Source organism: Thunnus maccoyii, chromosome 10, assembly GCF_910596095.1.
Source record: "Thunnus maccoyii chromosome 10, fThuMac1.1, whole genome shotgun sequence".
Classification (NCBI taxonomy): Eukaryota; Metazoa; Chordata; class Actinopteri; order Scombriformes; family Scombridae; genus Thunnus; species Thunnus maccoyii.
Window position 1 is genome coordinate 20,231,430 of NC_056542.1, and position 60,948 is coordinate 20,292,377.

The 60,948-nt window shown below is 38.4% G+C and overlaps 3 protein-coding genes across 3 annotated transcripts; 1 reads left to right on the forward strand and 2 right to left on the reverse strand.

Moving 5' to 3' along the window:
• Nucleotides 1-37,916: 37,916 nt before the first annotated feature.
• Nucleotides 37,917-44,391, reverse strand: paqr7b (progestin and adipoQ receptor family member VII, b). The gene is made up of 2 exons (XM_042425220.1): nt 44,210-44,391; nt 37,917-41,346 (listed from the first exon to the last, which is right to left on the reverse strand). Exon 2 carries the CDS (start codon nt 41,338-41,340, stop codon nt 40,282-40,284), a length of 1,059 nt encoding a protein of 352 aa, XP_042281154.1. The 5' UTR covers nt 41,341-41,346; nt 44,210-44,391; the 3' UTR covers nt 37,917-40,281.
• Nucleotides 44,392-47,694: 3,303 nt separating this feature from the next.
• Nucleotides 47,695-50,848, reverse strand: stmn1b (stathmin 1b). Its single transcript, XM_042424696.1, has 5 exons — nt 50,746-50,848; nt 49,494-49,537; nt 48,509-48,681; nt 48,232-48,423; nt 47,695-48,124 (listed from the first exon to the last, which is right to left on the reverse strand). The coding sequence occupies exons 2-5, from the start codon at nt 49,507-49,509 to the stop codon at nt 48,065-48,067; spliced, it is 441 nt and encodes a 146-aa protein (XP_042280630.1). The 5' UTR covers nt 49,510-49,537; nt 50,746-50,848; the 3' UTR covers nt 47,695-48,064.
• A 3,221-nt stretch (nt 50,849-54,069) lies between these two features.
• On the forward strand, nt 54,070-60,414 carry serinc2l (serine incorporator 2, like). The gene is made up of 10 exons (XM_042424695.1): nt 54,070-54,192; nt 55,296-55,457; nt 55,951-56,138; nt 56,589-56,668; nt 56,785-56,922; nt 57,057-57,226; nt 58,101-58,191; nt 59,022-59,172; nt 59,287-59,496; nt 59,978-60,414. Exons 1-10 carry the CDS (start codon nt 54,154-54,156, stop codon nt 60,114-60,116), a joined length of 1,368 nt encoding a protein of 455 aa, XP_042280629.1. The 5' UTR covers nt 54,070-54,153; the 3' UTR covers nt 60,117-60,414.
• Nucleotides 60,415-60,948: the final 534 nt, after the last annotated feature.

Consider the following 60,948-nt stretch of genomic DNA (forward strand, 5'->3'; position numbering starts at 1 on the left):
ATCCCATCAGTGTAACATGTATTTCTCCTACCCTACAGGACTGAGGGGGAAATTGGTTGGGAGCTCAGCTTTGTTCTTTGTGTTCTTTTTTGTTAGTTTTTTTTACTTTTTTCCATTTTCTCTGTCTTCCTCATTTTGGCTGGTGGCACAGTGCATGTCAATTCCAATCTTGAACAATTTAATAAAAACGATTTAAATATTTTTCAAACATGAAGCAGAGTTTTGTCGGAAAAGAATGAAAAATATGTATTCAGTCACCCTTTTACAGATGATTAAGGTCAAGTCTGTGACTGAAAGTGTGTCCCAGTTACACAACTTATTCACATCATGGCTGGTTATCCATGCACAATAAAGATGATATAACAAGAGAAATGAGTATGAGCATAAGAATTTTGTAGCATTTGCGTATTACAACAAGGGATTTAACATTGTGCTGAGAAATGTCATTACCAGTTATCTTTTCAAGATTCTTCCATCCAGGTGGTAATATAATATTTTCATGTTTCCAATGAACCAGATTACAATCTTTCCACCAACTCAAGCATTTACATAAGTTCATTGTCCGAAATGTGTTAAGTCATTATCCATCATTATATTAAATTTTATCTTTACGTGTGTCATTTAGTGTGTAACTTTGCATATCAAAATGCATGCTCTACTCTGATTATATGTGGTTGCAGGTGAAGCTGAATAAAAACGAGCCTTTCTTTTTTGCGAGGCAGTGTTTGTCAGTTTCCTGGAGCTCTTTGCAAGGCAGATGGACACTAGTGAGCCGACAGTCTTTATAGCCTTGTTAGGGCTTCACTGCTCTAACTTTCAGGAAAATGTCAAGATTATTCACAGAGGGAATCCCAGCTGAATAAATGTTTAAGTAAGATATATTTCCATGACCTTGAACCTGTAGAGTAAATATATACAACCATGGTGGGAGGGCCACTGACAGCGCTATCCTGTCAAAACCTCAGTCAAACATTTGTATTCCATGAGACTGGGAGCCGACTGAAACGTTTTCTCTAAAGTTAGTTGTGATTCCATAAAGCAGTCTACATGCTGGCTCTGTGAGGCTGTAGGTGAGGCACAGCCTCACAGAGCCAGCTGTGAGGCACAGTGGTGGTTTGAAACTAAATGCTAATGCCAGCATGCTAACATGCTCACAAGGACAATGCCAACATGTTGATGTCTGGCAGTTACAATGTTTACTATGTTCACCATCTTAATTTTGCATGTTAGCATGCTAACATTTGCCAGTACAGCTGAGACGGATGGGACTTTCATCAGTGTTGCAGGCATTTGGTCATAAAGCAAGGGATTTCTGAAGTTATTACATTTAATTCTATGTAGAAAATGAATAATTGTGCCTATTTTCATCAACCACAAATATGAAGCTCATGGCTCATGTAGGAAAAGTCATTTGGATCCAAACTCATTTGGATTCATCCTCTGGGGACCAGAAATGTCTGTACAAACTATCGTGGAAATCTGTCCAATCGTTAGAGAAATATTTCAGTCTGGACCAACTGACATTGCTATGCCGCTAGCATGGCTAAAAGCTGACTCTTACACTTCCTTATCTCCCCCATCATACAGTGGGTTCCAGAGAATTGAAATAACAGCCTTGCAAAATAAAATATAGTAAAAAATATATACATTGCTGTACATCATTGCAGACACATTCACTTTGTTGATGGAAATCTGAACAGAAACGGTCTCTGAAACTCTGGGTTTAAAATAACAACTTTTGAGTATCATTTCAATTCCCTCTTGCTACTGTTCTCACAGCCGTTGTAGTCATCATCATGCTGTTTCAACTCTACTTGTGGTTGTATGCAATCCTATCGGGTATGTTCTAGAAATAACCCAACTTGATAAAAGAATCAAAATTGAATATTTTCATCTGTTGCTTTGCCCCGGAAGGGTCTGAATTCATTGAAGTCATTCACATGTTTGTAGTGTCTGACTATCAAGTGGTATAGATGTGTCTAAGTGTTTTGATTTCAGTTTTTTTCTGAGATACAAAGCCCGATTCTAAAGGGATACATGACCATATTTTATGTGCTAGGTGTCAGCTGGTTCCGCAGATAACACAGGAACAGTTGAGCATTTTCACATCACTGTCATGAATCCAGCAGGGATTTCGCTTTCATCATGAGTAACTGTGCTGTCTCAACCACTGGCCAAGTAAAGGGTACTGACAGCATGAAAAAAAAAAACTAACGCTGTAACTCGTGAAAACCCTACAACCTTTTCCTCTGGTAAACAGATTTAGCTGAATATAAATTCATACATGATGTAAAATGAGAACACCTACCCTGCTGTAATGTCTCAATGCCCTTAATCAGGTCAAAAGCATTAATTTCCATTTCTACATGTATTGCAGTACATTTCAACCCACACTTTGGTCAAATTGAGACGGAATATGCTGTTCAGAGAGCATTAAATAATGACCTTGCCACCCACCGAACATTACCGCCGATCCACCAACACCCTGTACAGAACTGACAGTGGGCTTACATCCGTAAGAAAGAAAGTGCAAGAGCGCCAAGTATTCAGAATGCACCGTCTGTGGAAACTGTCAAGCGTCAATTTTCCTATCCCTTCTGTCCTTTTACTCACTTGGTTGAGCTTGATTGATACTGCAGCACACCATTCCCTCTTAATCCTATGCATTTTTAAAGAACTAGTGGGACACTTGCTGGGAACTCATTTCGAATGACTCTAACCATATTGTAATAAGGCAGAGATAGTGCTGGCATGGCACTTTTTATTGATTCAAGGCAGAGGCCTGTGAATTGTGATTCATTACAAAACCCAGCAAAGCAAAATAAAGACCTATAACGCACTCTTGTGTTGGAAAGTTTGTGGGGATATATGTATGTCCTCTAAATACGTACACTGCCGCTGTTCCACACCTCTAAATGTTCTGTAAAATAGTACATCAATGCACACTGGTAGTTATTGGACAATATTAGCATTTCATGCAAAGACATTACATCCAAGCACTTAGGGTTAGCATAATGCAGGCACTCCTTTGCCAATATCAGCTGCATATTTCAGTTCACAATAACCCAGGGAGAGGCAAAGACTGTTTGCGAGGCTATGCTGAATATTTTAACACCTCTGCATATTGTTCTTGCACTGAAAATGTTGTTGATCTTAAAATGCCTGTAGCAGCTTCATCTTTCAAATTGTTCCTCCTGTTGAGAAGAGCGGGTTCCATGGAATAATTTACATATGGCAATCACTGAATTATTAAAAAGCGTGTCAGATGAGATAAATACACACATTTTCCTTTGAATGCACAAACACAAGAAGACAGTACACTTGGACAGAGTAACTCCGCACTTGCAGAGTCATCGGCTTAAAAACTCGGATCATTATCCAGAAAAGCCGCACAGCTGACGCCTCTGAGGAATGTTTGTTTTTTAGTTCGTGGTGCTCAGCAGTGCAGCTCGATCTGATTGGAGGCTACAATATAAGGCCATCAAAACATAAGAAAAGAGGAGAATTGTAGCAACAAAGCTGCAGTGTCCACACTTTTAATGTGGCTTGTCATTTTGTCACAGTTTTTATCAGGCCATTAATGTAGTAGCACAGAGTAGAGAGACAGATCATATTTCGAGTTAATTACCATATACAGCAGCCATTTTCCTATTACATTGAAAATGGTTGGATTATTTCATATGTTACATCAGGAGGCAGGAGGATATAACTGCTTAAAAGGTCAAATCACCAATTATTTAGATCAACATGGCTTCTCAGTGCGCCTAATTATCTAAGAGAAGTGCAGAATTCACTCACACTTGTATACACAGATTTGTGAGGACTGGAATGAGTCCTATGATGAAGAAATTCACAACACTGTGCATATAAGCAAGAAAACAACCCAAATACTGAAGCAAAACAACAAAAGCTTTCCAAGGGTCCCTCTGTCTTCATTTGGCTGACAGGCGAGTCTGGGTGTGTGACAGGCGCAGATGAAAAGTGTATCTGGGCGAGCTTTCTAATGAGAGCAGGGAGTGGTCGTTAGAGCTTTAATCTTAGGCACATCTCAAAGGGAACATAAAGAATTTGCAGCCCTGATGTTAAATAATGGCAGATTGTGATGAAGTGACACAAATTGATATTAATGTTCCTGTTTGTACAGTGTGGTCAGGAGGCGTGCAGGCTATGGACATCTTAGTCGGGGATGCTGTTGAGAAATTGCTTTTTGTACCAAAGGGCAGATTATCACACAGCCCGGGCCATTCACACAAGAGCCATCGTACAGAATTGCTTTTTCAGTTGAACAAGTGTTTTTTTGTTGTTTTCCAAGAAAGGAATTGTTAGCATATTCATTGTTGCAGAATTGCTAAAGCAAAAGCACTATGCTGTCAGTGTATATACTATGCTCTATATTGGGTAGTTAACCAACCCCATGTGTTTCCTCAGGACATGCTTGATAACAATTGGTAGAATAATGTAAAAAAAAATTGAAGGAAAGGCTGTTTGACGGCACTGCAAACAGAAAAACAGATCCCCACAGGCTGTGTCCTTCTATATATCTCTCTCTCTTCTGCATTCTCTTTCCTTCCCTCCTCCTGCTCCTCACTTCTGTTTCTCTCTCTCTGTGTCTTACTGCATATTCTGGTCATAGACAGTTTCATATCACTTGTGTACCCACAGCTGTGTGGGTGTCTGCATGTGTTTGTTTGTGTCTGTGCGGTTCATTGTGCTATTTCCTTATGTCAACATCATTGTAGACCACATCAAAGCAACTTAGACTCCACAAATCCTGTGACAACTGAGCTTTCTTTTAACAGTTTCACTACTGTGAATTCACAGTGACCCACACTTTTGACAGTGTTACATGCTACTGTGGGTAGTAAAGCTCATTACTGCACTGTTAGCCTGGTTGAAGACTTCATTAACTTTCTGACCTCTCATGTGCTGAATATTTTTTCTGCACCTATCACAGAGCTGTGTTTGAGCTACAGTATTTCACTTTAAAGGATAAAACTGTGATATGTAGTCCAACAAGCTAGCAAAGCTCTTTAAACAGAACCATGTTCCAGTGCAGCGATGTGGCTCATAAACATATTTTAATAGTTTTTGGACAACAACAGAGGTCTACAGCACAGACGAATAAAATATATCAGACTTTGGATACACACACAACACACAAATAGGATCGATTCATGATTGGTTTGGCTCTGCACATGAGACTTGGTGACAATAAGAGCAACATAGAAAGTCCCCAGCCATGTCCTTTAATGCTGCCACCTATTTTACTGTGCTTGTTCACAGCTTTTTAGGGTGTAATTTTTTGGTAATTTTGTTCACTTTGAAATACACGAGTTGAACTTTTTAAGTTGCATTCAATCAGGAAGTTTCTTTGAGATCAAGATCTCTTTTATAAGAGAAACCTGAGAACAAAATACATACAGTATATACAGCATAACCTCATATCGGGACCATTCAGTCACACAAAGCAGTCATCAGTTGGAGTTTAGAACAAGCTTTAAATGAAAGAAAATTGGTCTGGAGGTATTTATGTATAGAGAAAATAGCATGGGCCTAATACTGATCCTTGTGGGACACCTTTATAAAACAGCTGGAGAAGTGATTTGAAACGATCTGCAACAACAGTCTGAACTTGCACCAAGCATGAGTAGAATCATCCCAACCAATGAAAAACAGCTTATTTAACCCAAAATTATGATCAACAGTATTAAAAACCTTTAACAGATCTACAAAGAGTGCAGAACAATGTCATTTTTCATCATAATTTCTACTCAAAAGGGACTTTCTGCTAGCCTCTTTGGAGCCTCAGCTTAATTTGCCAGTAAGAAAGAGGGTGTGGGGATTTCACAGCAGGGAAACCATGTGAAGCAGGAACAAGCCTTGGTGATGATCTCCGCTGCTGATGACAAGTGCATTTGAATGTAATTACTTTCACCACCTGCTTTTGAGACAACTTGTCACAATGACACTAGATAAATATGTCATAGTTCTTCTTCCTTTGTGTTGAAAAGGATTTGTTTTATGGCCTTGTTTTCAGCGAGGTCCTCGACATTAATATTCACTGGACAAGTGGCTGAACATTGGTTCCTCAGCATCTCCCAGTGGGAGGCCACAAGTCAATAGGAGGGGTGTGTGCGACAATAACTCCTCTGTCCTTTACATCAGGCATAAACCAAACACCACTGTGTGATAGAGGGGTTTGTTATGCCTGCTGTCATTTTCAAGGGCATTCAGAAAGATCGTCACTTTAAGCAAAATGTTAACCCTCAGTACAGCCGTAGATCTTTTCATAATGTAAAGAAATCTGTCATTCTAAATTTAGGTAGAGAATTAGTCTGGTAGATACAGTCTCATATGTCCATAAGAGACTTTTACTTGACTGAAATACACATGGTTGGTGCTCAAACCAGTATCATGTGTGAAACCTAGAAACAGTGGAATACCAGTATCTAAGATACCAAGAGATGGATAATCACTTCATGCAGACATACACTGTGAATAGCACAGTGTTCCGACCCAATAAAAAGCAATACTGAGACCAAGGCTATCTGTATAAATGAGACTGACAATAGTATCTGGAAGGATTTAGATGCCTTCATTGAGCGCACTCCTCCATTTCTGTAATCATGGGTTAGAAAAGTATCCTGCCTTTTGTTCTGTTGGTGCTTGAATAACGGCCCATCACTGCTGGAGAACTTCCCAGAATAAATATTGCCATCTTTTCAAAGATTAAGTTATGCATTAAGTTCATTTTGACTGAGAGGCCTTTAAATTGATTCCAAGGCTCATTTCTCTTTTTGTTGCCCTCAGTTAAGAAGTTTGATTTGAGCCTGAGTTGGAGTTAAAGTTCGGTGCATATTAGCATTTTATGAGCCTGTTATCCTCCAGACGTTAAAGTGTCCCTCCTTTCTTCTCTTTTCTTCTAAGGAAAGTAAAAGAGAATAGATCCTTTTGCCTTCATTAATCTGCTGACTGGCTTCTACTTCCTGCCCCAGCTCAAAGCAGACAGAGCACAGGCCGATTTAATGTGAAGTTAAGTGATGCTGAGGCTGCAGTGGCAATCAGTGTAGAGTACTGATGTCTGCAGAGGCAGCCCAGGCTCGGCGTTAAAGAGCAGCCATTAGCCTCCTTTTTAATGAAGCACGTCTCATAATGATATCTATTCTTTTCTCTTTACCTTCATAAGAAGAAAGGAACAAACTTCCCGGCTCATAAAGCTGCCATTCTCGGGTGTCAATAGCTGCTCAGGGATAGTTCAGCTACAGAAACCAAAGCCACTGAGGAGCATGGGGGTGCTTAAGATCCAGATGGCCAAAACCCACATGTGCATTCATAAAATGTGATTTTAAAGATCAAAACCAAAACAAACTGATGATAATACTATATACCCTGCCACACATTAACAAAAAGTGTAAAAAAAAGTATCAGTTCACACTTCTTTTAACCAGACCAGCACATATCTTGCTATGGATTATGAGTTTTTTTTATACTGTGCTTCATCACAAATCTTTGCATATCACTTCCAAGTTCAGAATGAATGACGTTGTTTAGTTGCATTATGGGGAGGCACAGTATCTAAGGTTTTTGGAGCTTGACCCATATGAGGAACTAAAATACGTCCAACTTTATGGAAGCACAATATTAAAATGCTGATATGTACCCTCTAAAGGGTACATATCAGGCATTTTGTGATTTGCTGTACACTGTTACAATGTCAGATGTCTATGTTAAACACAGTCAAAGTTCCAAAACTTCAGGTGAACATATGTAAAAATGCTCAAAGTCAAAAGCCCAGGTTTCAACCTGCTCTGAATGCTTCATTTGCAAAGTTACCTCTATTTCCTCCTTGTGATGAAGTCACATTGTTCATGCATGCCCATAAACAGCCGTCCATTCTACAGCCTTTGTTACTAAGGTTGTTCGGGTCGTCCACTCACATATTTCAGATCAGATTTGGACTCAAACATGTACAGATGTATTTGAGAAGTTTAGTCAAAAATGGATTTCGACTAAAGAATGAGAAAAAGAAGTGAAATCTTACCACGGCCGTTTGTTGACTTAGTTGGCCGCGGCGCAGCCTTTGTAAGCTAACCAAACAGAGCAGAGTGGACTCATCGTGTAGGGGGCCTTAAAGAGACAGGAGCTAAAATGGCCCGTTTCAGACAGAGGCTGAACTGAGGAGCTACATAAAGGACTAATATAATGTAAATAAGGAGTTTTTAACTGTAATTCATGCTAAAATATACCAGTAGAGCCCCAGAATATAAATACACACTTTGAAATGTGCATGATACATCCCCTTTAAGATCCTCTCTAATGTCAGAGGTCACTTTATACTACACGTATAAAGTATCATCTTATTGGTGGTCCACATTGTTCAGATTTACAGCTCAATTTACATTTGAATGCTTTCTGATATTTGAGTTTCAGAATTGTTCCATAGCAACTTTTTAGCCTTCGGTGCAGCCTCCATCAATGATAATGGTTTATAAAATTTACAGTGCATTAGCTGTTTTTTCAACTATTTTACATTGATCCAATGTTTCTTTAAAAGGATACCTTCACAGGGACCAATTAACATAAGAAGAGGTACTCTGTAAACCAAAACCTTTCACTGAACTCACCACATTTGAACAACTTTCAGTACCAGCATTCATAGCTTCCCTCAAGACTCTTTTAGAATATTTTTTAAAAGGCTCAGATTGCCCTAAACATTAAAAAGACATTAGGCTAGACATAATTTATAGTCAGTCAAGTACCCAAGGAAAGGTCTTTGAGAAAGAGAAAAGAATGATAAACTCAGACAATTGAATGTGTGAGGAACTAAAGAGGGTACATCCAGAGACAGACTGTGCATGTGAGATCTAAAGAAAACAGTCAGACTCTGAGAGAGGAAGACGCAAAGAGGGGGGGAGTCAAACCAAATGCTTCTCGTCAAGAGGTGCGTCAGTACTGAAGCACTTTTATGTAATGAGAGCTACTGCACTAACCTTTAGAAAGACAAGCATGACAATAGACTATGCAAAGCCACTCGTTTTTGAGTCAGGTGTTTATCTTGGCTGGCGAAGTGAAGGATGTTTTTCATACTTCCAGACGGGGGCTTATTTTCGAAATCACTCCTAAATTGACTGTTCAGCTATATTGTTCAGCCGCTGAATTCCCAGTTTCGTGACAGCAAAGGCTGAACAGTGGTCCATTATTTGGGTTACTCCTTATACAATATAAAGCAAACAGCATTTAAAAGTGTGACACAAAATTTGGTGAGTGTACAGAGTGGTGGGCATGCTGGCAAGTTGCTTCAGCACACACTTGATCTGTCAAAGCAAAAGAGAATGTGGTTGAATTGATTTTTTTTTCCTTCTTTTATGGTATTTTGTGTGCACTGTGCGCACTTAGCAATAGAAATAGGGAGCTGTGTTTGTGTTGCTGAAGAGCTTACACACCACATCTGAAGAGAAAAACCCTGAGCTGCTGCTCCGGGTTTAGAAGAAACCAACTTCCCAACTCTGTTTCTAGCCCACTAGCTCCCCCTGCTGCCTGACAGAAGAGATGAGTCAAAACAGAGTGGTTTTACATTTACTTTGCAGCCCCACACCTCTTCACATCAATCTATTTCTCACCAAAAAAAATCCCCCTGGTGTGCAAGCTTTCTCAGCAGGTGATATTACTCTGCCATGATTTGGATAACAGCAAGATACACATTTTTTCCTTGTGTGCTGCTACGGTAAAATCATTACTGGGAGAAATTATGTATCCACTGACATGGAATATTCATCAAAATGTTCAGAAGAGGATCCCCGAGCTCACGAGTCATTAAAATTTGAATAAAATATAAATGACCCTGGTTCATTTGTCGGGTTTTAGTGTCTTACTCCCTAGTATCAAAATGTTTGATAACTATCTACATTGGCAGTCAAGGATACTACAGGAATACTGATTATCTACGTGGCACATTGTGTCCTGTGAACTTCTTCAAATTTAAGAAATGCTATTAAAATCACAGTGATGAAAAATGGAAGATGGGCGTCTGAAATATGCTCTATTTTAAATGCAAGTGACCTTGAAAGATAAGAGGCTTGATAGATGTATTGATTAGCAATTCTCTGCAGACTAAGGCATATCAAATGAGAACCACTACCATCATTGGTGGGATCTGTCTCAGACTCTTTCAGCTGCTGTCCTATAAGCTGAGTTGCACACTAGAGAAGAAACTACAGTCAATAGAGGATGATGACTAAATTTTTTCACATGCAAGAAGTCTTCCACTGTGATTTCACACCTAGTATGAGTCCTATAACTGGCTACTGAGTTCTTCTCACCCTGCGTTTTTCTGCTGGCTCCGGCGCCCACTAAAATGCAAAGAGCCACAGGGAGAGAGATAGAGAGAGAGAGAGGAGCCTTAATCTGAACGTCTCTCTTCAAACTAGAATTATCAGCTCCTTCTTAATCTTCGAGGTATAAAACATTTCAATTCCATAAGAGCCGCCTACTAAACTAGATTGTACTTTATCCGCCTACTGGAATGCCAGCCCCGTGCATAGCATATTTGGCCATACAGCAGTGTGCAGCACACACAGTCTAAGACATTGTTTAGTGTGTGGGAGCTCATTTTGGCACTGTTTGACAGTTAAGCTTTTGTTTCTGTGAGCTTTATGTTTGTTAGTGTTAGCTAAGGCAAAGCTCCTCTGAAACAAGCAGAGCGAGCAAGAGGAGGACATTAAGCATGACGGGGAATGTCATGATAGAGGGTTTGTAATGGTTCACACTGGTGATAATTGCTTCTAAATGTAAGTGCAGTTAGTTATAAATCTAGTTTATTTGCTGTTATTCCACGTTTAAGGAAAGAAATATGGGTAACAGTGTTGTTGACTCTCATAAAGCAGCAGCACAGACAGCAGAACTAAAACTAAAGTGCTAATATTCAGCACTGAAGGGAAATCAGCAAGTATAATTTCATAGGCATGAAAATATATGTCCCCTGCTCACAAAGACTGGATAAACATGATTGTGCAATAAAGAAGTGTATGATCTCAGAGCATCCAAAGCCTGTTTTTGTTGCAGCCCCGCCTTCTAATAAACTATGACAGCTGGTTTAGGCCTTCGGTTGTTCCAGGGCAAAACAGCTTTAATCTGGTTTGGGGGCCATAATGAAATGTGCTGTTCATAAGGTCTGTAACCATATTAGGAGGAGGGAAACGTGATATTGAGGTGGCCTCCATGGCAACAGCGCCTGGGTCTCTGAGTCCAATGTTTGGGAGGATTTTGAAACAGATTCGTTGGGCTTGAGGGGAGATGACAATGTGGAGGGCGGAATGCTGAAGTAGTTGCATTTGCACAGTGAAAAATCCCATTGGAAACAAAATTTGAATTCCTCCTCTGATCATCTTGCTTTACCACACATGAATCTGCGGTGGAGAGTCAGTGGTGTCATATTACAAATAAGATATGTTGAACGTATACACAATAAGACTATTGGCAGTAATGCATATTTAGGATTCAACAAGGATGATGAGTTGTTGTCCTGTACTGCAGTAGTTGTCCACAATAACACAGTCTAAATGCGGCAACATTTTTTGCAGAGTCTTTCTTTTCTCTTGCTCTTTGCCCTTGATTGAGCACACTGTCATAGTCATAGGTCAGTAATATCATGCCCTGTCCTTGCTTGCGACACTGAGGAAATGAATGTTTGTCTCAATGTCCTGGACAAGTGTGGAAGGTCTAAAATGAATCCTCCCTGTGGCATCAGCAGCTTAAATGAGACTTTACTGAAAGAATCAGAATCAGACCTTCAGAAAGACAGCATCACTGACACACAGAGATAGAACAACTCTAAATTGAAATATAATCTACCTCCAAACCACCCGTGTTTATGTAACACAGGAGAAGAGAGTCATCAAAGGGACCAAAAAATCCTTATCCTGATTGTGGACAAGGGGGGGGGAGAGAGGTGTTGCACACAGAAGACTATCATCATCATCTTGATGACAACAACAGACACAAAAAATACTAAAGAGATCCTTCTTGTGCCAACAAAAAGAAACAGAAAATAATCAATAATCTGTATCATGAGCTTTACCCCAGAGGAAATTAAGTTTTCTTTCCAAAAATCTACAAGGCTCTGCTCCAACCAGCCATCATTCAATCAACTACAACTTTGCCAGATATCTGTCCACTGTCCTAAAACCTCCAGCTGGCAACACACAGAAAATTCAGTGGATTCTGCCCACGATATCTAGGGAATTAAACTGGGAGTAGATGAGACAATAGTGTCACAAAATGACACATTGCTCCTCACATGCATTCCAACAAAACAAACAGGTGGAGACAGTGACGGTTGCAATAGGATCAAACTCTGAATAACAGATTTCAGCTTGACCTATGCCAACTAGATATGTATGTATAAGATATGTATATATAGATATGTATAAGCTAGACTTACATTCTTCCTATACAGAAATCCTGGATACTTTATATTGGCTGTGCTAAGGGCTAACCAGTGTAAGCATACCACCTGATGCATACATGAAGGAAGTGCAGAGAAAGTCACTAGATACATACTGGTGTGCAAGGCTCCAAGCCACTGGTTCAGTTATCAGGTGTTGACTTTGGTAAAAAACCAACACCTGTGAGCTGGCTTTCACAAAACACATCAGCTCAGTTGATGATAACATCAGTTTCACAGAGAAGGATTTGCATAATAACAAATTGACATTCATGGACTGTGCCGTCTCCCTGAAAGAAGGGGGGCTTGAAGGTGATGCTTTCAGAAAAACTACAGACCAGCACCTCTTGTTTGATTCTCACCATCCACTTGAGCATAAATTGGCCAGAATCAGAACCTTGCACCACTGAGGAGAGAAAATAACACCAGGATACAGAGGCACATCCAACAGGCTTTGAGAACCTGCGGTTACCCTGAGCAGGCCTTTGTTTAAATCCAAACATCCCTTATGTCTTTGAAAAATGCCAGAGGATTTGTGCAAACAACAACATTCTGCTGTGTATTTTTCAAACCTGGCAACACACTAAGGCAACGCTTAGTTCACCCAAAGGACAGTATACGTAAACATCCGCAGAGCAACAGATGCAGTGAAGTGCAGTGAGGAGTGATCAGACTCAACCACAAACGATATGACACAACATAAAAGAGGTAAATATCAGGTCAGAACTCAGCAGTGTTCATTCATTTGCAGGATGAGAAACAGCTTTGAGGACTTAAATGTCCAAGAAAGAGAACAAGTTGTTTGAAAAAAATAGGGGGAAAAATAGGGGTTGTATCTCAACAATACCTCAACAACTATTCAATGGATTGCCATGAAATTTTATAAAGACATTCATGGTCCTCAGAAGATGAGGCCTAGTGACTTTGGTGATCTCCCTGACTTAAACTTTAGCACTTTCCCCTTCCTTTAGAATGACACCAGCTCAAAAAAAAAGTGTCCCTGGAGCTAGTAGTATTTCAGTGATTCTGTCAATGATGCTTCAGCAGGATGGATATCTGCTGTCATGGAGGTTTGAACCAAGCCTTCAGTCTCAAACACACTCGCCCAGTTTAAAGATGATGTCCCTTACCACTGTGCCACTCTGCTTCCCTCTCCATAAAATCGGCTTTTTCTGTCAGCAGAGCATATCAAACCGTCTCTCAACATTTCTTTGAATCTATCTCACAACTGTCGCCCCTTCATTTTTTCCCAATTTCGTCAACACATGACTCTATCCCTCATCTCAAGTCCCTATATCCTTCTTTTCTCACCAGCCGAGCTACAGTTACTCTCATTACTGTCTGTTATAAATAGTGCTTCAGTGATTTGTCTCTGACCCACCACCTGAATCTACTCCTGGTTTATTTTAGATAAACAGACAGATAGACAGATAGACAAATAGATGGATGGATGGATGGATGGATGGATGGATGGATGGGTGGATAGATGGATAGATAGATAGATAGATAGATAGATAGATAGATAGATAGATAGATAGATAGATAGATAGATAGATAGATAGATAGAAAGATAGATAGATAGATAGATAGATTCAACATGAGCAAGCTTACTGAAGGAGCAAAACAGAGTAGAGTTTGGTTGAGACAGAACCTATAAAGCTGACAGTTCTGAGAGTTCTCTGTTAGAGAGAGGTGAAGTGTTGTAGAGAATTATTGCTTTGGGCAGGAAAGATTTCCTGTATCAGTCCTTGTGACAGTGAAGTTGAACCAGCATATTAGTGAAAGTAGGGGTGTAGCCGAATCTGAATATGGTATTTAGAAAAGTACAAATAGTTTTTTTTTGGGGGGGGGGGGGGTTTACAAATATTTATTTCATACAAATATTTTTAAAATTATTTGTTTTCAGAAAGAAAAAAAACATGTCAAATAACGGCACGCAGGTCAGGACTCATAGTGTAGTGAGGTTACATCGCTGTCTCTGTCTCCCTCCTCTGCTCCGCTCTGACCCAGAGTTGTACTGAAAATCTGAGGTGTACAAGGTGAGAAGGAAGGGAGACAGCACAGTCCTCTGTAGAGCTCCTGTACTACTCTTCACCATTTCAGACAGAGCACTGCACAGTTGGACAAACTGCGGTCTTCCTGTCAGGTAGTCGGTAATCCAGGAGATGGTGGATGTGTCGACCCGCATCGCCTGCAGCTTCTCCCTCAGTAGCAGTGGCTGGATGTTGTTGAATGCACTGGAGAAATCAAGGAATGTGATTCTCACAGTGCAACCAGTGCCATCCAGATGCGAGTGAACTCACTGCAGCAGGTAGATGATGGCATTGTCCACTCCCAGATGAGGTTGGTAGGCAAACTGCAGAAGGTCCAGCGATGATTTCACCTGTGGTCTAAAGTCTTTTTCATAGTCGTGCAAGACACCATAGCATGGGCCGCAGAAGGTGAGAGAGCTACAAGTATGCACAAAGGCCCTCCTCCCTTCCTCTTACTGCTCCATATAATGTCCCTGTCAGCCTAGGTACAGCCGCACTGTGGTCTGGGAAGTGCGAGTGCAGCCATGTCAAAACACTGCACTCATGGTATTCCCTCTGGGTCTTGATCAGTGCGCCAAGCTTGTCCATCCTATTGCCTACCTTACATTCCCCATGATGATTACTGGAAGGGAAGGTTTATATTTCCTCTTCTTTGCTCTCCACTTAGCTCCAGCTCTGCAACCCCGGCATCACCTCTGCAGCTCCTCTGAGATTTCAGGTCTCTCTCTGGGCAGTAGCACGGGTTTACTCAACGTGATCAGCTGGCCGCATGAGTAAACAATGCCCTCAAGCCTCCTCCTTCTTCTTCTTCTTCTTCTTCTTTGGATTAGGCAGACTAGACGCCATAATGGTGTATTGCTGCCCTCTATTGTTTGTTATTGGTGCTCCTTTTGACAGTTCTTTATATTTTGTTATATAATCCAGTACCAGATAGTCCAGCAGTTTCTTCATTTTAGTCCACTTATTCAGGTTGAGTTAAGTGCGCAGAGTAAAAACTGTTTCTCCAGCTGCTTCCAGGTCTCTGAACAGCTTCTTCCTTCGAAGTTAGTAATTCTTGCACTGGATGTGCCTTTCTGCCTCTGAGTCTCCACACTCACATTTGCCATCCAGGTTATTCCCAATCAGAGCCAGCCCACTCCTAAGCAAACAATGCCCAAGCCTCAACTAGGTTATGACAATCCCCTTCTTTTCTTTTTCCCATGTTTTCTGCCACATTTCTTTGACTGACTTGTTTATGATTGAAGTGTATTCAGACAGTCCATATTGGAGATTGAATTTCTACTCTATGAGCAGCGTTCTTTGCCAAGTAATCTGCTTCCTCATTCTGGTACCTAAATAAAACCCACCTCACATCCAGCCATGTGAATTCTATATAATGTTTGATAAATATATATATATATCAATATATCAGGTCTGGACTTGGATTTGATTTCTCATATTGTAGTTAAAGCTGCTGCTGGATCACTGCATATGACTGACTTGTCAGGTTTATTGTCTTCTACCCACCAAAGTGCTAATAATATTGCCAGCATCTCCGCTGTGAATACTGACATCTGATCTGAATCTCTGTGTCATTTTTAAATTCTTAATTCAGGAGCAGTTACTCCAAATGCCATTCTCCCACACTCTGAATCTTTTGATCCATCTGTATAAATCTGTAAATATGACCTCTATTCTTGTTGCAGATGAGACTTCCTTGACTATAACTCCTGATTTCTTTCTTTTGTTATTATTCTGTATGCATAGATCAACTTCAGGTTCTGGGATTAGCTGTGATGGTACAACTGACCAGCAGACTGGAGGGCACACATTAATATTAATAATACCAATATCATCTGCCTTAGATTTTAGCTTATTTCCAAAGTTTGCTTTGGCCTTTCTCCCTCTTCCCTGGAATTCCCCATTTTGATCTAGCAGGCATTTTGTTGGAAATGTTTCACCATGTCCTTTTTTTCATCAAGTATTTCAATCCAAGTTTATATCATCTATTTTTCAAGGGCATCTCTCCCATTTCTATCAACATGGCAGGTACTGGCATAGTGTGAAATGCTCTACTACATAATCTCTGAGCTTTAGCTTGTACTATATATTTTTAATCACTGTAGGAGGTGCTGATCCATGAGCCATGCATCCATAATCAACAACTGATCTAATCATTGCTCTATATATCATCATCATTGACTCTCTGTCAATCAGATCTTGCCACACACCTAAAGACATTTATTATTTTTTCACACTTTAATGAAACCTTCTCTATGTGTACTTTCCATGTCATTCAACATTCTGAGACACTTAAAGTTTTTGATTTTTTCAAGAGTTTTATCATATATTTGCAGATTCTGATTTGGCAATTTCTTTGTACATCCACATATCATGTATTTTGTCTATGGATATTTTTTTAATTGAAAGCTCCTTGAATCTGGGTGAAAACATGCTGCTAAATATTCCATTGACTAAAATTTTAAAAGAATGGGGCTAATAACACTCTCCTGGGGGGCCCATTCTCCACCTCAGGTTCTCCAGATAACTCACTTCCAACCCTCACCTGTACTGACCTGTTGCATAAAAAAATCCTTAATCCAGTGAAACATTCTTCCTTTAATCCAGCATCAAATAGTGCAATTAATAACCCTTCGTTCCATAGCATATATGCCTTTCCAATGTCAAGAACGACTGCCACTAATGCTTCTTTATTTGCTGTAGCTTTCTTGATATCAATGGCTAGATTCAGGACAGAGCCCATTGTTGTATGCCCCTGCCTAAATCACCTCTGATATGACACGAAATAATCCCTTTTTTCTAGCATCTGCACTAGTCTGTCTGTTATCATTTGTTCCGTAATTCTACATAATATAGAGGTCAGGGAAATGGGCCTATAAGAATGAGTGTTGTTCAGCTCCTTCCCGGGTTTAACAATTGGGATTATTACAGCATTTTTCAACTCCTTTGGAAGACAACCAATTTACTACACATTATTGATTAGGGCTTGCATTTAGCACCAGCCCTCCAGTGTGTTTAAATAGTTGACATCCCAATCCGTCTCTACCTGGAGTGGTATCATTGCCCTGATTTATAGCTCTTTTCAATTCCTCTAATGTGAAAAATGCATTGATAGCACAAGAATTATCCCAATTAATTTGTAATTTATTCTGTTGTTTGTCTAATATTTCCCCCTCCCCTTCTCCTGTTTTCCTCACTTTCATTGTTTGAACTATGATGTTTTTGGAATTCCTTTTCCAACATATTTGCTTTGTCTTTATTATTTACAGCCTCAACACCATTGAGAATTGTGGACTGCTGAAATACTCCTGTCATTCTATGAACTAAATTCCAGATCTTTTTTATGGGTGTTTCATGTCCTAATTTACTACAGAAGTCTCTCCGACTGTTTTTCTTTGCTTCTTTTATTACATGTTTACCTTGGCTCTAAGTCTGTTGTATTCAATAGCATAGCTTTCCAGTGGATTTTTTTTTTTTTTTTACAGCTCGGACTGCAAAGTTACGTTCCTCCTTCCAACATGAAAAAAACACTGTCCTTCTTTGCAGAATTTTTTTCTTGGGGATAGTCTTCGATGTAGCTGACCGTATTACCTTAGTGAGCTATTCCACTTGTCTACCCCTCATTTTCTACCATTGATATTTCTGTATTCACATTTTTCTCAAATTCTATCCAATCTGCCCTTTTAAAATGAAGACAAAACTACAAATTGATTGGACATTCAATTAAGCATCTACCAAATCTGCTTGTTATTGGCACATGATGACCTCCCATTGTATTCTGATCCATTATTTCCCACCCACTGATTAATGCCAATTCCGCTCATGTAATTGTGATATCTATAGAGGATGAAATTGCCTGACTTGTTCTAAACCATGTTGTTGACCATCATTTAATACGACTAGATTGTTCTTATCTATAAAATCTTCCAAATCTCTTCAGTTTTGCAACTACTGGTACCCTAATCTTATCCATAATTTACTGAAAATAACTTTCTTCTAGATGCAGGAGTTATACAAATTAATAATAGTGCCTTTCCCTGTAGTCCACACCTCTATTGCTACACACTCCAATTCTGTTTTTTTGCACACCCCTCTCTAATTTGGTCTCTGTCTTTTCTTTCACATTTATACCCGGTATTACAAAATCTAATCTTGGTTTTAACCATGTCTCTTCAATGCATATTATTTCTGGCTTTTCTTTAAGTTCATTTAAATTTTTTGATATTCTTGCCCATTTGCAACTAAACTTATAGCATTCCATTGCATAATGTAAAACATTATGCAGGTGGCGCTAATCATCGTCATAATCTCCATCTCTGCTTACCATGTCTACTTTCTCTATAGGTACTGATTCCCATTTGCTCTTTGTCCTTCACTGTCCTGGGAGTGAGTAAATTCCCCTATCTCCTGTGGTTTTATTCTCTTAAAGCCTAGAAGCAATTTCTCAGGCCACATCTGATCTTTTGTTTTACACAGCTGACTTACATATCATTCCATTTGTCGAAATAGTAGCATATACCACTTCACCCATCTCCATTTTAAGTTCTTTTGATAGTTTCAGGGAACTGACAGAAGAAAATCCAGGGCCTGCCTTAGCTTTAATTAGATTTTATAGTTCTCTTCACTGTTTTGCTCTGACCTCATTGCTTTTACCTGTATCTTGGGACTTCTCTCCCCCTTTGTCCCAATCTTTTCTTTTAGGTCTGCTTACAACGTTCCATTCTCCTCAATTCCCAGCCCCATCCCATCCACATCCCGTGAGCATGGGCTGTCTCTGATTTATCACCAACAATGTTGAATTTCTACCAGTTCTGCAAGATTCAAAATCCCCACTGATTATCTTCCTTTTGCAGAGGACTCACCACTCGACTTCTTCCTTCTGTACACCGAACAAACACTTCCCTGCTGCAGCTCTGCTCCAGATGCAGCATTTACTTGACTGGTAACAATTTGTATCAATGTCCTGGTACAGCAGTCAACAAGAAGTAGCGTGAGAGTACCGCTAACAGACCTATACAGACTGTCAGCAGATACTCTCACATTCCACTCCCCACCCGATCCACCGGTTACCAAGTCCAACAGTCTGTAATCCCTAATCAAATCGATTCTCTTCTGCCTCCTCATGCCTCTCTGTATGGCTCCCTGTTACAAAGAGTGTAGTAAGTAACAGTGCAACCACAAGAAAAATTGCAAAACAAAAAGTATCTCAGTCACTGAAACAAAATAGTTTTTAAAAAAAACACACACACACAAACAGGAAAATTAAAAGAAAAAAAAATCAAACACTCAATGGGAGCTGCTGCAACAGGCTGCCACCCAGCACGGCGCCATCTTGCAAAATATATTAAAAAGAAAAAAAATCTTAGCTCTCTGTAATCTGAAGCATTTGTCAACATTTAATAGCATTTTGAAATGACATGCCAGATGCCTTTTCAAAAATAAAACTCATAACTCAGAGATGTATCATAAAACTGTGAAGATTTTCAAAGTATTTCGGTGTTGTTGAAATAACTACATCAGTTCAATGGTATTGCACTCAAATTCAGTCATAGAAGCATTAACACATTACATAAAGAAACTGGAGCAGCCTTGAGACGAGGCTGGTGGACAGAAATGGCCTCATTCTTATAGTTTCCGTCAATCACATACTGTAGATCTCTTTGTTGCTTAGTTTGCTCGGGATTCTTTTTTCCCTTTTTTTCTCTTTTCTGGGTGAAAACAGACTCAATAAGTCGGTCACAATGTGTCCCATTTGCTTCTGAGCCAGCAAGTTTCCATTGTCCTCCTTTGTTCCTCCTGGAGAGATTTGCATATAATGGGCTACCCCATTTGAACCAAAATTGGTTCACATTTTTTGGACATGTAATTATCTTGTGCTACAAAATAGCGAGATTGGCTAAAGAAACAGCTGTTAGTGAAGCACAGATGCCATTTAGTTTGATATACAGTTTTGGCTCATTTAGTACTGCTAGTACAAGACAGCACTATTTAGTACTATTTACAGGATAATGCTTGTGTTGCATTCTTTTTTATCAACAAATCCCATGCCATTGTAGTTTATTATGAAACTCTGCAACTCTATTTTTACAGTATATTTACTCAAGCCGTGTATATAAGGCGATTTTCTACATTTTTCTTACTGTCAACAAATTTCATGTGCAGAGCCAAACCAACAATCCCACTTAGTATTGTGTGTGTGTGTGTGTATCAAAAACCTGATATATTGTATTCCTCTGTGCCATAGACCTCTGCTTTTGTCCAAAAACTATTAAAAACACATCAGTGAGCCACACCGTTGCACTGGGTGACATCCCTTCCCCACAAAGATGATTACAGTAGTTTGTTTAGAAACGGCTCCAAAGAGTAAAAACAGCGATCATATTTTCAGTCTCCGTAGAGTAGTTCCATGTACGGCAGTCACCACTGTGCATGCACGGCAATGCTTGTTGTGTTTCACATCACAACCTCTTGACTTTGTGTACTTTGTCTTTATAAATTTCTCAAAGAATTTTAGTAGAAAGTCAAGAGGTTGTGATCACAACAAGCTAGCGAAGCACTAAACACTGCTATGAGTCTGGAGCCATTTCTAAACAAACTAATGTGGTCAGACTCTTCATGGTGAAGGAACATCCAGTGCAGCAGTGTGGCTTATTGATGTGTTTTTAACAATGGAGGTCTACAGTACAGAGGAATAAGATATATCAGACTTTGGATACATACACAATACTTATAGGCAGGATCATTTCATTGTTGGTTTGGCTCTGCACATGAGATTTGTTGTCGATAGGAAAATTATAGAAAATTGCAGCCTTGCCTTCTTTAAGTAAGAATATGAATGGTGGTAATTTTGTAACGTAGAATTCCTGCTTTTACTTCAGTAAATGATCTGATTACTTCTTCTAACCGCTGCTACAGACATTGCCTGTGCTGGGCAGACATCACTGCTCAGGGATGCAGTTCTGTGCAGTTGATGAGCTGAAAAAACTGCACTTACTGTACTTTATTCATTTGAATAAATTAACATGTCACCTGAGGAAAAGGTATGTCTCATTTGGGTCTTTAAAATAGTTTTTTGGACAACAATGAAGATTTGTGGAGTTGAGGCATAAGTTAAATTAGGTTTAACCTCATAGACAATACCTGTAGTTGGGATAATTTGCTGTTTTTGGTACTTTCATTAGATTTGATGATAATAATTTTAAAAAATAGCTTTACCCTTTCTTCAATCTTCAAAATGAAGTGATACTTGACACAACACTAAAGTATACTCTAGCTCCGGAGAGACAGACCACTTATGAGGAAAGTATGACCTCTGCATTGCTATGGCAGTGCAGCACAATGCTAACAAGAGGCACTTAAATGCTCTGCAAGGAAATTATGCTAATGTATGTAAGTTGTTGTCAGGAGTAATTACAGAAAAAAAACAAAATAAGGGCCTTGAAAGGGAAAGTATAAGAACACCAGAAAAATACAAGCAAAGTTAATCAGCAGTGGCAATTCCTCATTTAGCTGTGAAGAATGGACAACAATGCTATCATGAACTATTTATCACTGCAACATGAGATACAAATATGTGGACAGAAAAAACAGAACACAAAGGAACAAAGGTCCACATAATATAAAACTGACGACCACCATATCACCAAAGTTCTGTACTGTACACATAATAACACCAGTTTGGTGAAGAAGGCCATGGAATAAGGCCAAAATATCTGGAAAATGATAGTGAATGAGTTTAGAATACTTTTTATCACAGATATGTTCCCAAGGTTAAAACTGATTTATCCCTGCTTGAGTCAAGATATAAAAGATGATAAGTTTTAGATAAAAGTTATCTCTTGACCTTGGAAACTGCAGTTGACAAAGTAGCTCTAGCACTTGTCTCATGATACAGTCATATGGAATCTTTGGATTGAGCAGCAGGTTATTGTGTCATCCAAATATCAGCGCTCCTATATTGATGTGCCACCTTCTTAAATTTCAGGAGCTGTAGGAGGTGTTCAAACGCAAATATTTGCATGTACATCAAAGCCAATGCCTCCTCAAAGATCTCACCTCAGTGCCTCCTCAAAGATCTCACCGCTACACTGCATAATATTTCAGCTCCCACTAAAGCAGATTTTTATACAGTTGGACTTGAATTGAAGTGGACTCCAGCTGCTGTGGAGCAGAGGTTATTGGAGCTGTTTGTGAGGTTACAGCAAGCTGGGGTTGTTTTTTTTTTTTGTTTTTTTTGCCTCATAATGCCTCTGTGCAGGCACCAACATCTAAACACTCCTCTTTAATGCACATTCATTAAGCCATTTTAAGTAATTACAGGAAAGGAGGGCAAACGGTGCTGTTAAAAGGGGGAAGAAAAAAAAGAAATATCACACCTTTATTCAGATAAATGATCTCCGGCATGACCTTTGCTAGTCAGAACATGAAAATGTTGTTCATGATGTGATAGGAATGAGAAAAATAAGACAAATTAAAAAATCTATATACAACAGCTTAATACTGAGTCATATGGTCTTCCTGCTTAACTGCTGAGAGTTTACTGTTAGTCATTCACTATTATACCTATGTTATTTGATTCTGTGCAGTTTACAGTGAATAAATACATATTTCTTTATTTCTTTCTTTTTTCTGGTCTTCTTTTCTTTCTTTCTCTGTCTTAAAACTAGAATAGAACCTCATATTTTGGCTGAGAAAAAGACATATTTAAATTGCTGCCCTCCTTGTTAGTCCCCTTTGATTCACCACAGAGATACTAAAATCAGTGGGGCATCACTCAGTAAATCATATTGATGGCTTACAATAAGTCAGCGGAGGTGTGGAAAAAACAATTTACAGAAGGAGGAAGATGATGCAGATAGGTGCTCCTATCTGAAAGATAAAGCTCGGGGAGACTGCGGAGATCATCAGAGAGAGAGAGAGAGAGAGAGAGAGAAAAAAAATACGACAAGATTGAATACCCAACATGACAGATAGATTGGATACTTTCTATCCACCAACCCGGAGTCTAAAAACACAGACTCCCTCAGGAGGAGTGAGTGGATAAAAGGAAGTCGGAGCAGTGCGGCATGGCTTGAGAATCAGGTGGTGAGGCTTGAGCTTACGGGTTGCGTGTACTTGAGCACAACAGATGGTGCTAAGTGTCGAATGTTGAAAAACAGATGAACCAGTAAACTCATTAAGCCTGGCTCGTGGGTCAAACACACCATGCCAAGAATGAGAGAGAACGCTTGCTCCCCCAAACCAAGAAATCTGTGGGGAGAAAATCATTTTTAATCAGTGTGTGTTACTGAACTTCACGTTAATACACAATGTTCAAACTTTGCAGCTACCAAAGTATCATTTCACAATTATTCAACACTATTCAAGGATTGTTCTATCTATGCAGTCATTGCTGTCAAAGTGGCATGATCTCCCTCTATCTTTCTGACATTTTCACTTGGGCCTGAACACTAATCACTAAACCAGCGATCCCCCTACTTATCATGAAGCTTTCACCAACTCATTTGTACTTACAGGCTTCTCCTAGCAATGCCAGAACACAAAACAGTTAATTAAGAGCAGTGAAAGGCTTCATGTTGCCGGCGCCACCCCTAATATTTCCAGCAAGCCATCTGTAAGCCTATGCGATATCGAGCAGCCATGTTCTTAGCACAACTAAAGTGATTCTTAATTGCATGCAAATAAGAACGACCCAGGTTCAAGATGTGAAGCAACAAATTCTGCTCATCACAGGGCTCAACATGAGAACTAAATGCAGCATAACAATGTACTTCACTAAGAGCATCTTAATGAAATGTCTCATGTTTATGGAAACTCGTTGAAAGCACTAGAAAAACTTCTGTGTGTCAGGACACTCCAAAGTGTCATTAAAGTTATATGATTCATGTTTGGAGTCAATCCTGCAATCCCTCCTCTTATCGTCCATTTTTCATCTTGAGCTCCAAAAAACTCTGTCTCCAATCCTTCAATCCCGAGTCAGGTCTGATCTGTTGCTCTCCACTATTCCCTTACCTCCCTTAGCCATCTGTCACAGTGGGGTCCTCGCTGCCAAGCATCTCCTTTGAAAAGATTTTAAAGCTCATTCTATCACATACTCAACATTTTCCTGGTTAAATGAACTATTTCTTGTCGTCTTTAGTTAGTTCTACCATTTTTGTAGATCCCGATAATATAGAGGTCCACGCTAATTCTTGAATTTGTAATTTTGACTACAAGACATAGACGATTAAATCTTAGATGCAGTATTTTACCACCCTTATTCAGAGATATTTGTATTGTAAGGCATATGAAATGTAGCAGAATCATTGTCCTTCAAAGGTTAAACAAAGTAACTACATATCTGGTCAAAGTTGAATCTACAATCTACAAATAATTCCGATAAAAAACAGAGATTAAAAAAACAAACAAACAAACAAACCTGCAGTATAGAGGTGGAAATTATGAATTACTTTGCTGAATCGAAAAATTCAGTTCAGTTCAAAGAATCATAGTCACTGACTATATATTTCGTTTGTTCACACAGTTTATAAGTTACATCACCATTCAAATGCATTTCAGTACATACATTAATTCGGTGTTCATCACCGATCACTGTTGTGAGGTCAAACTGTAGTCTGGCTCAGTAGTATGTGGGCTTTAGAAGCCACTGTCATACTGTCACAAAGACTGCTGACAGCTAAAGAAAGCAAAATTAAATTTACTGATTGATTTTTGTCTGTAATGTTTAAATGAAAAATATCTATTTTGATGAACTGACACCTTCGTTATTCAATTTTTTCCACATAACGAAATAAGGAAGTAGCTAAATCCAATCATGATGGCGAAAACAAACTGTTAAAGTCTTGCTCATGGTGACTAGCTTAGCAGATTATCAGCAGCAGCCGTCGACACTTTTCACTAGTGGGATTCATGCTAGTTAGCGTGATTAAGCTACGTTTAAATTACTTTAACAGACAGCCAAACAGAGACACATATGCTATATGAAGTGTGAACTGTAAATAATGGAAAATAAATTATATTTTTTTCAACAAACTGGTTAAAATGGACAAGAAAAGCTGAAAGATCAAGTGCAGAGTGCAGTATCTGAATTATTTACGTCTAAAAAGGCATAACCTTTTTATCTTTTACGCAGCTTACCAGACAGCCTGAAAACCTACAACGATTTTTTCTCAACTTCACTGCTTCTGTTGTTGCTGTTCTCTGCCTTTGTAGGACATAATATAGATGTTTATTATTTTCCTGCATCATATATCCAAATAGAAAAAACAAATTTAACAAACAGATACAAAGATTGTCTAACACTAAGTCATTTATTTTAGTAAACATCATATTCCCAGTTTTGAGAGACATGTCATTTTTTAATGCAGAGGCCTAAAATTGTGACCTACCAAGAGTCAGTCATTTGGATCCCCTTCACATTCGCACTGAGATTCAAATTTTGCACTGTTACATTAGAAGTGAAACTATTAACTGTAGGCTTATTCACCCGTGAATATGAGTGCTTGGGGGCTTGTTATCTGAATGATGTATTGATTCCTGTTGCGCCGTCAGCTCTGTGTTTTCTGTCACACCTTAGTGAAGACAGAAAAATGATTATCTTATGTAAAATGAGAATGGTACTGACATGGCTATGAACAACGATTCCCATGTTGAGCATTTCATGGAGGATGGATTAATAATACATAAAAAAAATAGCAGTGTTTAAATTACTGCAAATCACTTCAGTATGGAATGGATGGCGATCAGAGGTTTTAGTCATGAGTATTTTTTTTTTTTTATGAATCCATTTGCACACCCTGGATTTCACTGTGAGGGTTTAAGTCGAAAATAGAAAGTGGTTTTGAAGCAATAAGCAGCTACTGTGTTGAGGAGCAAAACATAATTTACAGCCCTGTCTGTGATACATCCATATCAGAATATGCAGCCGCAAGTTTAGTTTTTATTTTGCATTTTGTGTGCATCCCGAAATCTTTTTATATTCAGTTGGCAGCCCAATGTGCATGGTATTCTGGGACAACAAATATGCCATGTTTTTGTCTATGATTATTACAACCCCATGAAAACAGCCCCTAAATAGCACACTGCTCCAGGGTGAATAAAAGTTTGTAAAAATCCTCCTTGACCTTTGCCAAAATGCTTTAAGGTAGGCCTTTAAAAGCTCTGAATTGTTATTGTCCCAGAGATACAACACTGTGCTTGATTAAATATTCTGTTTAAATTCCCTTGCGTTATCATGAATGGACCCCTACTCCTTATCGTCTCATGCCAGTCCCCTCTATAAATATTTACCCCAGAAAGTTGCGCCTGCAGAAGAATACCAATTCTATGTCAGCAGACCTTCATGCCGAGGGGAAGAAGTGTGTGGCATGCTGCTGAGTATTGGATTAACAGCAAGTAAATTAATACAGCATCTGTTCTTCCTCTCATTCACTTGGCTTTAATATGTTTATATTCACTTTGTACATGTGTTCCAACTGCATTCCCATCTGTGCTAATATACTATGTATTCAATTGAGTCTTTTGGGCCATGGCTATCAGTGTGATGGCCGCAGCCTGAACTACAATACACTTAAATATTTTAGGTGCAAACCAAAAAGAAATAAAAGCTTCTGGCTAAAGCTTCATGTTTACCATAAAAACATGAAAGTGGTATCAGTCCTCTCATCTAACTCTCAGAAAGAAAGCAAAGAAATGTCCCAAAATGTTGAACTACTCCTTTAAGTTGCTCTGAATCTGCATTGATTCAGGTTTGTAGAGAAACTGCTTGAAGGAACTCCGCTGGAGGTGATCATTTACAAAATGATACATGGTGATCAAAAAGTCACAGTGAATATAAACATTCCTGTATTCTAGATTTCAGCAGAGCTGAAATGCTGTAATTACTGAACTGTGCTGACATCTTAGTTGCTGGCTTTCAAGTTTGGAGTACTGATTCACAGGAAAATACAAGTTGTACACAAAGTCTACTTAATTTCTTGCAAATTAATGTAATTTGAATATCATTCCACTACTTTTTTTTTTTTTTTAACAAAATTAAATTCTATAACTGACCTAAATTGGTGTGCTTTGTCTTTTACATTTAACATTTAACATTTATCACATAATATTTGCATTATATGTTAAAGAATACATCTCAATAATAAATGACTATATTCTGTTTCATATATGTGTATGGACATATTAATGTTTATTGGCATAAACTGAAACATTAACCTTTGTGAAAATTAAATGCAAGTATGTTGATGCCAAGTCTGGTTTTACTACAGTGAGTTTACTTATTTTCTGCTCCATATAAGTTGTTGAACCATCTGTAAACATTTGCTTTGTTAAACCACAAAGAGTTGATCTTCACATGACTTGAAATGCATTGTGGTCCCTTTCAAGGGCATATTCTTTTAGAGGACTCTTGAGTTTCCACCAAAGTACAAAGTACTGTTATCTTCATGGCTAGTGTTTATTTGAAGTGACATATGTTCAGTCTCTCATAAAATCAACAACCTGATTTACTTGGACTTGAAAGAGGAAATGCTGGAATAAATTCTAAATAGCACCACGACTAATCTTCATATTGACCGCAAACTGAACAAAGATAGACCTTGTTATTCTTATGTAATAGCAATTATACAACTTTTTTTGTCACAGCCCAAAAAAGGTATATAAATAAATATTTTTAGCATATTTTTTTACATATCTAACTGGTAATTATTCCCTCAGCAGAAGGGGCTCTTGAGATTCAGTGGTCAGGTCTTCACATTATATATATATTTGACAAATTAAATGCACATAGGCTACTCCCACAGAAGTAGTGCTCAGGTTAATTGGGATGAGAAGAAAGTTCTTCACCTCCCTCCAACATCTCTAAAAATTCTCTCCATACAAGTTTAAAAGTACTGCTCTCACACAATGGAGAGGCTGGAAGAAAACCTTAATCAGAAACAGTGTGACAGTCCCAGAGTTTTTATCAGCCCTGCCCCTCCTCTCTGTGATTTAGTTACTGTGCCAGTGCTGTCAGCCAGCCCGAGCACCATCTATCAGCCTGTGTCGATCCACAGAGCCGGCAGCTCCAAACCACAGCGATTGCCTCCACCCATCCCTTGTTTTTGCTCAGACACTTCTATTTAGATTTTGTCAAGATACACTCATCACATTATATGTATTGTTTCAGACTGATAGGCATGGGGGGTTCTCTCTCTCTCTCTCTTTTTTTTAATATATCTTCACATTCCTTGTGTTAATGCTCCCAACTCACCTCCTCAAAGATAAGAAAAAGGATGTGTTACATGTGCACAGGGCTTTAGAGGTTTATATTATTTAGAGGTTTAGATTATTGTGGGCCAGTTAACGAAGGCAGGTCTTGTTTTATTAGCTATTACAAGTCTTGAATGAGGAAACCGATATGGATCTGTGCACCACCTGTGGCTCCAAGATTTACCCACTACTGACTGTTAATGTTTGTTTTGGGAGGATAAAGGCATTTTAATCTACTCTCTAATACTGATTAAGCTCTTGATATAAGGACTTCATCACAGTGACTGAAAATATATAAAAAGGCACATGCTCACTTGGAAATAAAAACTGAAGTAAAGCTTTTTAATTGCTTCAAAGTGACCCAGTTGTAATGCAATGTAAGATATGAAGGTAATCACTACAATATAGTGTTGTGATTTAACCTTTTAGCGTCTCCTGTGCTGCCTGAGGGATGTAAGCATGTGTAACACTTTCACTCATTGCTAGCACTGAAAAGTTAGACTTTGATCTTTTCATTATTTGTGGTCATTTTCAAAAATAATGTTTTGTCATAATAATAATACAGGTACAATGAACAGCAAAGCGTACAACTGAAACCTTAAGGCTGCATCAATGGATTTTTTTGGGCCACAGGGGGGCAGCAGAATGAGATATATAAATACACCAATGACATATTAACACCTCATAATGCTGCTAGGGTGAACAAGTTAGAAAACAGCTGCCTATTTACACATTCAGCAAGCACGTAATAATACTAGCATTCATTTTGAGTTATGTTTCTGGCTTCCTAGTGAATATATGTCCAATATTCACTCTCCTTTTAGCTTTGGTTTGCTCTCCACCAACTCGTAAGGGAAATATCTGACTCTTTAGTTGCTGTCTTAGAGCAGGTAACATACATCAGAGCTGTGATGTGTGTGTTTCCCCAAAACAAACATAAAAATCACTTCATATAATTTTTGGTGAATTTTATTCAGCGTTAATTGACTTATAAAAGTGCTGTTGTGTTTTTAGAGGACACATCAAAGCTTTTGTAGTGAAGACAACTGTCTGCCACAGCGGGAGAAGGATGAGATTGAACCAAAACAGTAAAGCTGCACGGCACAAATCCAAAATTAATTTAGTCCATTGTTAATATAAAATAATTGCTCAGTGAAGCTTCAAAAATGTTGTACAGCCTACAACATTTGTTGTATCTGTATCTGTTTTAATTTAGGTGGACGACCCTACAAGAGAAATGGATGTGATATAGTTGAGGGGCCAGTATACTCTGTCAGAACTGTATATTGGACGGTTGAACAGCTTCAGAAACCCCCTCGCCCTGCACCTTTGCAGCGTTGGATTAGGGTACAATCATTTATTTTTGAATTCTTTTCATGTTGCCTCTGGTTGTAGTTGGCCCGGGGCATTTGTTTCAATGTTCATAGATCAAAAATTCAGTTTGATTATTAGTTTTGTTATCATCATTCTTTTTTTATCATTATAGCAGCCACTTCACACAACTACAGGTACTTTTTTATACAGCTTTGATAGACTTTTTTCTACAATTGGTGCTCAACTTCTCACACAAAATCAGTCTCCCACAGGATGTACAACTGTTGCTTAATAAGCCGGTTTAGACTGTAGAAAAGGGATCAGAGAGGGTTACCAGTTTCAAGCAGTTCTCAGGTCTTCTGCTCTTTGAAGAAGAGCAAGTCTATTCAGCATTGCTAAGCCAATGTACCATATACCACCACTTTCCCCTTACCATCTCTGTACCTCGACAAAATTCAATTTAACAAATTCTGTACTAATCCTCAGTGCGGATGTAATCCCTGAAAAAGTCACAACAATAACTGAGCCCCATCCAATTGCATAATGCAAGAATTACATTCAGACTTACAAGTGAAATGGATAACTCCGAATATCAACTATACAACATTGTTCTGTCTTGCTCAACACTTTCATCATTCACTGAAAAAGGAAAAGGAAGTTATTTTAACTGCTCCATCATGAAACAACTCTTCAACATTGATTTCCAATATAGAATACCATAAAGATATTAAAGCTAGGGTTGTAGGGAAACTCGAAATGGCTTCTCATTTTCTATAGCAACTCACATGAAAAGCTTGTTCAAACACTTACGTCTGAAAATTGAAACCAGCGCTGCAGGTGCATGGGTAATTGAATAGTGTGTATCAAGGAACAGAGATGAGCAGAGGAAGCATACAGATAGGCCTCAACAAAAGAATCCAGGGCCATCTGGAGTCTTTTGAGAAAACTCATACTGTGGCAGAGGAGGAGGAGGAGGGGACTCTTCACCAGGTGATGGATTTTCAGAATTGGAACATAAAGACTCTTCTGTGAGGCACAATGAGAATAAGGGGGGAAAATACACTGAGTAAGAGGATCAGGGGTCTTGACATTTTGTCAATACGATAATTTATTCAACATTCAAATGAGCCTCACATGATGTATTCTGCTGTTAACAACATAGCCAAAATCAGCTGAAACCTAATTAATGGTTAAGCTACAGCCTATCAGATGAGATAGAAATCCAGTGATGGAATATAACTAAGTACATTTACTCAAGTACCGTACTTAAGTACAGTTCTGAGGTACTTCTACTTTACTTGCGTATTTCCATTTTTTGCTACTTTATACTTCCATTCCACTGCATTGCAGAGGAAAATATTGTAGTTTTTACTCTGCTACAGTGGACACACACACACATAAAATATATATTTTCCATAATAGTGGAATAATAGTAGAGTACTTCTACTTTCAATATTTCTACTTCAAGTACATTTTGCCACAAATATTTTTATATGTTTACTTAAGTAATATTTTAATGCAGGACTTTTACTTGTAATAGAGCATTTTTAGGCTGTGGTGATGCTACTTTTACCAAAGAAAAAGATCTCAATACTTCTTCCACCACTGAAGAAATCCAAAGGTTTAGGTTACAGTGGAGAAAATGTGCTACAGAAGCATGGATTATTGGCTGTCATGTCTCAACTCGAAGTGAGCAAAAGGTTATTCAGACGATAACACCCACAAAACAAGTCTATCTATCCCTGAGCACAAGCCTGCTGTGAGAAAAACACTAAGTCCAGCCTTCTTAAAGTTTCCCACTTTCTGGTTATCTGGGTATAATGTGTTGGGAGTCTGTAACCCTGCTGTATACGGAGAGGTTAAGGGGCAGGAGGAGGGAATTCATTATCCTTGAGCAGCTACAGGCTTTGGCAAGAGAGAGAGACCTTCAGATAGGGCATACGTGCTTCCTTCTCACCTCCGCCAGCCTCCAGTATCTCCTCAACCAGCTCATGATGAATAGGCCCGATCAGTGGACGAGCTGATTGGTGAAGCAAGTAGAACCGAGGCAACCACAAAGATGAAGAGGAGGTAAGAAGTGTCTCTTTTGGAACGAACTGAATCTATTAGGGTTGTATTAAATTCTGACAGCAGTGTGGAAAGAGCGCTACAGTATATATCAATGCCAGCAAGGACAATACAATGTTTATGAGATTATGAAGGCAGAGGCTGATTCTATCATACTATTTTAAGCAGCACAAATATTAGACTATAAAATCAGCTGCTGCTTCATTGTCTTTTACAAAGCCAGTGACACACTCACTGTGTATCTTTAGAAGGATCATAGTCGGTCTAAAACAACCATTGATTGGCTGGAGCCTCACAATTTACATGCCTTGATAGTCTGCCTCATCTACCCTATTATCTATATTGTATTCTTTTTTTTTAGCCTTTATCTGTCTATTGCAGTGTCTTCCATTGCTCAACAATGCACAGTATGATGACTGATGACAAACACTGTTAGGATTGGTGGGGACGCCAGAATAAACCAAACACTGTCAAGTACAATACCCATTTCAGTTGCTAAATATGTCTCTGGAAAACAATGGCATCAAATGCAGTACAGAAGGTACTATAAAAGAGGAGAGTTCGGGAGACAAGTATAGTTTTTAACATGCACAGTGCTGTCTGTATATTAGCTGAACAAAAGGCACAATGTAAGTTTGTTACTTGAACACAAACTGTAGACAATCAGGTCTTTGTTTCAGCATTATCAGAATGTTGTGTCTTTTCTTAATCTGTCAAAAGTATCTGCCTTGAAGTCACTTTACAGAGCAAAATTAAATGAATAGTTTGACATTTATTTGTCTTTTTACAGAGAGTTAGATGAATGTGAAGCTGGAGACAGGGATGGTTAATTAGCTTAGCACACTGGGGACAGGGCAAATGTCTCCTAGAAATTACAAAAAACCCTAACATGTCATTTTACACTTTAGTTTTTGCACTAATTAACAAACAAGATACACATTTGTGAGCTTTAAAAGTGCTGCTAGGTGGATTTTGTTACATTTGGACAGAGTCAGGCTAGCAGCTGTTTCCAGTCTTTATGCTAAGCTAAGCTAACTATCCCTTATCTCCAGGTTCTGATTTAAAAAACAGATGTAGGAGAGATATCAATCTTCTCATTCAACCCTTGGCAAGATAGTGAACAAGCATATTTCCCAAAATGTCAAACTATTTCTTTGAATCTAACCCAGAACAATAACAGATTTTTCAAAACCCAGCATGGTTTTAGGTGAACCAGGAGTATATGCTGAGCACTAAATGTTACCTGACCTCTGTTCAGTCTACCAAATATTTTAAACCTAAAAAAACAAATGAAAATATCAAAGTATTTTCAATATACTTTTCATACTTACAATAGACTGTTGTTTATATAGTAATGAGAATGAAATCTACTGTATCAAGAAGATGAGGTTTTGGTGGGAGAAATGTAGGACAGTTCTGCTGAATAGCTAGCATACACTGACTCTGTACCATTATTAGTTATGAGGACATTATAAGGACTGGAGGATTACATTTTCCATTTTGATTCATTTCTAATTTACAGTTTACAGCTTTGTTCAGTTCCTCATATGATTACATCCCTCATAATACAGTGGTTTTCCCAAAGCTTTTCAAAACGTAATAACAAAAGCGAGAGACCATATGAAAATGCCACAATAACAAAGGATGTGGGAACAAAATACCTGGCAGCACTGAAGAGGTTCATCAAAGACGGAGATGGGAAAAGAAGTTGGCTGTCTGTCGCCTGGCAAAAAGAGAAGGCGATTTAATAACTGAACAAAGCCGTTCCCTCTAGCAAGTCAAACCTTTAATTACAATACACGATAAAAGACCAAGGCCAACCAATATTACCTCGGCAACCTTGATTCAAATCATACAAAGTAAATGAAGTGTTAAAAAAAAAGGAATGGAGAGAAGCAAAAGCTTTGCAGTGCAACTCGCAGAGAGAGGAACCAAGTCAGAGAGGAGAGGAGACGAGGGAAGTTGCAAGGAGAGAGACGGTGAGCTGCTCCACAAGCAGGCATATGAAAATTGATGGAGTCTGGGGAAGCAATTGATAGTTAGAGGACAGGAAGCAGGCTGTAAGGCAATTATCACTATCTCTGCCATTTGATTTAGGACCGTCTGAGTGTGTAATACTGTGAATTAATCACATCCAACGTGGATACATCAGGAGCCCATTTCTGCCTTAAATTTCAATGATTCTTCTCCATCACTGGAAAATGTACTTTAGAGATGTTCTAATTAGCGCAGCATGTGAATTTCCACTCAGTCAGGGTATAATAATTAGGGGCTTAAGCCTGAAGGGCTGAAACCCTATTGTTTTTGTGCTGTCTTATTATTACTGTATAATTTTTCTTTGTGTGCAAGTGCTGCCCAAGAAATATGACCCCAATCGGCCAGATGGTGATGCTATAACAACAAACTTTACATTTTGGCCTATAACTTTTGAATGGTAAGTCTCCAAAACAATTTTTTTTTTCCCTGGATTCTGTGGATCTAGACAAATCTATCCATATAAGCCACATCCATTTGCGCCTAGATAGATTTTCCGCCATCTTGAATGTTTGAAAAACACATTTTTGACATCTCCTCCTAAACCGTAAGTCTGATTGCTACCAAATTTTCTGTGGATCTTTATTGGATTAAGCTTATCAAAAGTTGCATAAAGCTTGTTGATATCTTATTTAGTTTTCAAGATGTTGACTGATGAACTTCAAGTGGACGTGATTCAGCACATAGATAGACCAAAGTCGACCATTTGGCCAAGCATTACAAAATTTGCAGGATATGTCCTCATATGTACCTGAACCATAACCTGAAATTTTCACTCAAATCGACCACTAGGGGGCGCTGCATGTGCAAGAAATGGCATGGCATAACACAAACCAGACTATAAATCAGAAATTGTTTGTCCAGTTTGTTTAGATGGGGTTACAGTGGTTTTATTTCATTATATTTGGTTATTTTATTATATTTTGTTATTTTGTGTCATAATTGCAATGATTATTGCTCTGCTTCTCCTTTGGAAATAAAAACAATTGATAACAAAAAAAAGAAATTGTTTGTCCAATCATCACAAAACTCACAAGATATGTTTCATATCAATGTTGAACCATGTGTATAAAACTATTATGAAATCACTCAATAGGGGGGCCACCAGTTCCAAACACGTGTATGGGCCTGGCGCAAATTTGAGCACAAATCAATGTCAGTTTATCCAAACATCACCAAAGTTGGTGGATATTTTTAATTAAGCCATTGAAGCTTTCAATTTCTAACAGTCTGTGTTGGCTTGAACCTCGGAATCACCATTTGCGGCTATGTTGTTATGTTTGTGTTTGTGTTTGTGTATGTATGGAGAGAGACAGAAGGAGAAAGAGAGAGAGAGACAAAAGGCTGAGCTTGATGAGGCAGTTACCTCATATAAATTCACCGTGTACAAGCCATCTTAATCATCTTTAGCAAAGCTCTTGACAAATGTAAACAAAAGGAATCATGCTATGTAAACACACACAAACTTCCACATATTTAGACTAATGTAGGAACACAAACAAAATTATAGACATGTTTAAAACAAAAAAAGTGTTGACACCCGAGCCATTCATCCACACATACAGAACGTGCATATATAATATGCATAAATCATATGTGCCAGCCACCTGGCTGTAGAGGGAGCAGGATGCCACACCGACTATTGTTCCCAGAGGAGCATCTGCAAGAGAAACATTAGATTCAATCATGTGATATTATTCTTAACCTATTAAGCAAATGTTTACAGCAGTAATTCACTTTTGTTCATTTTCAGCAATTCAACAAAGGAAATTGTCGACAGTATGCTGTTTAATAATCTAGGCTGCAGATGGTTTATAATGAATATTCTGATATGTTACAACAGCAGGGCAGCACCATCAATATTTTTTTTAAAAAACATCTTGATTGACCTGCCAGCTCATTTTAAAGTGCTCTGATGTTTATGTTAGCAAAGTAATGGAGATCGTTTGTGCCCCTTGATGGAAACATTCATTCTTGTAAACATTCATTCTTGTAAACATTCATTCATGGAATTTCATTCCACAAAAATTGGTTTTGTAGAATGAAGTAAATCTGGCAGCGTTATTGAGCTTATCTGTCCGGAAAATAATTCCAATAGATGAAACTTTTTCATGACTAGATACAATTTAGAGCTCTTTTCCAGAGAAGATAATAATTGTTGTATACTGTACAGAGGAGAGAAGCCACCTGTTTTGCATTTTTGCCATTGTAACCCAAGAGAGTATCACCAACACAACAGTGCATTTATCAACTTGCAGCAGTAAACAGCTCCATCCAAATTTTGATGAACATTTAAAAATAAAAGAAATTAAATTCAAATAATTAACATTTAACCAGTTATCATTCTCAAAGTTATTAACCATCCTAAGCCATTTTACTTACAAACAAGTAAAGATATACAGGGCACATATTATAAACTGTTCTTTTTTATGCATCAACATCAAGAGGCCATGCTAGTCCCAACAATGTATGTATAACATATTTTATGTGATTCAGTTCTCTTGATAAAACTGCATTTTTGTGATTAATTGCTCTTGCAAAACCATTCCAAAAAGAACATCTTTCCCCCCTTTTTTACCTAAACACACCTCTTCAACGCCAGTTTTACCAAAGATGAGACAATCCTTCCAATACACTATAGTCTTCCCTTCACCATCAAACTGTAGCTGTCCTACCAAACAACAAGGCTGCCCTCTGGTGGTGTTGGGAAAATGACTAATAATGGAACTGAGGCATGTCTGAAGAACAGCGGACCTCTCTTTACTGTCCATTATTTACTTTTACCACCTTGCACTTACCACCTATCGTCCAGGTCCATTACTCTGCCTGTAGTAGGCTCTGAGAATAAAATCAGCTACCTGCTCTATAACATTACTGAAGAGGTTACTCAAGAGAGTAAAGTCAACTTGCATCAGGATGAGACAGTATATCTGCAGTTTCCAGTTAGAAGTAAATCAACCGTTTATCTTGAAATACTCCCTTTATGTGTCAGGAAATAAAACTTAAAATGTAAGATTTACAGTGAATTGCCTTTAAAATTAGCCCTTAAAAATCTTCACTTTCACCAAGAATTTAAATTAATTTTAAATTGTAATTTATTTCCTAATACTACATAAACTTCAATGGGCAGATGTGAGATTCAATCACTATGAAGCTCCATTGATTTGAAATATATAGACATTAAAGTGTTATGATCGATGGAAGCAAAGAAAGGCCATAATAATTTAAATATTTTAATTAAGTGAGTGGTGATGGTGGTATTGCCATTCTAACTTCAGTCTGTTTAACAATGACACTGCACTGCTTGCAGAGTCGGCCAAAATCAGGTGAACATGTGGTGTTGCAGTGTTGGGAAGCGATGAGGATTTGGGGTAGTGGCAGAGGGGGCAGGGTGCTCCAATCTAAAATCTTGCCTAAGGCATCAACATAGTCAGGGCTAGCCTTGAACTTGAACTTTGGTGCCCTAATAACAGCAATCCAATTTGAGCGACCTGATTTTTTTTTTTTTTTTTACCTTGACTTGAATTTCTTGATCCAAAAATGACCAGTTGAATTTGAGAAACTTAAGTAAAGTCTTTTAAAATAATAGATTCTTGAATTTCCTACATTTATGAACCCCAAAGAAATACAAAAAAAGTTTTTGAAATTCAATACATTTATATGAATTCAGTGATCTTTGCATCAATCAGGTTTTGCAATAAAGATTCAAATGATTATGGCCTTTCTTTGCTTCCATATGATCCCTAACCTGTAAAAAAAAAAAAAAACAAATAGGAGAATTTGAAGTTACTGTAACACTTTATTTCCTTAAATACCATAGAATATTAGTACAGTCAGTCACACATATTTTAAGAGGCAGAAGACATTCTGGTCCCTGTCACCCTGCTTTCATAAAGAGATGAAGGGAAACCTTTGGTGGCATCAGAGGCTACGTTTACACACACACACTCATTTAGACAGAGTACAGGCCAAGTTCCAGTTAAAGTCTTAGTCAGGTTTGCTTTGCATGCTACTCAGATAATCTGTCAGACTATCCATGTTGCAGCATAAAATACTGGTCATATGCCTGTTATCCGTAACACCTGGGAAGAAATTATATTCCCAGTGCTTTGGTTCACCTCATGTGACAAGCAGGACTGGTGAGAGACCTACAGGCTTTATTTGCCATTTGGATATCATTAACCTAGAAATAATACTTAGCTCACATGTATAAAATTTGTCCTATGCATGTTTGAGAGCTTCAATCTTGCTGCCAACCAATTTTATAACCCTGCACAATAAGGGAGGCATCTTGCACAAGTTTCTCCTAACTGGAGTTCACGCAAGTTATTCTGTATTATTACATGTGCAAAATGTCAACACAAAACCAGAATAACCACATCAACAGTAGAAATCTTCATGCATGTAAACATAGCCAGTGTTGTCAGCTACAGTATATACAGTGTTGATTCAGGCAGTGCATGATGAGACCAGGTCAGTAATGCCAAAGTCAAGAGAGGATTCATATTGAAGGGCATAAGGGTTAAATCTCATCAGTAACATGTCTGCAGTCAGGTCAAGACATCATTTAAATCAACTTGTCATTTCCGACATTCAGCCTCTGAAATTCATCTTTCAGTAGTACCATCACTGATGCAATCACAGATTCATTGGCACATTAAACACCATCATGAACAGAGAGTGCTGTAATGAATATAGATCATTTCTGACATTAGCATTTGAGATTTTGTGAGATAAAAATCTAGGCAACATTATCGATGAGCCATATCTGCAGGATATTTTTTATAACAAAGTCAACAAAGAGGAAAAAAAAAACAAATGGACACTTCAGAGCAACAGTATGAAATGATGTATTCATAGCTCTTAAAGTCTGATAAGCTGAAGGACACCGAACACAAAATATGTTTTTTTTGAAAGGATGCTGCAAAATAGGAAGGTGCTGTATTCCAGAAAAATATGCATTAAGCTCTGAGTGCTACTGGAGAGAAAGATGGAATGCAAACGACTTTCTAGAGAAATACAGCTTATTTACAGGGTAGGAAAGAAGTGCATGGCAAAGCTTTTATAGACATTCACACACTTTACATCCACAGTATATACCAAAAGACATGCTTTGAGGCACATACATATTCATCATACAAAAAAAAAAAAACAAAGAAAAAACCAAAAGCAGAAAACAGTCAAACACAGCTTCTGTGACTCAACTAACAATGCACGCCAAAGCATTGACATCATGGGTTGTGAAAAGGCAAAAGCTGACGTTCCAGCCCTTTGAATACAAAATATTAACATTGTCACAACAACAAAGAGACATCAGTAATCTTCCATCCGTCTTTTTTAACTACTTCTGAGTGCCAGCCTCATTTTCAACATAACTTAATAGATTTTTTTTTTTTTTTTTTTTTTTCAATAAGAGGTACAATTTTTGGTTTTCAAATTAGGTTCTCATTGTTCTTGGAATATGTTCTTACATTTGTGTGACACAGTGTTAGCGCCTTGATAACAATAATAATAATAATAATAAAAAAAACCAACCCTGCTTTGATCCTAAAGAGGGAGGCAGAATCAAAAGGACAAAGTGTCAGAAAGGTACATCAAGAACACCAATTTGAATTGAATTGAGATTGGTACCTGGCTGCGTATAGAAAGTGTTATGGGACTGTAATTTCTAAAAATAAATGCTTGCATGATTTAAAATGCTACAATTTGATTAAGACAGTCAGATTATTCGAAATATGTTTGGGTAAAAGGCATCTTAAGAAACTAGCCTCCTCATTTTTCTGCTCACCTCTACAGAAAGCGTATTTTTGTATGGTGAGTGAAACATTCCTTAACACTATGACTAAAAACAACCCTTTCAGACCAATAAAAGAGCAGAAGAAAGATGCAAGGACTTGTTGTAGTGTTTAAATACAACCTGTATTGCTACAGACACATTACAAGATTCCCTTTTCCTCACTGTAAATCACAAAAACATCACTTTTTTTTTTAGCTCACTGTATTTGGCAGATCACATAGAGAAGAAATAATAAGTCACTGTCACAAACTGATAACTTTCATTGACAAAACATTTAAATTATTTTAATTAACGGTCACTAAAGAGTAAAATAAATTAGACTTTTCTTTTTTCTTTTTCTTTTTTTTTTACTCTTCCTTCTCATGGAGAGAAGCACGTACACGCTTGCGCACATAAAAAGCGGTAAGGGCACTGCAGCAGGCAGTGAAGATGAAGAGTGCAACGGCGTCGTGTGCGAGATCGCCATGAAGACGCTCGTAGAAGGGGCGGCGCTCTGTGAAGTCTTTTCGCAGCGCTTCGATCTGCGTCAGGGTGCAAACCACCACGAACACGTGAAATATCTGGTGGCCCTGCCCGATGAAGTCACACTTCCCAGGGAACAAACTCTCTGGGTGAGGGCAGGAGAAGAAGTAGGCGCCAATTAGGAAAAAGAGCACGTGGTAGAAATGGTACGCCACGACTGGGTCGGAGCAGCCGTCCCGGTAGCAGCTGTAGATGCGGTGGACCACAGGGCTTATGTCTAAACAGTAAGCCAAGGCTGAGGGCACCACTTGGAAAAGCTTGTGGGCAAGCTTGGGCATCTCAGGACTGGCATATTTGCCGTAGCAGCAGCCAAAGCAAGTGAGCCAGGCCAAGAACGCTGCAGCAGGTAAAAAGAGCCCTTGCACTCTAGTGTGCCAATCTTCCTCTATGGCATAATAGTAGTGCGCCAGGGCACTGCCATACTGGTAGACAGCGACCCCCACGTAGTCGAGGAAGTAGAAGGTGTAGTGGGAGAGCTCGGACTTGGCAGAGAGAAGATGAGCGAGAGCACTGAAGGAGAGGTAGGTGAAGGCTGCCAGGAGGACAATGAAGAGGGGCTGAGCGTGAGGGTCTCGCAAAAAATCTGCTGTCTCTGAGATCTCCTGCCACTTCACCAAGATGATGAAGGCAGCCAGCAGATGGGTCCACACATTAAGGGTCTCATTGTGTCTTTGGAAGAGGGTGAGGAAGTAGTAGCGCCAGCTTTGATCCGGCTGTCTGTAGCCAGTGAGGATGTGACGCTCTTGGAACACCCAGGGAACATCAGACACCTTCACAGTGCAAGGCAGAGTGGGGAAGGCCGACTCCAGCAGCTGAGGGATCTGACGCAGCTGCTGCGCATTGATGAACAGGCGACCGATCTGCTCCATCACCACCGTCGCCATGGCAAACTGGGGGCGGGAGAGGAAGGTGGAAAGAATGAACGAACAGTCAGTTAGTCAATAACTATCTGGCTTTGAGATATTGTCATCTCTAGGTCTTTGTGTGTAAATGTGTGCCGCAAACACTACTATTATTACAAAGTAAAGACGTACCGCAATGCATTAATCATATGAACAGAAGAAGAATCAACAGAAATTTTGAAAATCAATAAGTCATTTATCAAGCAAAAATTGTCACATATTCTCTGGCTCCAGACACAGGTGATTTTCTGTTTTATATGATTGCAAATGGAATATATTTTGTTTTGTACAGTGGATTGAACAAAAGAAGCAATTTAAAGATGTCACCTGGGGCGCTGGGAAACTGTGACAGACAATTTGGACTGTTTTGTTACATTTTTTAGTCTAAATAATAAATGGTGGTTGACAGATCAATTGATGATGAATATAATCATTGTTGCAACCCTAAATTACAGTAAATGAAAACACTCAAACACTAAACCAAACTAAATCTCTTGTGTCTGTGAAGATTCTCAGTCATCCAGGTCATCGTATATGTAGAAATGCTGAGTCAAAGGCAACTGTGCTTTAGATTATCAAAGATGTTTCGCCTCTCATCCAAAATGCTTCATCAGAACTCAAGAAGCCTTTCACATGAAAGTTTCCCTCAGTTCTGAAGAGGCTTTTTGGATGAGAGAAGAGCAAGTGAGTTGCCTTTGATTGAGCAGACCTGACTAGGCAGGTAGTGTACAGTGGATTTATCTTAGCTTTTTTGCTAAAAACAGCTGCCTACTGCTGCTGGAAATGAGGTTGATGAGAGTGGAGTTGTGAGCCGGAAAACCAAAACAATGATCCAAAATAGATTAAAAAGCTCCATATTAATAAACTGCAGTGTTGGGTGGTAATTCTCTGTGTGTTCGACACTGAGAGCAACAGCTTTTACATTACATGAAGCTGGATTTATGCTTGACAAAAGGGTAGGGTTGGGGTTCAATAGCATTTTACTGAATTCAAATCCTCTCAAATCCCTTATAGGATCTTATTAGGTTTACCTTTCAACATCTTCCAACAAATAACTAAATGCTAAAATAACGGCAACTCAATTATATCTAATCATCTATTGTTGGCTGAGAAAGCCCCAGTTAATGTTGATAATCTGTACCTACAACCTGAAAATGAGATGAGCAATATATGAAATGTTGATTAAATGTAGCTGACACATTGAACTGCCTGCTGTACTTCAGCAGCTACTTACTCCAAATACTAAAGGTCCTGATTCTATTAAGTCGAGCCAATAAAAATGTTTAATAAGTCAATCAAGGTAAACTGGGAGTTTCGTAAGTTTGCCAGTTAAGAGTCGCCACTCTGCTGGTCCCTGTTGAATAGCAGCACACACAGTTCACTGGCGGTAGTATAGTGGTGTTAGAGCGTGATGTAACTCACAAACCATCTTTATTTGAATATAGATACAGAGAGCACATTAACCAGAGAACAGACAAACTTTTCATTTCAGTCGTAAGTGAATAAACGTTAATTAGCTACAGCTGATCTAATGTACTGCCAGTGATGTTTCAGTGATGAGTTCATGTTTAATCAGCAACAGTTAACTAAAAATGAGAAGCCTTCTACCTATATGTTTTCCATGATTCTTTGCTAATAAAAGGATGAGGAGAGCAAAAAGATTTGCTTTAGCTGCTCCTATAGTCTGGTAATAAGGCTTCTTTCCCAATTATCAGTACCAGTGATCGCAAACAAGATATTACTGCCTGAGAAGTGGAGGAGTGTCTGTTTTGGATTATCAAGAAACCCCCAAACTCCCAGAAATGTTAAAGGACCAGGATTCACATCATAAATCATAAATCAATAGATGAGAGCTGACAAATTTACATATATATATAACACACACACACACACACACACACACACACACACACACACACACACACACACACACACACACACACACACAGCTAAGCCACTATTATCACTATATATACACTGTATATTGGAGCCTGATTTCTGCTTCGGACACAAGATGGGGGAAAATATGCCTGACAGTGCCTACAATGATTTGCAACAAATACAGATGTTTCTATTTGTTGCAACACTAACAACTGGACATTATTCTACAGATTTTTTCTTTTGAGCTTTAGTAATTTGAACGCCATCGACATATAGTGAAATCGAGGTTGAATTCAGTATAAAATCCTATTGATTTGATGTGCTCACTCCAGATCTTTCTAGGTTCATGCACTCTGCTTGCCGGGGATGTGGGCAGGGCAGAGAGCAGAGGCAGCAGCCTCATAGAGATCAGGCTGTGTGGGATGAACACAGGCCGGGGTTCAGGAGGAAAGGCGTAGAGTGATGAATGGGAGGAGATTACGTAACATAACCCATCCGACGTCCACACCCTGTTTCCAACAAGGGTCGCAATCCTTTAAAATATTTATGAGTGTGTGGAATGCTCGATTATAACCAGGATATATCTTTCATAGAGTAGCCTGTGTGTTAAACACGGGCCTATATGGGCCTGTTGCAGTCAATTCCCACAAGCAATTGCTTTAAATCTGCACCTAATCGATATGCCTGTTAAAAACTGAGATCCGGTGTCCGAAATAAATTTGCATTTCCCCTTCCTCCGAGCCTCGGGGCTTGCTTTAATTCCCCATGTGCATCACAAGCCCCGGCTGTGCTGAATTAGAAAGATACCGCTGCACATTAAGAAAAACTGCCCGGGTTTAACGGCCATCTGAGCGTATTTCACCCTACAGTATACCACTTTATCATTTTTACCGAAAAAAAAAAATAAAATATATATATATATATATATATCACACTATAACACTAAAAAACACTAATAAAATGCACATACCTGTAGATGATAGACTCAATCCAAAGTCTTAATTTTAGCAGTCGATGAATGATTCAGAGCCGTGCAGAATATTAATAACATTGTTTGACGGTGGGAAACGGAGAAAGGATGGCGGTGAAGAGAGCAGCGCCTGCCTGGCGGCTCTCACAGCGCAGATGCTGGGAGGATACGAAAGAATTCTGACAAACGGATCTTCTAGCCAATCAGCAAACACGGCGCTGCTCTTTTTCTGCGGCCGCACGTATCGTTTCGACCAATGACAGGTGTCGCCTGGCCGAACAGCCCGCCTACCCTCCACAGGAAATCTTCCACTGTTATATGAATGTATGGCACTCACATGAGGCATTTCTGACTGATAACCTGTTGGTTATTAATACAATATGACAAATAATATAAATAGGTAACATAATATAATGATATAATTACATTTAGCAAACTGGTTCAAGACTTAACGTTTAGCTTAGAAGTCATGTAATGTTGATAGTGATACAGGAGTTTATATAAAGCTTTTTTTTTTAATAATGCCATTGCTAGTGGTCTTGTTTCTAGAAATATCATATTTCTGCTCCCAGCGTTGCACATATTCAACTGCATGTATCACAGTGTGTCTGCTACATTAAAGCAAATACAAACAAGTCTCAGTACATTTAACAGAGGTTAAAGGGAAATGACAATTTTGCACATGCTATTCCTATCAATATGCTTATTTTTCCCCCAAAAGCTATGTGAACTAACTTGGATGTAAAGCCTGTCAGCACCCTGTGGATGATGAATGGGACGATGTCCCAACTGATCCATACAAAGTTCCTATATCCCAAATACATTCAAATAAGGTTTAGTTTCTATCATAGTAATATAAGTATATTTTTCAGCTGTAGTCTCTGGACAGATGTTACATAGTGGCCCTTAATTGATATTAAAACAGATGTTAAAATAGTTGATAATAATGCAGTGCAATATTAAAAAGAAAATATTAATGTTAGAGAATACTGTTTATCATTCAGGATTTCATGATGCTGCATTATCAGGTACTAACTAAAAGCAAAAGGACACAACACACAGTATGCAAAACAACAAAATGAGGAATATTAAGAAGAATATGTAGTTAAATATACAACACGGAAATATGCATTTCTTTGTCAGTGTTTTGGCTTCTAAGTTGCCTTCCAAAGATCTAGTGGTAACATCACTGGATCTCATCTGGTTATCAAAATAAGCAATTTTTCTGCTTGACTAGTGTGGTCAAATCCATTTTATGCCCTCTGCCTTTCTTTGGTTTAGGCGTTCAGTAACAATGTTTCCTTTGTTGGACTCAGTGTGTCAGAGATCTACATTGTTTCCTTATTTAAGCCATCCTACTCAGTGCATTTTCCCAACAGAGATGAATTCAGGGCGTGTCTACAATAAAGTTTAATATGTTCGGTCTTTTATCAACTCTAGGATGATCTGTGTATTAACCTGAATAAGGTAAACTTCTGAGAACATGAGCAAAAAGTGTCAACAGAAGCTCAGAACATCATTGATAATATGGAATAAAGCAAACAATTGATGCTGATAATACCTTGTTGGTAAAGCCAGGAAAAGTCCTGATCATGAGCAAGAATCCAAAACTGGGTCTTGGAGTCCAGCCAGCCTCAGTCCCCTGTGCTGTCAGACACTCAAGGAACACGGCACTACGGGACAAGCAGGCTGGGCTGATGAGTATGGCAGTTTCATTCCAACACATGACAAAGACGGGATTGTGCAGCATTGTGTGTGTGCATAGAAATACAGACTCACCCCTAACACAAACAGCTATGTGTAAATTTTCAATATGTCACATTTGGACAAACATTACTATACTGTGAGCACAAAGTATAAAACCACAAAGTTATTTAAAAAACAATAAATATCCCAAGTGTTGTTGTTTGTTGGATTTAAGTGCAGTATGTATTTTATTTATTTATTTATTTTACTGATGCAAGCTGAAAAAGGTTTATCCATGAGTTTAGTTGTGTGTGACTTACTATGCATGTCAACCATATGAAATCATTTTCTAGCATTTTACAGTGCAACTTCTGCAAAAATCTGTAAACTAAATGAGACCGTAATTACTATACACTATACACTATAAATGATTTTACTGAATCATATTTTAAGTTTCTAAACCATATTGGCGCCTGTTTAAATAGCCAAAAGTTAAAAAATCCTGATATCAAATTGTAAAAAGCAAACAATAACTCAAATGACATGAATCACACACACAAAACTTAAAACTCTACATGCTGTGGAACTGAAATGAAAACAGGTTGAGCAGCTTTAGAGAAATCAATTGACATCTGATTTATGACTAGTTATATAAAACTGAGCAGATCATGTGGTGTGCAGCTGTTGTCTGAAACGGTATTTGCTCTCCACCTGTCCTAAAGAAAACCTGTAAAAAAAAAAATCACACAGTATTTGTAAGATGACATCAATTATAAACACCTGAAGAGGGTCTGTGCTGCCAAATTGTCTGTAGATGTTAGTCGGGCATTTAAAACTCCAAACCTCATGTCCCAGTTCACTACATGAATATATGACAATGCAGTTGCTCTGACAACTTGTAACAGTCAGTACTGTTAGCTGCTTATGCATGATGACATCAACTCTTACAGTACAAGGGTGACATTCAGAGCTTTGTCCTCTAACGTTTTCTTGTACTAATTAAAGCATAATGGTGTCCCTACAATTTACAGATATACAGGTCAGGTGAAACTATAATTTGCCCATACAGTCAGTTTAAACGTGTGAATGTTTATGTAGTACCATGGTGATAGATGGGTGTTTCCCTACCTTGAAGAATACGCAGGTATAAAGATGGTAAACGCTGAGGAAAGATGTTAATCCATTAATAATCTACATGCTATGTCTGTTATCACATATTTGGCTTGTGACTGCTTAAAGTGAAGTTATTTCTACTTGTCACCCATTGTCATTGGTTTCATATATGTTGGTTATTAGGTCAACCAAAGAGTGACTTTTCCCTGCGTTATTTAAATATTCTTTACATGATTTAGAGATACAAAAAGATCCTTCTTCTTAATTGATTCATTTGATCATTCTGATTAGTGGTTCCTGGCCTGTGTGGCCTATCATCTCAGGTTACGGCCTCATTGTGAATGTGATTTGTGAAGGCTTTGACTATTTGTCTTAATTGAAGGATTAAAAGGAGTACTGTAGTAGTAAAAGTAAGAAATGATAACAGAATATTCTCTTCTGTTTAATCTGGTGACCCTTCAGGTTTATCTTGGGAGTCACTGCTGTAAATCACAAAACTGTTACTAAGATTACAAAAATTGCCACTAGATGTCAGCATTACTACGCTACTACAGGACGTACCATAACGACTCTGCACTCTAACTTTAAATTCAAATTATGTCAGTCTTCATCACATGATACAGAAAAATAATGATGTAATTTTCATAAGGAACAGATACATTCAACACACATCATGACAGAAAACATTAAATTTTGGACATTGACTTTAATGGGGAACCGTGGTATTGTACAGCTTATTCAAACTCACAAACATTATCAACAGTTTAGAACAGTATTATGGGATGTATTCAGTATATTAAACAGTATTCAGCACATGAACCAATTTATTACAACAGAATGCCTCTGAAAGTAAAAATATACTAGTTCATACAGCAAAAAGTAAACAGTGTAATCAGCTGCCGAAGGTAAATCTAAAGAAAAAAAGAAAAGAAAACTCACCCCATATCCATACCAACAATCAAAACTAACACAACAAACAATACCATGTAAGTGTCAGTTAAAAAAATATAACTTATCTTTGGAGATGTAAAAACCGTTTTCCAGATTATGACCAAATTAATTCTCCTTTTCTTTCATTGTCTCCTTGTTTTTCTTCACTTCTTCAAGCTTCTTGTCCTGTTTGTGTTTAAAGACAGAAGAATCACAAGGCTCGGGTTACTGTTTTCATTTTTTTTTCCAACATTAAAGATGAAGATAAGGTTGATAAACCATTAGGAGCTTACCTTCTCCTTGAATTTCTCGTTGAGCGCTGCCATTCGTGCATTGCGGTTCTCTTTGTTTGCCTCCATTTTCTGATTGAGTTTCTCTTGTGCCATCTTGCTAAAGTTGCAGTTTTCCTCTATGGCCTTCTGGATGACTTCCTTCTCATGCTCACGTTTCTCAGCAAGATGTTTCAGCACTTCAGCCTCATGGCTCTGATAAAATGACAAAAGAGTTTACTGAACCTGAATCCTAAATGCATGTGCTCATGATCATTTGTTTACATCTGTTAGCAATTACCTTGCGTCTCTCTTCTGCAGCTTCCAGTTTCCTCTTAATCCCATCCAGAGATGTTTCCTTTTTTACAAGAGGGGACAAAGGAAATTCACCCTTGGCATCAGGGGTTGAGGGTCTCAGGATGACCTCAAATGCATGACCTGAAGCACGCTTGTTCAGCTCCTTAACTTGGATGTCTGTAAAACAAGATATTTGTTAGTGCTGACACGGGATGTACACGGGATGGTCAAGCTACAGCAGATCTGTGATTGTTTGAGGACAGACACAAAAAACACAAAATTTGATTCCAATATCAGAAATGATTGATTTTTATTTGATGGATGACAAACAATTAACTGATTATCAAAAATGTGTTTAATTAACTTGCTGTGGACCGACCAGTTCATAAACAATATCAGTACTCCACTGCTGCGCTCAGATAGTGCTTCCACTGACATTCATTGTCCGACTGAGGATAATTAAAAGAGGTTAAGCCAGCTTCCTGCTACCTTTTAGGGGTCACTGCTCTGTCAGAGAGGTCAAAAGAAAACAATAATCCAGACAGCTTTGTGGTAGCATCTTGTGTTTCCAATGAAGAAGAAATGAAAACAAGATGTGACAAGACAAAGACTGTTTTTAACCATCGTGTGAGTGCTGCCTTACAGATCACGGTTGCAACATATTGCACTAACCACATCAAAGAACTTCAGTTACTGGTAAACAGTTCAAACATGTTTTTGGGTTTTGCATATGGTTTCATAAGTCATGTACACACAGTAACTTCACTTTGCGCTGCTTTTCTGGTGAGAAGCTTTTCTGGTTTAGCAGTTAAATGCTGACGTTTTTTGTTTTTGTTTCGTTTTTACTGTACAAACATATGTTGGAATGAAAGTGTATTTACATTTTATTTCAGAAGGCATTAATATGATTTTAAAGGCTTTTAAGGTATTGTTGCATTCAAAAAAATTATAATCCTCATATACAAACTATTTGCATAGTTTACACCCACCTCCAACGCTTTCCATTTCAGCAGAATTGTTGCTTGTAACACAACTGGAGGAAAACATAAAGATATAAATTAGTATCAAACAATAATAAAGTCTAATTGTACACATTGGTTAAGTGTTCATTCATATGATTTTGGTCAAATGAAAGAGTGAAGTGCTACTTTTGCAGCATGTTCATGACCTGACAGCAAGAGAAGCATTGAAGCGACGATAATAGCTCATGTTTTGACAGATCATTGATCAAGCATGCAAGCATGCCTTTTTAAAAAAACAATTAGTCTTCCCTCCCGTTTTGGCCAACAGAGTCAAAACACATTGTTTTCGGCTGGTAAAGTCAAACTGATAACCTCAATTTTTTCAGAAATATGTATACTTAAGTCATTTATTTGAGGACTGGTCACACATGTGGATGCAATGATTCATTTTCTCAGCGTAAATAAGAATTATACAGTAGCAAGTGCTTTATAGTCGCAAATGATACTGATATAACGTTACATAATCTGTTACCAGTCAAAACACAACATGACAAAACAAGTTCTCCGCCTCACTGCTGCCTCAGCTATTATACAATGTCAGAAAATGATAATGACACTGAAAGAATTGCTAAAAAAGACATGAGTGCACACACATTTCTGCAAGGTATGTTATTACAAAAATGGCGGGGGCGCGGCAAAAGAAATGGAAAGAGACCACACACACACACACACACACACACACACACAAACACACACAAACACAAACACACACACGCACTTGAAATACTAAAGCACAAAACTTAATTTTGAAAAAGTACTTTAAAATGATATTGATAATTCGGTTTCCCGAATAATAGTGAGAAAGATATAGCACTTATGTTAGCTAGCTAAACATACTATGGTGTCATTTCATGGTCATCATTACATAATATCGACTAAAAACATTACATCAGCCAAACGTATTGTAAATTTACTCATTGACTTAAGTTATAGTATATGGGCCGATGTTACAGTAGAATAAACTATACCAATGATTCATTGGTGAATACAAAGTGTTTTTAATGTATTTTCATAAGCTCTTTGTATTTTAACAAATGGCACATCCAGTAACTTAAGCGGCCATGTCAACAAAGTCCGTTAAAGTCTAAAATTGACTTCAGTGACACTGAACTGAACTTTAAAAGCTATAAAAAGTGTGTGAATTGACCTTTATCCATCCAACACTAATACTGAAGTCTGAGAGCCTGGTTGGACATTTGCATAAGAGTATTGTTCTCACCGTCAAGTGCTTGCGCCTGAAGAGCAGATCTCCGCCAACCAGGTTGTTCTTCTCTCTATTCAAGCCGCCGACTTCTGCACCTTCGCGCGAAAAACTACTGACCCTAAACGTCACCAGAGCGGTTCGCGTTCATTGGTCCAAATCCACCAATCACAGAAACTGTTGAAACTGTTAGCGCCAGGATAAATAACAGACACAAAGCTGGCACAGATGGCACAGAGCCCACCATGTGAAAGCAACACCTGCTAAAAAAGACCATGCTTTTATTCAACGTTTTCACAGGCCTGACATTACATGTATTATGTATGTTTTATGTTAATGTGTGGTGACAAATATGTAATCCAGTATGTTGCATTGAAAGAGACCTACCTGGTAAGTATTATTGAAATGTCACAGCAAAGTGAGCTCGTTTTGTTTAACTATGGAGTGCATAATTAACACTTGTGTTTTGTTGACATTGGCTTTACTTAAAACCTGTGTAGAAATAATAATAAATGCAAACCAAATATTTAATCAATGTATTATTTATTTTACTTTTTTTCTTCTGGCCTTATTAAAAATATAGTATTTAGTAACACTTCCCTTCTCCATAAAATGAGCTTCCACATTTGATGGAAGTATTGTTATTACACTGAATAATGAAATATTTTATGTATTATGTTTTTTATGAATGCTATTCATGAAGATATATGTATTCCTTTTGTTTTCCAAAAAGTCATTCACAGACAAAGAAATCTACTGTGCATTATGTAGGCTGCAGTATGTAATAATGACACCACTTGTTTGAGGTCAATTAGTCAACAGAAGGGTCTATTTCTCTGTTAGAGCACTTATGATAAAACTGTTATAAAATTCCAATAACAGAAATCCAATTATTTGAATGAAAAGAGGATCTCTGTGCATCTTCTGTGCAGCTCAATGTGCAATGTTCAGCTGAATTAATTACTTCTCAGAGCCTTAACAGGCTGCAAATCCATCAGTGTGCTTCAAGTCCTTTTTTGAAACTGGTAAAGGAATAATTTACAAAATATCTGCAACCAGTGGTTTCCAGACAACCTCCAAACATACTATCAAAGTCTTTTCTCTGTTTGTGTCCTTGTATTGTGCCTTCAATGAGGCATGTTTAAGGCACAAGAAGCTGTGGTACAGATTAATCAGTTGATTTAAGTCAATTATTCCGGACCCTGAACTTTTTTTACCTGACAAAAAAAGTGTTTAAAAGCTAAAACAAGAATCTTTTTCCTTCAAACATTCCTCTTTTGTTGCAGTGCTTACTTAAGGGGAAAGTACGAGAGTGTCCTTGGAGTGAGTGATGAATGAGTAGTGATAGATGAGAATGAAGATTTAATCCTGGCAGCTGCGTCCTATGAACAATAAAAAAGAAAGGCAGACATCAGCTGCCAACTGCTGCCAGCCAAGTGAGCCCGCCAGTTCAAGAACAAAGAGGTGATTATCGGAGCCGCACCGGGGCAAGTGGCTAAAAATGCCCAATGAGTGGCAGAACTTTACTTTGAGCTATAAAACTACTCCATCACATGCATTTTCACATAATGAAATACAAGATATTCTTCATATTGGTTTAATGTCAGTCCTGCAAACAGGGCCCCTGTCATCATTCATCACTGAGACTGGTACAGATAGACATAGCAAAGGGTGTTACTTTGACTGCCTTATATTCAGCCACCAGATGCTTCTGTCAAATCAGTATACCCTCTAGTAGTGAGAATAAGTCATAAACAGCTCTCTAACATTCTGACTGATTGGAGTTGACTGCTGCTGTTGCTGGCGTAGTGCAAGGCAACATTACATCACAGAGAAACTGCATGTCCCAAAATATTACAGCATTCCCTTCACCTTAGGCTGTGGGATATTGCTTGTAGTTTAAAACCAAATTTAATTCTAGTATGTTGAAACCTGTGTACAGTATTTCTCCTGTGCAGGAACATGTAAGGGTAGAGGCTCTAAATGTTTGTGTGAGGTCGATGTGTCAGGGCCACCCTGGAGACTGATGTTGCTTCATCTTTTGCAATGTGAAATACACTCACCGACCACTTTATTAGGTTCACCTGTGCAATCTAATGCAATCCAATACAACAGCTCTGCCATAAATTCTACATTTACAAAGCTAATACATTTTCAGTTTTTGTTGACATAGTCAGAAAGGTGGCAATTCTACTTTATGTTTATTATTGAGGTCATAGTGGGTGGTGATGGTGTACTGGGGTGCATAATATTGAAAAGTGTTCCTAATATTTTGCCCCCCTCATGTATGTTTATGGAGTGGACAAATTCAACATAATGCACCCCAGTACACCACCACCATCCACTACGACCTCAATAATAAACAAAAAGTAGAATTATCACCTTTCTGACAATGTCAGCAAAAACTAAAAATGTATGAGCTTCATAAATGCAGAATTTATGGCAGAGCTGTTGTATTGGATTGCATTAGATGGCACAGGTGAACCTAATAAAGAGGTCGGTGAGTGTATAATTTATAGGAACCCATCAAATTGAATGGCAGCAGTGTAAATGGCTAAATGCTGCTACCTAGTGCTGGATATAGGAATCAAACTGTAAAATTAAAACACATCTGTAATCCATAATCCACACATGTAGGAGTAAAATGTATTTTATATACTGTGCCTCTTGTTTCAAGAAGCCAATCAGATGTGTCTAGTTGCTCCAGGAATAATGACACAAGTGCAGTGTGGATTTCATAGACCAAAACCATTATCTGCTTATCCTGCAAGAAGTGGGTTATGTGTGCATTACCTAATCTATAAGGTGAAAGGCAACATGAATTCTAGACTGCAAACTTTACCTACTAGTACTTTATTCCTACCTGCTTTGTTCCTGAAATATTCCTTGTTCCAGGTTAGATATTAAGGGGCTATTAATAACCCAATCAGCATTGGCCCCTTGCTGTGCTGGTGCATCACTAGCAGCAGGGGCTTTGAAGAGGCTTCTATCAGCACCTGACAGGCTCTCTTTTGCTAGCCATGCAGTTTTAAACAACAGACACTGAGCTCCTAGGATGCTGAGTGAAAGGCCAGATGGTAGGTTTCAAAGTCCCCAAATAAACGGTCTTGTTATCCGCTGCACTCCACCCACACAACGAGGTTGTTTTGTTTTGGCTGAAATAAACAGTGACACAAAAAAACAAAAAGTTTAATCCAATAACCACATAAAGGTGTGTTTTCATCCTTAAAACATACATTGAATGCAGAACGTTTTTGGTAAAACACAACTCACACTTTTCAGGTGAACTTTTATGTTGAAAAGCTTGTCATTTGAGGTTGAAAACGTTTATTTTGAAAAACCGTCGAGAGGAACATCCGCCTGTTTGTATCTTCTGACGCTATTTTACAGGGAAACGAGAGTCTAGCTCAGCATTTTAATGTCATAATGGGGGCTTGTCTGGCCTTGTGCTCTTTAGCCAGCTGTGTAAGTATCTCATCTCAAGATAAATATTATCTCATATATTATCGCAAGGTTTTTGTTCACTGTTGTAGTCCCAACATTAGCGAGCTTAGTTGAGCTAACGCTAACTAACGAACATAAACTAAAGCTAGCACAGAAATCAACCGTGTTAAGCTCTTCGTGACAACAAACCTTACTTTAAATGTCTTTACCATATCTAACATGTTAACGTAAGATAGTCTCTGTACTGGACATGTCTAACGCTAACGTTATACAGTACAAGGAAGTTAGCTTAAAAAGCTAGTGAATTAGCATGGTATTTATGATGGAGGAAGTGTCAAAACAGGCCATTTGCATTGTGTTGGTAGTTAACGTTAGAAATATGTCACCTTACTGTAAACACTGGTTAGTTATTGACACACAAAGTGTGATATGTATGCTCAGGATACAGGCCGGTAAAACAGTAGTGTTGGCATAAATAAAGCTAAGTCACAAGGTGGTGTCTTGTTTGTTTTTATCTGTGTGGACTAATGCAATAAAAGCCAGGGGGCAGTAATACTCTGGGGCACAACCCTAGTAGGGCTGCTGTTAACAATATTTTTAATAAAATTATCAGTTAATCTGCCGATTATTTTCTCATTTGATAGTTTAGTCTGAAATGTTAACAGTATGTAAACAGTGAAAAAAATGATATTCATAATTTATCAGAGGCCACAGCAATGTCCTCAGTGAGCCTACAATGTTAAGATTGTCAATTTAATGTCATATATGACAAGGAAAGACAGCTGGAACCACCAAATATTTGCTTGAAAAATGACAAATGATTAATTGGTTATAAAAAGCTGTTGCAGCTCTAAACCCTAGGCTAGAGATTGTATTATGATCTAGATTTTGAGTCAGAAATGTGGCTGATGTGTATCTATTTGGATTCAGTATTGGAAATTCATTGTCAAGATTAATAATTTACTGGCCCAGTACTTTATGATGGAAGAAAACCAATTTATGATTGGCATTCTGATAAAGCACTTACCCACATGCATTTGACTATTGTCTAATTTTAAATGCCACTCCTCCCTAAAGTTTAAATTTTCTATGTCTTTTTTTCTCCCTTCTTCATCCCTGTATAGGCCTCCTGTCTGTGTGGCTCAGCACCATGCCTTCTGTGTGGCTGCTGTCCGTCCTCCAATAACTCCACAGTCACACGGCTGATTTTCTCCTTCTTTTTGCTGCTGGGGACCATGGTGTCTGTCATCATGATCCTTCCCGGAATGGAGACACAGCTCCGCAAAGTGAGAGCACAGTTCCTAGCAATGTTATTACTTTACCACAGCATAGTATTGCATTTTGGGCATCACTTTAGATTTCTTGAGCTACAATATGTGTTTACCATGCATATGTATTCTTTAATATGCTGTACTTGACATTATGTAGATGCTATACAAGTAATTGTGATGACATATCTTAAAATAAGGTGCAACTTAGGTGTCTGCTTGACTCCATGTAATATACCTTGAGGTTAGATAGTTACACATTAAATGCTGCACAGAATGCAGGTGGATATACATTTTTAAGTACTTAGTAAATGGCTAACATGTGTAATAAAATGTGTTGCTAGATGTTGTTACAGCAGTCATTTTACAATTTAAGACTCACATAGAAAATCCTCAATCACTTGCCTTGAAGTATTTTAAGTATTGTTACATATTTTCTCAGTGAAATACTTTTCTCAATAAGCTTAATTACAAGTTACTTAGCCTAAATCTAATTCTTGTGTTTTTATAGATCCCAGGATTTTGCCAGGGAGGAACTACTATACCTGGTATTGAAAACCATGTCAACTGTGATGTCATTGTGGGCTACAAGTCTGTGTACCGTATGTGCTTCGCCATGACCTGCTTCTTCTTTATGTTCTCCGCCATCATGATACGTGTCCGTACCAGCAAAGATCCACGTGCAGCTATTCAGAACGGGTAAATGTTTTATGTGGTTCAAATGGAGCCAAATAACCGCAGGCATTGAGGTTAAAATTGATACAACTACCTATTAGCTTGGGGCGGCTGTGACTCAAGAGGTAGAGCAGGTTGTCCACTAATCAGAACATCAGCGGTTAGATCCCCGGCTCCTCCAGTTCATATGTCGAAGTGAACTGAACCCCAAATTGCTGCGCCATCGGTGTGTGAATGTGTGTGAATGGGAGAATGTGGCTTTTAGTGTAAAAGTGCTTTGAGTGGTCGAAAGACTAGAAAGGCACTATATAAGTGCAATCCATTGACTATTTACCATTAAAATGTGTCTAGTGGGTAAATATTTGTACTATCCTGGATGAGAGGAATTTATTCACAGTGGCAAAATCTTCAAATTTACATGTACAACTTTTTTCTGTCTGCTGTACTGATGGTAGTGTTATAACTGTTTTCCAGGTTCTGGTTCTTTAAGTTTCTGATCCTTATTGGGATAACAGTGGGAGCCTTTTTCATCCCTGATGGAACATTTCATACTGGTACTAACATGCTCTCCTATGCTGACTTATCAATGACTCAGGCAATAGTGAAATGTCCTTTTATGAACAGTTTTAGGTTATGGTATCAAATGTGTGTTTTCCTTCGCGCTTCACAGTGTGGTTTTACTTTGGTGTGGTGGGATCCTTCATCTTCATTCTAATCCAACTTATTCTCCTCATCGACTTTGCTCATTCCTGGAACAAGGTGTGGGTAGAAAATGCTGAAAACAGTGACAACAAATGCTGGTTTGCAGGTACAGCATTAAAAAAATATTGGTGTTTGCCATATAAATTATTTACACACTTGATACAACATTTGAATGAATTATACAGATCTGCTCTGCTGTTTTAAGCCATTCATGTTAATGTATGTTGATGTCATTTCCAGGCTTGCTGTCTTTCACCGTCCTCCACTACGCCCTGGCTATCACTGCTGTGGTTCTGTTTTACATTTACTACACGCAGCCTGATGGCTGCACAGAGCACAAAGTCTTCATCAGCCTCAACCTGATCTTCTGTGTCATCATCTCCATTGTCTCCATCCTACCCAAGATACAGGTACAGTGTGGACCAGTCCTATGCCATGTCCGTGCTAATGCAGTAAATATATGAAAATGCATATTGTTCTCTCCATTTTTGACGTTCCATCTATATTTAGCCTGCTCCTTCTCCCAAAAGTACCCCAAAAATGAACCATTAAAAAGCTCCCCAGAACTGACAAATCAGAAAACGCAAGGAAGAGGCAAACTTTCTGTCAGTGCCGTCTCCCCCTTTATTTGCTCATTTTGTGTAACAATGCCAATCAGACAACACAGAGAATGTCAATGATTTCTTTTGGTTTACGCTGTAAGACCACATTTAAAATATGGATGGTGAAAATTTAGAATACACTAGTTTGGGTGGAACTACGTTGAGAGGAAAAGAGCATTTTCACATTTATTTCCCCTAGCATGGACATGGCCTTATTTTTCTCCTTGCTGTTAGCTCCTTTGTGGAAATGGATTTGTGCTTCATCAGCAGAAGCTGCTGCTGTTACAATCAGTCAAATTTAACATGGCAAATTACAAATAAAGCATGATCTTCCTCTTCTCTATGGCTGACCCAGTTCATTTTTACAGTCTCAGTTGAGGATTTCTTAGTAATACTACATTCAGACACACTTATTTTAATTTACTTGATTTAAGGACAGGTAAATACTAGTTTATATTTTGCTGTTTGTAAAGCCTGTCAGAGGTCTTTGCACTTCACATGTGGTCATACAGTTATATGGCTAATTGAATTAGAGCATACAACAAAATATAGATTAGTTAACTGTATCAGATATGAAGACACTATGTTTTATGGAGTCTTTTGTGCAGTTTTACAGCATGAAACACAGTGTTATTGTTTGTGGAAAATCTGTCATGATGTCTGTTTGGCCTGTTTGTTATAGGAAGCCCAGCCACACTCCGGCTTACTGCAGGCTTCACTCATCTCTCTCTACACCATGTACGTCACTTGGTCTGCAATGACCAACAATCCAAGTGAGTCTCCTGTTGTCTTGTTTTAACAGCTGCAGCTTTCTTTTGTGCTGCTTGTTGCATGCTCATTTGTGATAATACACACTGTCCTCTTTGAATACATGTACACGCTTTTTATCCGCTGCAGCATTTTGATCATACCGGTGAGTTTTCAATGGCACACTATAAGAACAAAGAGCTGCTTTTTGCTAATAGTTTGCATACCTTCCTTGTTTCATGTCTTGTGATCTGCCTTTCTTAAGCAAATGTCATTGTAAAGACATTGGGCAAGCTTGTTGTAAATGTAAGCTTAGTGTTCAGTTGCCTTTTTGTAGACTGCATTATTGTTGTTGGCATCTGAGCTCCACTTACACAACATTTAAAAAGCATCTTCACTACCCGCATAAAATTGGATTTTACTTTACTTTTTGAAAAATGCAAATAAACCAAGAATGTAATTCAGGGTAGCTTTCTCTCACTGCACTGTTGTAACACTGCATGCACATGTTTTCTTTATGTTAGGTTTATCACAGGCTACAACTGCTTATTTTAGATCACAAAAGGGAAAAATAAAAACATTAGAAACTGCTCAACATGGACATTTATTTCAACGGAGAGTAATTTATTTATGAACTGGAGAACTTGTGCACTTTGTTATTAATATATTAATGTTACCAAGTTCATCTAATACCACCTTCTGAGATGTTTTGGGCATCTTCACTACATATTGGATACATTTACAGATATTTTGTTCAAAGTTTATGTCAAGTGTCAACAAGCACACTGTATGATAATGTATTTTTCATAACCTGTTATAGTTTATTAAAATGTCTAATGTTGTGTGCTGTGTGTAGATCGAAAGTGTAACCCCAGCCTGTTGAGTCTCGTGTCGAATGTCAGCACCACTGAACCATCTGGTGACAGCACTCCAGGACAGGTGCAGTGGTGGGATGCTCAGGGCATTGTTGGTTTGATCATCTTCCTCTTCTGCACTCTCTATGCTAGGTAAGCACTAACACCATCACAAATTATATTTTATGGTGGGTTTTTTTGTTTGTTTTTGTTTTGTTTTTTATTTGTGTTATTTATATTTTTTTTCGCTGACTGTCTCTCCTCTAGTATCCGTTCATCCAGTAACACCCAGGTCAACAAGCTAATGCAAACAGAGGAGGGCGGAGGGTCAAGTGGAGAGGGTGTGGTGGGAGAGGACGGCATACGCAGGGCTGTGGACAATGAAGAGGAGGGAGTCACTTACAGCTACTCATTTTTCCACTTCCACCTCTGTCTGGCCTCCCTGTACATCATGATGACTCTCACCAACTGGTACCAGTAAGTATGTCGTGCCAACAGATTGATAGACAGGCAACATAAGGCACGCAAACGTTGGAGAAGTAGACTTCTGACTGGAGGGACAAATCGGGGAAGTGAAAGTGCAGCACTTGCTAATAAGATTGTGGTTAAACAAGTAAATACAGCTTGTGAGACAGATTACAATTATTTTTATTACCCAAGTTGAGAGCATGTAAACAACAAAATTGTTAAATCTGCGAGTGACAAATTGATCAGCAAGCAGTGAAGAACTGAAAAAAGAAAAAGTTTTGAAATCATTCTCGGGGGTTGTTGCTAATGCATTGTAGGCCTCAAGCATGGCCAGCAGAGGGCACTATCAGTCATCTAAATTTACATAAGAACTTTTCCTAATCATTCATGTATCATATGTGGAAAAATATCTGTAGATGAATTTTAGTATGTGTGGATTTTTGGAATTGATTTCACTAAACTGTACTTTTCCCTCTCTGTCCCCTCTCAGACCAGACACCACCACCCAGGCCATGCAGAGCAGTATGCCAGCTGTGTGGGTGAAGATGAGCTCCAGCTGGCTGGGCCTCGGGCTCTACCTCTGGACCCTCATCGCCCCTTTCATCTTCCCTGACAGGGATTTCAGCTGAGTCTCCTCCTTGTCTTTTAGCTATATTTGTTTTTTGTTTTCTTGCCTAGTGTATTAGGTAGTGTGAAGGATACGATAAAGGAAATAAGAAGGGTATTATAAAGGAAATACATTTCATTTCTTTTTATTCTTTTTTTCAAATAATTGTCTCTGCTGTTGTTGTGATTCTGTTGTTTTACTCCTCTCAATATAATGATTGAATGTAAGAATCACTACAGGTGTTGAAAGGACCAGTGTGTAGGATATAGTGGCATCTAGTGATGAGGTTGCAGATTGCAACCAACTGAGTACACCACCACTCACCCTCCTCTTCCAAGTGCGTAGGAGAACCTACAGTGGCCACAAAACTCACAAAAAAATGCAAAAGTAATAGTGACTGCCCTCTCTAGAGCCAGTGTTTGGTTTGTCTGTTCTGGGCTATTGTAGAAACATGGTGGTGCAACATGACGGTGCAACATGACAAGCTCTGTGGAAGAGGACCCACTCCCTATGTAGATATAAAGGTTTCATTCTAAGGTAACGAAAACACAACGATTCTTATTTTCGTGGGATTATACGCTACACTAAATTAAAACATACTTATCAATATTTTATTCCATTTCTGCCATGTCTGTTCTGCTAGATGCCACTAAATCTTACACACTGGTCCTTTTAAAAGTGGATTTTTCAGTTATTCTTGTTGATGGTGGTTTTAGCCAGTAGCGGCTATTTTATTTGCCAATGACTCACCTTGATCGGCTACTCCCTAATTTCCACCTGGTTTGGTACGACTCTATGCGCTCCGTTATCTTTTTGCTGAATTTTAGTTACCGAACTATCACAAAGACTTCGCA

What these genes read in the sequence shown, in the direction of transcription:
- paqr7b (XM_042425220.1), bottom strand. Translation starts at nt 41,340, where the DNA reads ATGGCGACGGTGGTGATGGAGCAGATCGGTCGCCTGTTCATCAATGCG.
- stmn1b (XM_042424696.1), bottom strand. An exon ending in CTGCAGAAGAGAGACGCAAG is followed by an intron (nt 48,424 to 48,508) that starts GTAATTGCTAAC and finishes TCATTTTATCAG; the next exon opens with AGCCATGAGGCTGAAGTGCT. An exon ending in ACGAGAAATTCAAGGAGAAG is followed by an intron (nt 48,125 to 48,231) that starts GTAAGCTCCTAA and finishes AAACACAAACAG; the next exon opens with GACAAGAAGCTTGAAGAAGT.
- serinc2l (XM_042424695.1), top strand. Translation starts at nt 54,154, where the DNA reads ATGGGGGCTTGTCTGGCCTTGTGCTCTTTAGCCAGCTGT. An exon ending in TGGAGACACAGCTCCGCAAA is followed by an intron (nt 55,458 to 55,950) that starts GTGAGAGCACAG and finishes GTGTTTTTATAG; the next exon opens with ATCCCAGGATTTTGCCAGGG. An exon ending in TGATGGAACATTTCATACTG is followed by an intron (nt 56,669 to 56,784) that starts GTACTAACATGC and finishes CGCGCTTCACAG; the next exon opens with TGTGGTTTTACTTTGGTGTG.